At 41.8% G+C, this 72089-nt stretch overlaps 2 protein-coding genes across 2 annotated transcripts; both read right to left on the bottom strand.

Annotated features, from left to right (window-relative positions):
• Window positions 1-24810: 24810 nt before the first annotated feature.
• Window positions 24811-33486, bottom strand: LOC118397470 (inward rectifier potassium channel 2-like). The gene is made up of 2 exons (XM_035792240.1): window positions 33320-33486; window positions 24811-28632 (listed from the first exon to the last, which is right to left on the bottom strand). The coding sequence occupies exon 2, from the start codon at window positions 28339-28341 to the stop codon at window positions 27064-27066; it is 1278 nt and encodes a 425-aa protein (XP_035648133.1). The 5' UTR covers window positions 28342-28632; window positions 33320-33486; the 3' UTR covers window positions 24811-27063.
• A 2375-nt stretch (window positions 33487-35861) lies between these two features.
• On the bottom strand, window positions 35862-57604 carry LOC118397463 (potassium inwardly rectifying channel subfamily J member 16a). Its single transcript, XM_035792227.2, has 2 exons — window positions 57478-57604; window positions 35862-39670 (listed from the first exon to the last, which is right to left on the bottom strand). The coding sequence occupies exon 2, from the start codon at window positions 39658-39660 to the stop codon at window positions 38458-38460; it is 1203 nt and encodes a 400-aa protein (XP_035648120.1). The 5' UTR covers window positions 39661-39670; window positions 57478-57604; the 3' UTR covers window positions 35862-38457.
• Between the last annotated feature and the right edge of the window lie 14485 nt (window positions 57605-72089).

The raw sequence follows: 72089 nt of genomic DNA, 5'->3' as shown, positions 1-72089 counted from the left end.
TTCCCAGACATGCTCAATGGGTGACATGTCTGGTGTGTATGCAGACCATGGAAAAACTGGGACATTTTCAGCTTGCAGTAATTGTGTACAGATTCTTGCGACATGGGGCTGTGCGTTATCATGCTGTTACATGAGTTGATGGCGGCTGATGAATGGCACGACAATGGGCCTCAGGATCTCGTCACAGTATCTCTGTGCATTCAAAGTACCATTGATAAAATGCAATTGTGTTGTCCATAGTTTATGCCTGTCCATACCAAAGCCTCTCTGCCACCATGGGGCACACAGTTCACAACATTGCCATAATCAAACCCACACGACTCCATACACATTGTCTGCCATTTGCCCGGTATATGGGATTAATCTGTGAAGAGCACACTTCTCCAGCATGCCTGTGGCCTTAGAAGGTGCGCATTTGCCCACTGACGTCAGTTATGACACCAAACTGCAGTCAGGTCAAGACCCTGGTGAATGATGACGAGCACGCAGATGAGCTTCCCCGAGACACTTTTTGACAGTTTGTGCAGAAATTATTTGGTTGTGCAAACCCACAGTTTCATCAGCTGTCCGGGTGGCTGGTCTCAGATGGTGCCTCTTCCTGTATTAATGTATTGAAGGTACCAAACTGTCTGTTCAAGCAGTTGGCACACAGTTCAGACACTCATCGCTACAACACAAGACATGCAACCAGAGGTCTCTTAACAATCCCCAGGTCCAGAACAGAGGCTGGGAAACACACAATACTAAATAGAGCCATGACTACATGGAACTCTCTGCCACCCCAGGTAACTCAAGCTAGAAAAAACAGATAAAAGAACACCTTACTGCACAAAGGGGACTGTGAAGATACACAGCAATTTTTTATATAGTGTATTGTAATTTGCATTGTCCTATATACTAGACCTAGATATTGTGTATATGTACTGATATGTAGACTACGTGTGATGTTTTAAATTGATTTATTTCAGTCCTTGTGTCACGGTCGTCCTCCTCTTCATCTGAAGAGGCGAGAAGGATCGGAGGACCAAAATGCGGCGTGGTATGTGTTCATCATGAATTTTAATAAAGAAAACACTGAACACTGAAACACTATACAAAAAAACAATAAACAAAATAACGACCGTGAAGCTAATGAGAACTGTGCTGACACAAGCAATGTTCTGTACTATGTATTATGTCATGTTTCATGTGGACCCCAGGAAGAGTAGCTGATCCTTTCGCTGTGGCTAATGAGAAATATAATTAATACCAAATATACCCTGCCCATTCCCCTCCACCACATTGCAATTTGTGCTACCCATAAGTGAGAAACCTACATGCCAAGTATAGAGCATGTAATGGGGATTCTGATATTTGTGCTGTTCTATAAACCTATTTCTGTGCTCATGCAAGTGGTTTACTGAACAAATCTTTCTCTTATCAGTAGCTGCAATTTGGCAGTACACCCAGACCTTGTTTTGAGAACAAACAAAAGATATCTCTTTGTCACAGTCTCAGTTTAAAGAGGAGAAGCCTTGTGAGGTGTTGGTCTGTCACATGTTATGAAACAGTAGTGGTCGGTCACATGAATGAAACAAAATGGCAACAATTAATTATGCTAAATCATGCAAATATAACTTGTCTATGTATAGTCGTATATAAGACAACTGCTGGGTTTGTCCAGGGAAAGTTCCTGATTGACATGTTTACTATGGTGCATTGAGTCGGTTGGAACATCTCCAGCGCGCAAACAAACAATGATTCATTTTTAAGAATGACTTTGAATGTTCTTGTGTAAGAATTTCCACAACAATTTGGCGTCAACGAACAGCATGATTGATTCTGCCTGCGGAGCTTTCCAGTAGGGGTCTGTGAGGAAAACCGGTTAAGCATTTTATGAAGCGTGAGTGAAATTCCTGTCTGACCAGACCAGACCCTTATTGTGAGTTGCCCAGGATTGAACAAATCATCCACGAAAAATTGAGTGACGGCTAATGGTTTCAGTAAATAAATTAAAATTCATCTGTAAAAAAATATCTAAAAAAATTATAAAGAAGAAAATCAAGGTGAGTAACGCAAAAAGAAATACCCATATACTAATCCTATGAGAAGACTAGAGCGAGTGCGTAACGGTACCATGGAATGCCTGCTGACAGCTGTCTGTAGGCATTTCTAAGAAATGTAACACAAGCTATTTTTGAGTATGGGGTGTTTTTTATGTGCATAGGAAGTAACGACATAGAGAATTATTGACGACACACTTGAGTAATGAGGAGATTGACGAGTATGTTTGGGAGTAGTACTAAGTGAATGTGGATGTGAAAGTTGTGAGATGACATATGAAGCTGATTGCAATTTGGCTGATTGAAATTTGAATAACAAATTGATTGAAATGATTACTGTTACGATTGGAATTTGGATAAGGAGATTGAAATGTGGATAATAATAGGATTGCAATTGAGCTATTAAGTATTGAGTGAATGAGAGCTTACGCGTGAAAGAGGTGAATGAAAGCTACAACCAGTTCTGTGTAAGCTGTTTTTTCCAGTTCTTTGAGCTGAGCTTTCCAGTCTGCGTGAGCTGATTAGTAACGTTATCTAGGGGTCTATCCAACACCGCCGTTGGATCTACAGGTAGAGGATAACATGTCTCAGAAGTCAGATACGTAACATGTCTCAAAGGATAACATGTCTCATTAGTAAAGAGGTTAACATGTCTCGTTAATGTCGAGAATAACGTCACATCAGTAATGAGGTTAACATGTCTCTGAGGATAACATGACTTTAGATTATGTGAGGACAACGTGTCTCATCAGTGGAGTTTAATGTATAACGTTATTATGTATGGAGATATAAAAGAAGAGAGAACTATTTCCCGAATATACTGTTAAATCGAACTAGTGTAAATATTTAAACCCCTGTATGGATAGAACATTTGTGATGTAACACAAATGTGTAATGGGTTACTAACATACTATATACAGTGGGGCAAAAAAGTATTTAGTCAGCCACCAATTGTGCATGTTCTCCCACTTAAAAAGATGAGAGAGGCCTGTAATTGTCATCATAGGTACACTTCAACTATGACAGACAAAATGGAAGACAAAAATCCAGAAAATCACATTGTAGGATATTTAATCAATTTATATGCAAATTATGGTGAGGCAACGCCTTGGGAGAGCAGTTAATTGTACCCGGATCCAGCTGTTAACTTGTTATGGCTGCAATCCCAATACCGGGATCGATATGACAACTACCAGTGAAAATGGTAAATGAGTAATAATACAAGTTATATACATGGAATTATAGATATACCTCTCCTTAATGCAACCGCTGTGTCAGATTTGTGTCAGATTTCAAAAAAGGTTTATGGAAAAAGCAACACATGCAATAATCTGAGACAGCGCTCAGAACATAAGCCAAATTAGCCACCATGTTGGAGTCAACAGAAACCAGAAAATACATGATAAATGTTTCCTTACCTTTGATGAACTTCATCAGAATGCAGTCCTAGGAATGCCAGGTCCACAATAAATGCTTGATTTGTTCGAAAAAGTCTGTTATTTATGTCCAATTGGCTATTTTGTTTAGCGTGTTTGGTAAATAATTCCAAAGTCACAAAGCGCGTCCACTATAACGTGACGAAATGTCCAAAAGCTCCGTAACAGTCAGTAGAAACATGTCAAACGATGCACTGAATCAATCTTTAGAATGTTGTTTACATATATCTTGAATAACGTTCCAACCAGAGAATTAGAATGACTCCAGATGAGCGATGGAACGCAGGTCCTTCATCTGTGAACGCGCATAGTGAATGCATGGTCAACTCGTGGCAGTGGTGACTATTTCCTGTGTCATTCAACCCCCCTTCACATGAGAGTCATCAGACAAAGTTCTATTGACTGTTGACATCTAGTGGAAGGCGTAGGAAGTGAAAACTCATATGTAATTGCAATGAGAGCTTGGTTGAAATTCTGCCACCCCCAGAAAAAAAACAGGAAGTGGAATGACTCACGTTTTTGCCTGCTATATGAGTTCTGTTATGCTCACAGACATAATTCAAACAGTTTTAGAAAATTCAGAGTGTTTTCTATCTAATACTAATAATATATGCATATAATATGCATATATTAGCAACTGAGACTGAGGAGCTGGCCGTTTACAACGGGCACCTTTTCATCCAAGCTACTCAATACTGCCCCTGCAGCCATAAAATGTTAAGGGACCTCCCAAATTAAGCAAGGCCTGGCCATTTTGTTTGTGTTTAGCCTATGTTTTTTAAACACATGCCAGCACCCACACACAACCCACCTGTTAATTAATATTTGTTAGTGGTTAATATTTGTTAGTGGTTAATACTCTGTTTGATGGTGTGTTGTTATTTTAAACTAAACTGTTGTTCTGGTCTGTCCTCTCTTGAGGTAATGGCAAAGATGGTATATAGATGCATGGAAGATGATTCGGCCGATGAACAGCCAGCAACAAGTACACAACAGTCGAAGCTATCAACTGCCTTTTATCTCATGCTTTTTCTCTCAGGAGTGCGACATTGGGTACATGTGGAGTGAGCATGGAGAGAGATCCAGTCCAAGCTTCTCTCATGCTGCTGGTTTACTGGTAGGAAAATGGACAAAGACATAATGACTGTAAAGGTAAAATACATTATCAAGAGCCATCCACTTTGAACATGTGCCATTAAAAGGAAAAACTGAAACACTACCTGAAGAAGAACATGAAACGCCAGGAAAGTAAGAATGAGTGCCGTGAAGGAGGTGGTCAACCGTGCCTGTAATTTATTTAAGCTTATCCAAAATTGTTTATTTGAGGTATCAGGTTGATTGTGAAGGTCTGCACACTGCAAAAATTATTGTAAATTTAGACCAATAAGGCATTGGTATGTCATTACTACAAGTGATGAGAAAAGAGAAGGTCTTACATTTAAATGATAGAACCAACGTGAAGCACTAAGAACTGTCATTCTAAATTTGGGTTAGATAATTTATCAATAGTTATAATTAAAATATGGAAAGGCAAGGCTTCTAGAGACATAGCTGTCCCCCCCCAAAAGGAGGAGAGACACAAGATTATAGCTTGGGCTAACCTTGCAGCAATCTCATTCTTAGCAAGGTTGGTGTGAAACTATTATAACATGTGTTCACTTTCTCCTCCCTGTGAAATGTTATTAACATGCTATAAGGCAATGTGCCTCTCTGGCTGATATGATTTCAGCAGCTAACTTGTTTTCTACTCCTCCAGAAGATGGTGAAACAGATGTCAACTCTGGATGAGCCCCCATTGCCCCCTGTAGTTACAGACGATAAGTAATGATTGAAGGTTGATTTCTGTTAACAACTTGAGGTTCTGTCATCTAAACCCTTATAAACTTCTTGCGACTATCAAACCCGGATCCGGGAGCGTAATCATAGCCTCAAACTAATTAGCATAACGCAGCGGACATAAATCTTCCTACAAAATCTTCCTATTCATGAAAATCACAAATTAAATATATTGAGACACAGCTTAGCCTTTTGTTAATCACACTGTCATCTCAGACTTTCAAAATATGCTTTACAGCCAACGCTAGACAAGCATTTGTGTAAGTTTATCATGGCACAATGCTATGCTAGGCTCTGCTGGCAGCAGGCAACATTTTCCCGAAAATAAGAAAAGCAATCAAATTAAATAATTTACCTTTGAAGAACTTCGGATGTTTTCACTCAGGAGACTCCCAGTTAGATAGCAAATGTTCCTTTTTTCCCAAAAATATTATTTTTGCAGACGAAATAGCTCCCGTTTGTTCGTCACGTTTGGCTGAGAAATCGACCGGAAAATGTCACTACAACACCAAACTTTTTTACAAATTAGCTCCATAATATCGACAGAAACATGGCAAACGCTGTTTAGAATCAATCCTCAAGGTGTTTTTCACACATCTATTCGATAATATATCCGTCGGGACAATTGGTTTCTCATAAGAAGCGATTGGAAAAATGGCTACCTCAGTACTTTACGCAAGATTTTCTGCTGGAGCCATCATGTGACCACTTGCTCAATGTGGTCCCTTACGGCTATTCTTCAACATAAATGCGTAAAAAGACGTCACGTAAGCTCATTCGTAGCTCATTCACAGCCATATAAGGAGTCTTTGGCATGAAGCGGCTTCAAAAAATGCGGCACTTCCTGATTGGATTTTTATCTGGGTTTCGCCTGTAACATCAGTTCTGTTGCACTCACAGACAATATCTTTGCAGTTTTGGAAACGTCAGAGTGTTTTCTATCCAAAGCTGTCAATTATGTGCATCGTTGAGCATCTTGTCGTGACAAAATATCCCATTTAAAACGGGAACGTTTTTTATCCAAAAATTAAAATACTGCCCCCTAGTCGTAAAAGGTTACATTATGTGGAACACTGAGCTCATGAGCCAGCACCAACCTTTTGAAGGTCTTAGCAGAATTGTTAAACAACAGGGTTTTATATTTTGACTAGGTTGATGTCCCAGGGACAGTTAGTGAAATCATAGGTCAATGCAACCCGACTGTGGTAAGAAATATGGAAACAATGTTTAACATTGATAGATCTATTCACCTCTGAATTTATCAAATCGAAATGCTTACATTAAAATGTTATGATCATAATCACACATAGTGATAAGAGGATGGAATGTAATGGGAATTTTAATAGTTGTGCTGTTCTATAAACCAATTTATGTCTTTGTGCAAGTGGTTGGCTGAACAAATCCTTCTCTTATCAGTAGCTGCAATTTGGCAGCATGCCCAGACCTTGTTTTGCAAACAAACAAAAGATATCTCAGTTTCAAGGTCTCAGCTTAAAGGGTAGAAGCCTCGTGAGGTGCTGGTCTGTCAAATGTTATGAAACAGTATTGGTCAGTCACATGAATAAACAAAATGGTAATGATTAATTAATTATTCTAAATCATGCAAATATAACTTGTCTGTGTATAGCCGTATATAAGACAACTACTGAGTCTACCCAGGGAGAGCTCCTGATTGACATGTGTACTATGGTGCATTGAGTTGGTTGGAACATCTCCAGCGTGCTGACAAATAAACAATGATTCATTTAAGATTGACTTCGAGTGTCCCTGTGTAATAATTTCCACAGCAACCATCTATTCCAAGATGGCGTAGCAGTAAGTCGTCCTGTCGTCCCGTCCATGTATATATCGCTTCTTTTTCGTTTTTTTAAACATTTTTTTTACATTTTTTACATATTTTTCTTCGCATACCTCTTTAAAAAAAATTTGCTAAACCTAAGCTTCCAAATACTCTCCTGCAACCCGCCTCACCCAATGTAGCTATTTTTCCTAGAGTATTTATATTTACTTCGGTACCGGAATCCCTCAACTGAAGCTAGCCAGCTAACCACCAGCTATGCTAGCGGTCTTCAGCTAACCGGTCATCAGCTAAACTTTCCAGTACTCTGAATCACCGCGTCCCAAACACTCTCTTGACCCATTTACTTTCTATCTCTTTTTGATTTTTAATTTGTTTATACCTTCCGGAAACCTGCCTCACCCAATGTGATATGGAATCGCTATTATTTTTAATTTTTTAGAACACACTCAAGAACCTCCAGACGCTAACCAGCTAACTAGCTACAAGCTATTTAGTCATTATTAGTCTTTTTAACCTGGATAACACTCGCCAGTCCAGCTTCCCTGCCCATCCACCGCTGCCCCCTGGACACTGATCTCTTGGCTACATAGCTGACGCACGCTGGACTGTCCATTAATCATGGTACTCCATTCTGCTTGTTTGTTTTATCTGTCGGCCCCGTTGCCTAGTCAACGCCATTTTACCTGCTGTTTGTTGTGCTAGCTGATTAGCCTCGCCTACTGTTTTAGCTAGCTTTCCCAATTCAACACCTGTGATTACTGTATGCCTCGCTGTATGTCTCTCTCAAATGTCAATATGCCTTGTATACTGTTGTTCAGGTTAGTTATCATTGTTTTAGTTCACAATGGAGCCCCTAGTTCCACTCTTCATACCCCTGTTACCTCCTTTGTCCCACCTCCCACACATGCGGTGACCTCACCCATTACAACCAGCACGTCCAGAGATACAACCTCTCTCATCATCACCTAGTGCCTGGGCTTACCTCCGCTGTACCCGCACCCCACTATACCCCTATCTGCGCATTATGCCCTGAATATATTCTACCATGCCCAGAAACCTGCTCCTCTTATCCTCTGCCCCCAACGCTCTAGGCGACCAGTTTTGATAGCCTTTAGCCGCACCCTCATACTACTCCTTCTCTGTTCCGCGGGTGATGTGGAGGTAAACCCAGGCCCTGAATGTCCCCAGGCACCCTCATTTGTTGAACCAAATGAATGCTTTTCAACCGATCGCTGCCTGCACCCGCATGCCCGACTAGCATCACCACCCTGGATGGTTCCGACCTTGAATATGTGGACATCTATAAGTACCTAGGTGTCTGGCTAGACTGCAAACTCTCCTTCCAGACTCATATCAAACATCTCCAATCGAAAATCAAATCAAGAGTCGGCTTTCGATTCCGCAACAAAGCCTCCTTCACTCACGCCGCCAAGCTTACCCTAGTAAAACTGACTATCCTACTGATCCTCGACTTCTGCGATGTCATCTACAAAATGGCTTCCAACACTCTACTCAGCAAACTGGATGCAGTCTATCACAGTGCCATCCGTTTTGTCACTAAAGCACCTTATACCACCCACCACTGCGACTTGTATGCTCTAGTCGGCTGGCCCTCGCTACATATTCGTCGCCAGACCCACTGGCTCCAGGTCATCTACAAGTCCATGCTAGGTAAAGCTCCGCCTTATCTCAGTTCACGATGGCTACACCCATCCGTAGCACGCGCTCCAGCAGGTGTATCTCACTGATCATCCCTAAAGCCAACACCTCATTTGACCGCCTTTCGTTCCAGTACTCTGCTGCCTGAGACTGGAACGAACTGCAAAAATCGCTGAAGTTGGAGAATTTTATCTCCCTCACCAACTTCAAACATCAGCTATCTGAGCAGCTAACCGATCGCTGCAGCTGTACATAGTCTATAGGTAAATAGCCCACCCATTTTCACCTACCTCATTCCCATACTGTTTTTATACTGTTTTTATTTATTTTTCTGCTCTTTTGCACACCAATATATCTACCTGTACATGACCATCTGATCATTTATCACTCCAGTGTTAATCTGCAAAATTGTAATTATTCGCCTACCTCCTCATGCCTTTTGCACACATTGTATATAGACTGCCCCTTTTTTTCTACTGTGTTATTGACTTGTTAATTGTTTACTCCATGTGTAACTCTGTGTTGTCTGTTCACACTGCTATGCTTTATCTTTATCAGGGGCGGCAACGTAGCCTAGTGGTTAGAGCATTGGACTAGTAACCGGAAGGTTGCGAGTTCAAACCCCCGAGCTGACAAGGTACAAATCTGTCATTCTGCTCCTGAACAGGCAGTTAACCCACTGTTCCCAGGCCGTCATTGAAAATAAGAATATGTTCTTAACTGACTTGCCTGGTTAAATAAAGATTAAATTAAATCTTGGCCAGGTCGCAGTTGCAAATGAGAACTTGTTCTCAACTACCCTACCTGGTTAAATAAAGGTGAAATAAATAAAAAAATACAAATAAAAAAAAATAATGTGTTCCCTACAAGCTGCAGAAATTAGAAATTTGCTCTTTTAGTATTTTCTCAGTAGGTTTCCTGGAGGTGAAAGCCTTCACTTTGATGTCAAAGATAATAAACCACTACAGTAAATACTAAGGTATACTAGTCTGCAACACTACAATGAATACTATAGTATATTCTACATTTTCATTTTATTACTGGAGTTATACTATAGTTAACTGTAAATACTACAGTAAATACTACAGTCCACAAAAACACTACAGTGAATACTACAGTAAAGTCATCAAAACACTACAGTGACTACTGTACATTACTATTCATACCATAGTATGCTATTGTATTTTTTCATGTCGCTAAGAAGTACAGGGATATTTATTTCTCCAGCATTAATTGTTTATTGCTATCTTTCATTACAAACCCGGCATCATAATAATAATAATAATAATAATAATCATAATTTTCATTTATACCCAATCTCCACATACAGCATACCACACAACACAGTGCAGTAAGCAATCTGAAATGGTGCTATTCTAACACTTACATTCAGAAACATTATCAGGTGCTTAATGAAAAACAAAACAACAACAACATATGGCCTGATGAATGAAGGAATGGTTTTAACAGGTCAAGTAAGGTAATGTCAGCAACAGCAGTAGTAGTAGTCTAGTCGGCATCTGAAAATTCTGTCGGGGTGAGTTTCAGGCAACTGTATTCGGGTAAAATAAGGCCTCATGAGATATGTATTGTTAGAAAGTGGTTAACTTTTTATGATAATATTAGCTTAGGAACTTACTTGGTGAAGGCCACAGAACTGAAAATGAAGGAATTCAATGACCATGTCTCTGTCACTAACAAATACAGTCATTGGTGGTAACTCTCCAATTCACGCAAAAAGGCAAGGCACACTGGGAAATTATATTGGATGGCTTAGTGGGGGTGTGGCTTTCAGTTATCTATTTTTGGTCAACCGTGGGTCAGTCGCTGGACCAGGTTCAAGTCCGAGGCGGGGTTACCTACCAAGTTCCTTATATTGGTGTCAGGAGTGGGATGTTAAAAAGCTGTGTACACGTGAGGGACTTAATATATAGAGAAGGGGTACATTTTTGCCACTAAAAAGGAACAAATGGCTTTGTCACTGTGGTGGTACCCTAAAAAGGCACATTTGTACCTTTTCTAAAGGTATGCTTTTGTATCTGTGGAATATATGTAACTAAGGTAATATCTCTGCACTTCTAACTAAAGCTACAATTGATGTACCTTACTGGGTGCCACTACAGTGACAAGTGTTTGTACCCTTTTAAGTACAATTCACAACTTTATTTTTGAAGAGTGCACTTGACCTCCCGCACGTGGCCACACCACACATTGATTGTGAAAGCTCTTGTGAGGTCTAAATTCCGTATCAAGCTTGGTCCCATTTATCATAGGAACCGGAAACTGTCATAACACCCCATGGCTGTGAGACGATGTGGTGCGGGAGCTGGTGTCATAGGACATGTGAAACAGATCGATACAGGGGGAGAACATCCCCTGTGTGTGTGCATGGGCGTGTGTAAACATCACAGTCGGTCGGGGTGAAGGATGTGGATCTGCCAGCAGTGTGCACTCAGCACAGCACAGCACGCTGCAGCACGTTGGTAGGTGTGTGCGTGTGCCTTAGTAAAGCATGCCATGGCATGTGACAGCCTGCCACCTACTCCTCCTATAGCCCTCCCAGTTGCTCCCTCCAAGTCTCCCCAGCCCCCCTTCAGCCCCTCTCCAATCCCCCATGGAAAGTCTGACAGGTTCAGGTCAAGGCCTCTCTGTAAAGCATCTAATGTGTTAGAATGCCACTGGACTACATCCCTGTGTTCCCATGGATCTTCTCCTACTCTATTTATATGCTTTATTGGGTTGCCATTGTATTGCACGTGCCTATATTACTTCAAAGCTTAATGGCGTGATTTTCACAACCCTATTCTATTCTTCTTTCTCGTGTGGAACAAGACATACTGTACGTCAGCCAGTCCATCTCTGACATGGTGGATCTGGGATTCGAACACATGCATGACACAATGATCTCCAATAGCACCGCTAACACCACTGACCTACAAAAAGCCAAGACATTTCTGAGTCTGGGAAAGTGGTACACTATTCCCTATATAGTGCAATACTTTTGAGCAGAGCCCTATACCATTTTAAGAATGGACATGAGACTTTGGCACTAGCACAGCCACAACAACCACAACAATTGCTGTGGTAAACAGTAACACATAAGCATACTATTACATTTTATTCACAGACAGACAGGACAAGCTCCTGATGATGGAAAAATCCCAGGCTAATGTGTCTGACATTCCTAACCTTTCATATCCGTCTGTACCTCTTCTTCTTTTGGTCCTGGCACCTCTACTCACCCCTACTCTGTCTAAGCTGGACGGTAGCAGCTGTCCAAGCCCTGGGTGCTGCTTTTGGGAATGTTACTGGCTTTAGATGGATGGTATTGGGTAACAAAGTCTGCCACCTGGAGAGCTAATGGGAAGAGTGGATATTTTCAACCACAGCCCTGCTCGTCAAATCTCTAAGGTCTCCTAGGAAACATTCAACAAGGCTTGGTAAATATTTAGTCAATTAAGGAAGAAGACAGGTACTGTTGTATAATAACCTGCTTTGCTTTTTTTACTCTGAGCCATCGATATTGCATAATTGTATTTATCTGTCTAACAGGTGCCTTCCCTATAGGTCTGATAGCCCTCTCAGATTTGAAAACAAAATTCAATAACACACACAAAACAAATATATATCGTGCCAAATAAGGGTTATTTGGCTTGTAACTATAGCAGAACCCTTTTTGGTGCTAAATAGAACCCTTTTTTGAAGGTTCTATCAAGAAACATGCTCACAAAATTCTAAATTGAACCTTTATGGTGCTATAAATAAACCTTTCTTAAGGTTCTACAAAGGAACGTAAAAAAGGTTCTATATAGCACCAAAAAGGGTTCAGCTATGGTAGCTGTATGGAACACTTTCTTTTGGTTTTTAATATAATCTTTACAGAGAATGTTTCTACAAAGAACTTCTCTCAATCGCAAATGTTCAAGAAATAACCTTTTGAAGAACAGTTTTTAAAAATTCTGGTTAGCCATATTGTAAAAATTATAATTGTATTAATTCACAAGTTGAATCTGGTGTGCTAGCTCTGGAACGGCTGGGGTCCCTGATGAGATAATTGAGAACTACTGATTTAGTCAACAGTTCTCAACTGACACAATGCCTCACACAATGCCATAGCTATATATTTGACAAGTAATGACATAACACAAAAGATGAGATAAACTGTAATGACACTCACCCACAGTTCCACAAAAAGAGCTGTGAGCAAACCAGACCCCTTTTCTGAATGGTAAAGAACCATTAAAGGGCTCAAAGGGTTATTTGAGTCATTATGGTTCTGAAAAGAACCATCATCCTTCCCAAAGAACCCTCGAGGAATCCTCTTTTCTTAGTGTGTCGACTAAAACAATATTATGTAGGCCTATTATTTTGACTCTTTGCACTAGTATCAAATATGCAACTAGGCCTACATGAGTGTGCAGCACTCGCCAACAAGGCTATGTTGTTTTCTCTGTTGTTGCTATTACTCTCTTGCTCATTTCTAGTTTTACATGATAGAAATGACAGAAGGAAAACATTACATTAGATTTGCAGACTAATCACTCATGTTTGTAGTGGCTATGTCATGTTTCTAAGAAAAGGGTGAGTGAGATAAGATTGAATTAACCAGAGGATCTAGCCGTGTAATGATGATGATGATGACGATATGAATGCTTCCTAATTAGGTGTTATTGTTTACGGTTGTCAGTGGGGAGAGGCAACGTATCCTGGTATCCAGACCAGTATTTGTTTCCTTTTAAACACTTTTCAGCCTTTTATTGAGCCTGCCTGATGGGTGGAGTTGCACTTTTGGTATTATTCTAATGATTCCATCGCATAAGGCATCTCAATCAAGCGCAGATAAAGTATTGGAAGTGAAAACAAATGCTATTTTAAAACAGAGGGGTGTACTACAAAGCAGGATTAATGAGTTAGTCAGCTAACATCTAAATATTCTGAAATATATATATTTGAAGCTAAGCTTGAAATGGGTATGGTCTAATTGACTCAACAACCAAAAATGTATACTAAAGTTCAGCTTTCTTAATTAACTGAAATAAATAGTTATTTTTGGTTGTTTATCAAAGTTAGCTGGCTAACTCATTGATCCTCCTTGATACTATACCCCTCTGGTCTGATTCAGACCACGAAGCAGCTAGGCACAAACCATGGACTCGTCACCCTCCCTGATGCAATGTCATTTAGATGTGGTACTCCACATTAAACCACAATATTATTTTGTTATTACAGCGCTGCATTGCAATCCCTTTTTCACATTCATGTACTGTCTATTATGCTAATTAGAGTATAATTAGAATAGAATCGGTATCATTAATCCAAGATTATGATTACAGTTAACCATAGCACTTTCTTCAACAGCTAGTTTATTGTGCACATTGCTGAAAATATTATGATATATTTACTCAAGGTAATTTTACTCAAGGTAATTTGAATGTACAGGATCAGCCATAGCCTTTTGGGGGCCCTAAGCGAGATTTGGTTGCCCCCACCTCACAGGAAAATATTTTAAGTGGACCCCTCTTGATGACGGATAGAACGTTTTTAGTTGTAATCTTAATTTCCTGCAATTCTACACATTTTGTCATGGGGTGGAGATAAATGTTAGCCGTTTTAAAGCAAATTATCTGAAATTCTACCCGTTTCGGCATGAGATGGAGATAAATGTTAGCAGTTTCAAAGCAAATTTTCTGCAATTCTACACATTTTGCAAAGATTAATGTCATGTTAATTGGTAGAGGCTAATTGGAGGAGCTATAGGAGAATGGGCTCATTGTAATGGCTGGAATGGAATTAATGGAAAGGTATCAAACACATCAAACATATGGAAACCACACGTTTGACTCTGTTCCATTTATTCCATTCCATTCATTACAATGAGCCCATTCTCCTTTTGCTCCTCCGACCAGCCTCCACTGATGTTAATGATATCTGAGTGAGAGTGTCTAACACAATCAATGGGGCCCCCCAAAGGTCAGAGCACATGGACACATGCCCAGCATGCCGGTCGGTATTCGGCCATGATTACCACAAGTTTAGATAACTGGCTAGACTAACTTACCAATCTAATAATCGTTAGCTGATATTGCTAATTGAGTGAATGTCAGTAACTGACATAACAACATAATAATTGCTGATGCACAACCACATTTTTAAATTGCACCTTGTGTATTTCAGTGTTCTAACTCTCAAAAGTAAGTTGAGACCCAGAATGATTTTGGACGGGGGCTCTAAACGAACGCTTATGTCGCTTATGCCTGGAGCCGGCTCTGACTGTATTTTCTTACAAAGCCAGGAATTCAGGGATGCACCTGCCCCTGAACATTTTGGTTGTGTTCCAATTGGCACCCTATTCCCTTTATAGGTCTAAAGTAGTGTGAATAGGGTGCCATGGGACGCATGCATTGAATTAACTAGACTAGAGTGTGAAATTTGTTTTGTCAATTGTAGTTCATGGTGTTGTAATGGAAGGTTGGTAGGTCTGGGGTTCAACTTCAGACTGGATTCCAGCTCTGTCTGGGTATATTTTAAGGCCAAGGAACAAATTCAGAGTACACTTTAAAGGTCCCGAACAGTCAAAATCATGTTTTCATGAAATTGGACATTTATTTGGATGAAACCAGATTGAAGTATAATGACCAAAGTATGAAAAATGATTGTTGCTTCTATATTGCTAAAGTTGAATCATTACGTTACTGGTCCCCTCCCCTATGTCAAACACTTGGATTCTGGAGGTGGGATGGCGGTGGTATTAAGCAACGTTGCAGAAGGCATGTTCACAGAGGGGTGTTTTTTACATAGCTAGGTAGCTAATCTACTGATGATGCCAATATTTTGACTGCAACGTGTCAGCAAATACAATTAGAGGTTTCCCCCATTCATCTGTGTCTGGTGTTAGCTAGTTACTGGCTAGCTAGGACTTCATCTGTGTCTGGTGTTAGCTAGTTACTGGCTAGCTAGGTCTTCATCTGTGTCTGGTGTTAGCTAGTTACTGGCTAGCTAGGTCTTCATCTGTGTCTGGTGTTAGCTAGTTACTGGCTAGCTAGGTCTTCAGCCAGCGTGGAACAAAAGCAAGGGAAGGGTTGCAGTTGTCATGTCATTACATCAAGAGACATGCCAAATGGGAAATTCATAATGTACAAATTTCTAGACGTCATTAATAGTTATGAGTTGTAAACATTGTCAGGTAACTGCCAAAATAAAGGAAACACTTGAGTAAATGAGAGATACAAAGTATATTTAAAGTAGGTGTTTCCACACAGGTGTGGTTCTTGACTTAATTTACCAACTAAATCAAAATCAAATCAAATTTTAATATTTAGCATATGTTATTGCGGGTGTAGCGTAATGCTTGTAAAAACGTCCCATCATGCTTGCGGTCATATATGAAAATACCCAGTTGCCCATTATTTAGGTTGCTATGGCAAGAAGAAGAGATCTCAGTGACTTTGAAAGAGGTGTGTGCTCAACCCAATTTAACACTTATGGGAGATTCTGAAGCGGCACAATAGACAGCATTTCTAACACCATCAATAAAACACTGAATTGTGGAATGTCTCGTGTTTCATCCCTCTGAGTTCCAGACACTTGTAGAATGTATGCCAAGGCACATTGAAGCTGTTCTGGTGGCTCTCTCGGCTGTTGGTGGCCCAACGCCCTAGACACTTTATGTTGCTGTTATTTTGGCAGTTACCTGTGTATACAGTGCCTTCGGGAATTATTCAAACCCCTTTACTTTTCCATATTTTGTTAGGTTACAGCCTTATTCTCAAAAGGATGAAAATGAAAGGATGAAAACATTTTTTCCCTCATCACAATACCCCATAATGACAAAGCAAAAACTCCACCAAAACGTTCCCCAAATGCAGGTGTGCAAAATTTTATTTTTTGTTTTAAACCTTTTTAGAATACGGCTGTAAAGCAACAAAATGTGGAGAAGTCAAGGGTTCTGGATACTTTCCGAAGGCACTGAATGTAATGTGCCCAGACTTCCCCCTGTAAAGTTTCCACTGAAATTGTTCAAGATGAACTGGCTAGCTCGCTTGATAAACAGTGCTGACAATTCCATTTGAGCTAGCAAGCTAAGATATGCAGCCAACATTTTGTTTATATTGATGCTGTTACAATAACCAAACAGTTGAATAAACAAATCATTTGTGAAACCATGATGAGATGTATGACAGTTTCCTGTCAAAGACGTGGACGTCGATTAAGGCAGCCCCCCGCACCTCTCCGATTCAGAGGGGTTGGGTTAAATGCAGAAGACACGTTTCAGTTGAATACATTCAGTTGGGCAATTGACTAGATATTCCCCTTTCTCTTCCCTTTCCCTCCACGTGCCATCTGGTGTGGTGCAATGGAACACTGGGGTGGGCTTTGGGCCTCAAAGACAATTTCCTTGATTCCTCGAAAGCATTTGATCCAGTGCTGGGTAAAGCTCACAAACTCACTTTTGAAAAAACCGAGGACTTCATAAACCAAGAGGACTTTATAGGGCCATAATAACATTGTCATGTTTGTGTGTGCTTAAACGCCACTAGTAGAATGAAATTGTTTCCAAAATAGTCTATCATGAATGGGTCATTTTTCATGAATGAGGTGCTGTTCCTCAGTCGTTCAGTAGCTGGTGTTGTTCCTCAGTTTCAGTAGCTGATGTTTTTCCTCAGTCGTTCAGTAGCTGGTTTTGTTCCTCAGTCATTCAGTAGCTGGTGTTGTTCCTCAGTTTCAGTAGCTGATGTTTTTCCTCAGTCGTTCAGTAGCTGGTTTTGTTCCTCAGTCATTCAGTAGCTGGAGTTGTTCCTCAGTTTTTCAGTAGCAATTTATTTTCTTGTTTATTACCTGCGGCTGCATGGTCTAAAACAAAATCCAGTGTGTTGTCCATTCAGATTTTGCCTGATGGCTTTCTCTCTTGCTTGACCCTGAAGTACATACTGTAGAACCGTCTTTTCTATGTGCAGTAACTTTAGCAGAATGCCCTATGAGGAAAATCTTTGTAGCACCAACTAGTTGCTCCTTATTCTCTGTAATCTATCAGTGTGGAGTGTAGAGGGTAAGAGAGAGAGAGAGAGAGAGAGAGAGAGAGAGAGAACTTCTTTGAGTGTAATGTTTACTATACATTTGTATTGTTTATTTCACTTTTGTTTATTATCTACTTCACCTGCTTTGGCAATGTTAACATATGTTTCCCATGCCAATAAAGCCCTTGAATTTAATTTAGAGAGAGAGAGAGAGAGAGAGAGAGAGAGAGAGAGAGAGAGAGAGAGAGAGAGGGGGGATACAAATGGTGAGCAGACCATTTGTCACTCCTCTACGGGCTCAGGTTGCTGTGACCAGCTGCAGTGCCACCCTGGACCCTGTACCTAACCCTCCCTTAACCCCTTTATCTGGCCCCTCACCACTGTCTGGTCTAGGTTGTGCCTGTATGTCCGCCTGCATGTGCCAGGTTGAGTGTATCTTTATCCTTTAATCCAGGTACTTTGCAGGACAAAGGAGAGGAGAGGACATGAACCAAATATATACCATGTTTACAATACCTTCCCTTACGTGTATAATGATCGCTTTAAAAAACAAAAACGTATTTGTCTTTAACACTGCATTGATGGAAAGGGACCCGTAAGTAAGCATTTCATTGTTAGTCTACACCTGCTGTTTACCACACATGTGACAAATAAAATGTGATTTGATTGGAGGGTTGATTGTTCAGACTCAAAGAAAAAGTTATCTGGACTAGTTTCAACTAGTCTTCTCTTATACTTTTTGCCAGCTGATAGTACCTTATACATACTGTAGGACATAAGAGTACCAAGATCTTACAAGATCCTCTAAGATCTTGAACAAGATTGCTACCAGGGTAGTGGCTTATTCGCTCATTCAGGTCTGGGTAGAGTTACCATCAAGACATACTTGGGATTTTCGGTTTTACACAGGGGCATGTGCTGTAGTGCTATGCGGTTTGAGTCTTATGTCTCTGTGTGTGTGTGTGTGTGTGTGTGTGTGTGTGTGTGTGTGTGTGTGTGTGTGTGTGTGTGTGTGTGTGTGTGTGTGTGTGTGTGTGTGTGTGTGTGTGTGTGTGTGTGTGTGTGTGTGTGTGTGTGTGTGTGTGTGTGTGTGTGTGTGTCTGTTGCCTGGGGCCGCTGTCAAACAGCAGATGCAGGAAATGGAAACAAGTCTTTTGGGTATTGAGAAAAGTATTCAGCTGGTCTGCTCCACAGTACCGGATAGTTATTTCAGCCAATAGAGGATAACTAACTCAATGGGAAGAGAGATAATTATGAATTATGCAGTGTGATACAATAGCAGTAAAACAATTTTAAAAATGCATTAACCGATTTTTCCCAGTTATAGAAGTACAAAGCTACAAGTATCTAATACATTACACTATTATGTGAAAAGTATTATGTAATATTATGCATAATTCATGGTGCAAGCCATTCATTTCAATACTTTTGAAGTTAAGTTAGCTTTGTACAATACAAGACATAATGGATTATTTTCCACCAGGTACAACCATGGTGTGCACATTCCTATTTGAAATTAATGCATTACACAGATCATATCTATGGAGCTATAAATGTCATAACTTGCTCTATAACTTATTGCTCCCAATCGACAATGGCAATTAATGACCGACCCATTGAAAGATGGAATGATGTGGGTGGCGTAAATGTTTCTGGGACACAAGCTCAATTTCACTCTGAAAGCGGACTCCCTAAACGTGGGCATTGTGCGGCTGTTCGGCCATGGAAACCCATTTCATGAAGCTCCAGACAAACAGTTTTTGTGTTGACTTGCTTCCAGAGGGAATTTGGATGTGTTACGACCTTCAACACTCTGTGGTCCGTTCTGTGAGCTTGTGTGGCCTACCACTTCGCGGCTGAGCCATTGTTGCTTCTAGATGTTTCCACTTCACAATAACTTACTGTTGACGGGGTAGCTCTAGCAGGGCAAGAATTTAACAAACTGACTTGTTGGAAAGGTGATACTGCCACATTGAAAGTCACTGAGCTATTCAGTAAGGCCATTATACTGCCAATGTTTGTCTAGGGAGATTGCATGGCTGTGTGCTCAATTTTATTTTACACCTGTCAGCAATGGGTGTGGCGGAAATAGCCGAATCCACTCATTTGAAAGTGTGTCCACATACTTTTGTATATATAGTGTAGCTAGGTGAGACAAGCACATATCCACATATGACAGTCGTAGTAAGTACATTTAGCAACTTAAGTACTAGTATGAAAAGAACAAGACTTTGTGATGTGGTTTGTCATGTTTCTGACTGCTGCTCTACAATTTGAAAGAGGACAAAAAAGTTTTTAGCGCAAGAGCAATGTGTTGCATGCTGTCTTGTTACCTCTGATGGTGACTGTGCTTGGCATGACACCAAAGAGAAGTCAACTGTATCTGGCAAAGCTTCAAAGTCGGCATTGAGGAGTCAGAGCTAGTTAGGCTTTTGAAGCCCCTGGACTGTCCGGTTCTTGAAAATGTCCTCTATCACCTTGCTAAGTTGTTTGAATGGCTCAGATAGGTAGCATCACAAAACAGTGTATTATCGACCGCTGGTATGAGCAGGCGTATTTCACACATTTGATCATCAAGATCAAATATACAGACATTTATGTCCACATATAAAACATGTTTAATGCTAAATGCCAAGGGATAAACAAAGTTATCCACTGCTTGTAGTTTTCCGAGGCCAGTCGCCCAACTATCATCTTGTTGTTGTCTATCATTGTGAGGTACATATTTACTTGCCCCATCTCCCTCTTCGGTAGACCCTGAGGTATCCTCATACTTGGAGGTGCAGTTACTTTTCAACTGGGCAGGTATTTTCTAACCCCTATTTTCTAACATCCGTCTTTCAACTGTATTATAAATCACTGCAACCTTCGACACTGTCACATACTGTCAACACGTTCAGACAGAACAGGTCAGGAACTCTGGTCCAAGAACATGAGCACTAACTGAACTGACCATTGGGGCATACCAATGATACATGGTCAAAACTGGTTAAAATTACATCATTACATATTTAAAACCAGTTTTTGGTCCTTTTGTAATCTGGTTGTAATGGCATCACGTTGTCTTTTAAAAACAAATCTGCCAAAAAGCCTTTTGATTTGACCCTGACGTCCCCAAAGTAAAAGGGAACCTAGCTAACCCTGCTGCTCATCTGAGGCAGGTTTTGTCTGGCAGGTTCAATCCAGCAAACACCGGAGGGATCACAGGTCTGGAAGAGAGCTGGATCTCTCTGAAAAGCTAAGTTCCCATTCAGGTTCAATAGCAAGAAAGGGTGTTTCCGGTCATATTTTGCTTGGGGAGGGAGGTGGATTGTTTTGTGTTGTTGCCCCCATTTTATAGTTCTAAATTGTTGTCCTTTGATTCAGATTTTGGGAAAAAAAAGTGTCCAATTTTGTAGGATTAAAGATTATCGAACTATAAACTGCCGTTAGCACCTGGTCTCTGTCTCTTCTTATTGGGATGTTTGTTTGCTCATATAGAACTTTATTGTTTGCATAAACAGGGGAGGTGCGGAGGTGGAGGGTGGAGGGTTGAAAGGCACAATAGAAGAACAGAAGCTCACCAACAGTAGCCAGAACCGCTACTCTGCTACACTGCAAGGCACTTAACAATATTGGACTATTATTTCCTTTTGAACAGGAAGTAGCCTCAATGTGCCTTTCTTAATCACTACTTTTACATTAATACTTCAATGAATAAATGGATTATTAAATGATGTAACCAGAAATGGATTGACTCCTTGCTCCATACTTTCTCACCAATGTCCCCCTCTGTGTCTCACTTTTATTGTACTCCTCGCTTGGTGGTACATACACAGCCAACATGACATTGGCATGATGTGGGCCCAATAAGGGCTAAAATATTGGCCCCACGTAGGCTTCCCACATTGGGCCGATGCACCTTTGCTCGTACGGCTCCACATTGGCCCAGAAAGAAAAGAGAGATGTTGCTATATACATATTTTTACCACATAAACATTTATCTTATTTGACATGCACTTATCTAAGTCTTTTTACAGACTTCATCAATGGCAGTGTTTATCCTCTTCGGTGGAGTTTAACGGCGTTTGGCATCCAATATTAAAACCCAGCACCTTATTACACTACTTTAACCCTATCTGATCTTACCCCAGGCCAATGGCCTGAGAGGACGGAACACTACCACTCCACACACCCTGTAACTCTTCTGAAGTCAAATATCGTACACCTAAGTTCTTCTCTGCAGCTGCCACCACAAAATCTATTTTCTGTGACATACATTCCATCTCTGCAGTACAGTTGATAACCATTGCTATGAACAAGAAGAAGCTAACCTTACTGAGAAGCAAACCTTACTGAAACATATATCATTCATTGGCCTATCCCTCTGTTCTGGCACAGATCTACTATTCACAGGGATCCTCTCAGAGTCCCTCAACTTTGATCCACCCTCCTCTACTTTCTTCACTGCCTCAGCATAAGATATATTCTGCACTACTCTGACCATGGCCACCTCAACCTGCCTCTCTCGCACCAGACACTTCCGATCTCCAGCAACATGGGCACCCCTATAGTTGACACACACAACTTTTCCCACCGAAACTACACATTCCTCTGTCCCATGTACTCCTGCACACTTCCCACATCTTGGAATCTACCTCCTACACACTGCTGCGACATGACCATGAACATGACACCTATAATACCGCAGTGTATTCGGTACAAAAGCTCTAACAGCATAACTCATATAGAGACTCTGAATAGAAGCTCAAAATAACAGACTGTCATCTCGGTTTCACCATGCTCCCCACCGGATATGCGTTGCACCAAATAGCGGGCATCACAAACACCAGGAATTTCAGCTTAAACGGCTCCTCCTCCACACACGCTACCACAAAAATCACTCCCTTCAACAGAGCAAAGCAAGAAACAGGTATTTCCCCAAGTTGAGTCGCACGGAGCGCCTTTTCCCTCTGATCTGAAGAAACAAACAAACATCACAAGTCCACTTTGGGTTTTAAATTATTGTTATTATTATATGTTTTTTGACATCACACAACAAAACACTTAAACTGGAACGACACTCCAAGAGATGTTCACACAAAAATTGCTTGTGACTTTAGAGCTACAAGGTCATATCTAAAAAATAAGATTCCAAGATCATTTGGAACGCTCATTGGCTTGAATGGTGTTTTTACATTTGGTTATTTTTCACTTAAAAACATGAATTGGAGTATATGCTGAAACCACGGCCTCAAATTTTCGAATGAGAACCCGCCTCTACATTATGACGTAGCTGGGCTGTGCTGGGCTTGGTGTGGGCTAGCCTGTGCTGGGCTTGGTGTGGGCTAGCCGGTGCTGGGCTTGGTGTGGGCGAGCCTGTGCTGGGTTTGGTGTGGGCTTGGTGTTTTTGGCGCCCACCAAATACCCACATGTGGCCAATAGCTTCATGTTTGCTGGGCAGTGTCTTCATCCCAAATAGCATCCAATTCGCTATATAGTGCACTACTTTTGACCAGGGCCCATAGGGTTTTTGAGTAAATCTTGACAAATGAGTCGATTCTTAGAACAGAACTGGAGTTATTATCTGACTCCATTTCTCTCTCTTCTGCCAGTTTGATAGGAAGTGAATCAGATCACTTAGCTGCCAGAATACATCAAACACACACACACACACACACACACACACACACACACACACAGCACTGACTCCAGAGTCAAGACTCCAGAAGTTGACATTAGTGTCAATCTTCATGAACTGTACACTTAGGAATTTTCCATGGAGCTCGGTTTTCTCCTGTTTTTCTCCATCATCCCTCTTCTCTCTTGAACACACGTGCAGGGGTGGATAGTTATTGTCATCTGTTTCTTTTTGCCCTCTTCCAATACTGGATTTTGTCTTTGTGACATAATGACAAGGCAATTACACAAGACACTGTTAAAAAGTGTCAAACCATGTTTTTTTTTTCTCATTAATTTTGTATTCAGAGCAGACCTGTGATTTAGAGCACTCCTATAGATTCCCGGTTTAACCATTATATCTGTCACTAATGAAATATTGCTTTGTATCATTGCACATTTCCCTGACACTATAAGACTGTCTGTTGTGCAGAGATCATTGAAAGAAATGGACTATGTTAGAAACTTAAAGTTGATTGGAAACCACAGATTGACACTCATCTATGAATAATAGACTAATTGTGAAGAATTGGAACACTCATTATGAGCAGCACAAAGATCAATACAATTACAGTGGACTGGAAGACAAGATGAGCGATGTACAGAGCAGGAAAGTGCTGGGGAAAGTGTGTCGAAGCAAGAGAAACTGAAATAGATGGATAATACTGTAGGTGGAGTGTGTCAGAAGAGAGAAATAGAAAGGGGTGCTGCTAATCCCTATTGGTTTAATAATAATCCCTAATGCGTTCTAGGAAGTCGACAAGACGTAGGACAGGGGTGCTGCTTAGTATCACAAGCTAAACCACTACTGTAGAAGGTAAGACTTCTGACGCACATGTACAGGGTCCCTTCAAAACATACTCTACCAGAGCTGATCCACTGGCCCTTGGCCAATTCTGTATTTTTCCATATTGCATCCCAAATGGCACCCTACTCCCTATATAGTGTACTACATTTGACCATGGAGCAGAGCTCTGGTCAAAAGTAGTGCACTATGTAGGGAATAGGGTGCCATTTGGCAAAGACATATCTGTCTTGAGGATTGTTCATATTCTCAAAGAGGGACACTGAGATGTTCTCATAAATATATCACAAACTTTGTCTGGTTTATTCAATGGCTTGTTGCCTTAGTACTAGATACAAGATAAGGGGGGAGTTTCACAACATCCTACAGTAACCCCAGAAGCCTGATGATAGATATTTAACATATTATTTCCCTGATGGAAGATAATACTTTTGTTTTTAGGTGACCTCAATAACAGATTTTTAGGTAACTTTAAATCATTGGTGGTTTACTGTGTTACTGTATGTCAATATCTTAAATTATTATAATCATTATTACAATGGCAATGAACACAACATCATTTGATCATTCATTGAGGTTTTATTGAAAAAAGTAACAATATAATAGCATTTACAATAACAATAATAACATTATTAATAATATAAAATCTTTACATTCCATTGTTTTGCAGTAAAACTGGAAGACTCTGATACAAAATTACTGCAACAGGGAGGGAGGGGGTCTATGTACAAGAAAAGGAACATTTTAGCCGAATGGCCTTCAGTCAAAGAAATAGGAGATAGATTTGCCGTAATGCAAACTCTATAGGCTTTCAATATATCTTATTAATATGCCTAGGTTACAGTACTGTTGGCTTAGTTTAAACCATGTTTTACAATCCAAGATTCCCAAGTAAAACAATAAACAACTTAAAATGAAAAATAAAATACCATTTGATATCAAGGCATGGTAATCCTTAGGCATACTCTGGATATAAGTACACGTTCATGAACAGCAAAGACATCGATAGAGTATGATAGAGGGGTAGATGCATTGTATTTTATACTCTCCTTATTTAAAGAGAATTCAGGAGAAGATATTCTCTTTTTGTGATGGCAGAATTGTGGACGACCGAAGTACTAAGACGAAACTGATGTTTTGTTGTTTTGCTTAAACATATTTTTTTACTGAAAAATAACTATTGTAACACTGTACTTGAGTTATTTTCTGAGCATGTGCTAACACCTAAGAAAAACTGTTAAAACATGTTGCTGATCTAGTCTAGTCTGGCTTAGATCTTTGGCTTTGAATATGAAAATGACGGTAACACTTTACTGAAAGCCTCTCATCATAACTGTGCGTATCATGACTGTATCACAGTGAGATTGATTAAGTCTTATGCTGAATGAGATCCAATTAAGTGCTGTGAACACATCTAAAAGGAGTGTTGGAAAATAAATATTTCCTCTACATTTTTTTTTACTTTTGAAAAATGCTCTACTTCTACCATTAACAAATGGATGAGACACTCAACAATTATGATGATGATAATAATACTCTTTGGCTTCTTCTGTTATCAAACCCTACAAAATGCAACAACATAGCAGCACTTTTTGAGAACATCTGTATGCTCATTTTCACCCCCCTTGTCTTGTAGGCATTAATTCAGTTATGCTAAATTTCAATACTAATACCACCCTGCTCATTTCCTTCACACAAAACAGAAAACAGGCATGTTTCTATTGAATTGACCAGCATTGAACGGCCCTTACATGTACAGTATGTTATGTTGTATGTCTGTTATGAGACCAGCTCAAATAACAAGTCCATACAGGTTCAAATATCTGCTTTGGAGAAGTACTGTATTGAAGTAGCAGTTCATATAAAAAGGTATCAAATTGATAATTTAGTTTTTTTTTTTTTAAGGATTTGTTCCGCTACTTTACAACAGCTGCATAGTATTTTCTCCAATAGGTTAAAGCTACATTGAGCTACATTTCCTTTGGTGCAATTCACTAAAGCCTTCAAAGACCGCCCAGTTCACTGCAACATGAGGCTCTAGTCAAAGCCAAAATCAGTTGTGCATTCACTGGAAAATTGGTGATAAATTCCAATCTTATTATAAAGAAAAAGGGCTGAATTACAGCTTAATTGTTTGGATAAACATTAAATAACTTTATAGTACTTTGGAGATGGTTGCCCATGTTCAATTAAAAAGTGCAAATTAGCTAAATAAAAACATATTTGGTTTTCACTCTGAAAGAGCAGAACTTTCAAAATGTCTCTCTTACTCTATGGGTGGACATCTCTGTTTGTTTTTCCCCAGTTCCTCTGAAACGAGAAAGTAGAGAATTTGCATATAGCAGCATTTTTCTTTTCAACTTAAGGGCAGTGAATAGAAATCAAAACTGTAGTTCTTAAAACCATCTTGTTCATTATTTGCTGGACAGATACACAGAGACATGTCTGCTAATTTCAAGTCATTATATCTAACATCCCTTCCAATGTTATATAGATGCATGTTCCTGTCTATCCATAGATGCTAAAGAGATGTATACTTTTCATTTTCTTGTGGGAACCATTTTTCAAGAACATTTTCCTTCATCTATGCACATTTCATAGTGCTGTTTTTGTTGTAATATGCAATTACATTGTTTTAAGAAACTATTACATACAAGTCCCCGGCTACCCCCGTTCCCACAGCAGTACCTTCGGCATGAATCTGTCCTTTACACAAGGCCCAGCTCAGCTCAATGTGCCTTTTGGAACAACAAGACATGATTCTAGAATCAGAAACTTCTTCTCTGTGAGGTGGTTTGAAGTCTCTGCACAGTTATATTTCAGATTCTCGCCTCAGGGGCCTGGACTCTAGTGGCACAGTGGCCTGGTGACGTGCAGAGTCTGAGATATTGTCTGTGTGAGTTACGTCTGGGCCCACGCTACCCCCGTTCCCCTCATCCGTCTCCTCTTTGTTAGTCAGCGCCACCTCGTTCTCGTAACAGAAGGAGTTGGAGCTGGACAGGATGTATTTTTTCTCTGCCAGGTCTCTGGCACTGCACAGCGGAGTGCTGGGCACCTCGTAAGTCTTATGAAAGCGAGAGTAGTCCACCTTGTAGTAGCTCTTCTCCTCAAAGAGCACCGGGTCAAAGCGGTGGCCCCAGAGGATCTCGCTGGCCAGGTAGGAGCTGCGGCACTGGGTGGTCATAGCCGTGGCCTCCACCATCCCCTCCAGGATCACCACGATCTCAAACTCGGACGTCTCCAGCTGTTGCTTGCTCATGTCATAGAATGGGCTGTCCTCGCTGATTTCGTGGACGATGGTGATGGGGGACACCAGGAAGATACGGTCGACTCCACTGTCGAAGCCCACGTCTATGTCCACTTGGTCCAGAGGGATGAACTCCCCCTCTGCAGTGGTGCGCGACTTGAGGAGCTGTGCCCGAACGTGGGCCTCCACCAGGTGGCTTTTCCTCAGGTTCCCCACGCGCCACATTAGACACAGCTTGTTGTCCCTCATGGCCACTGTAGCGTTGTGGCTGAACACCAGCGTCTCGTTCCTCTTCTTGGGCTTGGCCATCTTGGCCATGACGGCGCCGATGATGAAGGCATCAATGATGCAGCCCACAATGCTCTGGAAGACCACCATGAAGACCGCCACAGGACACTCGTCGGTTACATAGCGGTAGCCATAGCCGATGGTGGTCTGGGTCTCGATGGAGAAGAGGAAGGCTGCGGTAAAACTACTAACGTTGGAGACGCACTTCTGGGCGTCGTTCTCCAGGTCCCCATGGAAGATGGCGACCAGCCAGAAGACACAGCCGAAGAACAGCCACGACAGGAGGAACGCCAGGCAGAAGATGACGAACATCCACCGCCAGCGGATGTCCACACAGGTAGTAAAGATGTCAGCGAGATAACGCTGGCCCTTCTCAGAGACATTGATGAACTGCACGTTGCAGTGACCGTCCTTCTTGACAAAGCGGCTCTGGGGCTGGTGCCTCGTGTGCACCTTGCCCTTGCCGTACCCGTTGGGCACTGCCACAGTGGCCAACTTCATGCCGTGCTCCTCGGTTGACACTATGCTGTAGCGGTTGGCTCGCACACTTCCCATCACCTCGTTCTGGTGGGAGGGCTGTGGCGCTGCTTCTGCTTTGGAAAACAGTCTGAGTTTTTGGAAAAACCGTTGGAGAAACAGTTTTGAAACGCTAAGGGGGACCAACTCAAGCAGGAAATGGGGTGGTGAAGTGAGGCGGACAGGGGGACGGAGGGAGGAGGAGACAAAGCCTCTCTCTCTCTCGGTCCTTGACGGCCTCTGGTATCCACAGGGCTGAGGATGATGAGTTGATCAGCGCTCTCTCATCGGGCGACCCGATTGCTGTGTGGACCCCAGCAATGACGTATGCTGAGGGAAAAAGAGATAGAGAGAGAAAGGTGTTAGACTTACTGACGGTGTCAAAGAACGGATACAGATGTAAAAATCTGTTAGTAATGATAAAAGCAATATGAACTCAATGTCCTTATTTAATGGTAACAGCTTCCAATCTGAACTCTGTACATGAAATAGTCACCAACTGTCATGGATTATTATATCATTATCCATTCGATTACCATGTAGTGTGTACAGCCTGAGAATACCATCAAATACTGTATACCCAAGAGCAAGAACAAGTACATCTCCTCAAGCCAACAATATTTCATTCAGTTATGACAAAATAACAACCGTATTCAACCCCCATCCTGGCTTTTCCACTCTCCACTGAGAGAGGTCACAGAGTAATAGGAGTAAGGTCCCACTGATGGTCATTCACAAAGCATACTTGTTTTTGTTGGCCTCAGTGTCGACAAGATAATTTCTTGTTGGATTGTGGGTTACGGTGTTTCTACGGGATCCCATGGAAGGGATTCTTTGGACTTTTCCAAAGTTTTTTCAAGTTCTTGACCTACCGTTACTGTTAACTGATGACTGATCATCGTCGGATGCACATGTACCTTCAAAATGTTATATTTACCAGCACATTTGTTGCAACATGGAAGAGGAAATAACAGTCTTGTTAAAGCAGAAAATGAATGATTGGTTTAATATTGCTTAACAAGCAGGCCCGTCACTTCCACTCTGTGAAGTAGGGTTGTCACGACAGTAGGGTTGTCTCAATACCAGTATCGCGATACTACGAAACCTAATTTTCCATGGATAAAACTCTTTAGTCCTTTAAGAAACCTACTGTAGGTAACATATTGTGTGCTATAGCTTGGGAAATAATAATAATAATAATAATAAATGCCATTTAGCAGACGCTTTTATCCAAAGCGACTTACAGTCATGTGTGATTCTGGTTGGCAACATAAGGCTGCTCGTTTCCATCATTAGAACATTTTCCTTGGGAAATGTTGTCCGCTTCATGTTTTGTTTCCTTGCCACTATACCTCTGAGTATCGCAATTATTTTACTGTGACAACCCTACCGTGAAGACGGCCACACCAGCCCGTTTGTCACGTTGCACGGTGCATGCACCACTCTTCCTGACTCATTGCCCACTGGTGCATTCTTAATGTCCATTTTCACATACCTTGCTAATCACAACCATACCCATTAAAACCAGTAGATGTTGATAGCGCTGACTTCATCCATGCATTCCAACGGAAAACTCCCAACGGCTCATGAAGCCGGAAGTATTTGAATTTGAAGCTCGCCATATGGCTGAATGGGACTTAGTGGCACCAACAAAAACAAAACAAAAAATCGCTAAGGATCATGGAGAAAGTGGCAGTAACTAACAATGGATCATGGTCGATGTAATCGTTTTCATCATGCCTGAGAGTCAACTCAACGCTGATAGAGGACGTCGGCGTCAATTAACGGAAGCCCCATAGACATTGGTTAGCCCCTCCATCTCCACTTGACAGGCTCGTTGAATCTGCGCTCTCATCGGGAAAGCACATCACAACCCCTGAGGTGCACGTGCAATGAGTGTGCATAAGGGCACACGCCTCCTCGTAGCCTGCCAGTCTGTGATTGGTCTGTGCCAGCACGTGATCCTGAGTGACAACAAGTGTAGTCAGAATGGATCACCATTTAATTAAATAGCTTGATTTGTAGCAAACGTTTTAATAATTAACTGTGTGGATTGAACTTGATCATAATAAACTAATTTTACAGGCCAAAATGGCCGTCGACATTTTTTATTGTTTGGCCGTTTTGGCTATCATAATTTACACAGGCTTTCTCGGGCAGACCAGGGCTTTTGGCACCGTGTAGTGGTGCTTGGTGTTTTCAGGTAGTAATGATGCGTTTTTAAATGGGGAGTCAGTGGTACAGAAATAACAGTTATTACATTTGCTGTGTGACTTGACTACACAAATGTTTGTGGAAACTTTCCCGATTAGTGGGGAAATGTGAACATGAAAGTGTACACAGTATCCCTCTTTCTCTGGCTCATGTGTGCATTTGAGGGCATCAACGTAACTTGTTGACACAGAGTCCTCTGGGACTTCATCTTCTCTCAGCAGCAAAATGGCTGTCCTGTGAGGGCTCTAACTCTGGCACTACTGTAACACCACTCATTAAAAGAGAGCCCTTCCTGCCTGTGTCTGCTCTGTTATACATGTCCTAGCCATGGTTGCAACGGACATTGTGAACGCTTTTGTTTTGTTTGGTTGGGGTTTTTCCATTTACAAGAAATGTATTGAATTTAGTAAAGACTTTTGGGAGATTTGATGATATGAGAGTCAATTATGAAAAGGGACATGAGTGAGTCAGGAAAATATATATTTTCTTTGTGTTCCCTTATTTGCAATACTTAAATCCCCAAATATAATTACTTTTACTCAGCGTAAACACATCCGAGATGTTTAGCTATGATTAGACTGAAGTCTCTCTTTAGTTAATTTACAAACGTTTCTGTAGTGTGTAGACTGACTTCAGATATTTATTTTCATGTTTCTAAGTAAGTTTAAAAATGGAATCCGCACTAGGGGAAACAGCACCACTGTCCGCCCCATGGATGTTATTGTTTTTGTTGACGAAACAGAGGTGGGGAGTGTTGTGCATCAAGAAAAAATGGCAATACATATGCTTATCCAGCAGCATACCACCCTGCATACCACTGCTGGCTTGCTTCTGAAGCTAAGCAGGGCTGGTCCTGGTCAGTCCCTGGATGGGAGACTAGATGCTGTTGGAGGGCCAGTAGGAGGCACACTTTCCTCTGGTCTAAAAAAATATCCCAATATCCCAGGGCAGTGATTGGGGACACTGCCCTGTGTAGAGTGCTATCTTTCAGATGGGATGTTAAACGGGTGTCCTGACTCTCTGAGGTCATTAAAGATCCCATGGCACTTATCATAAGGGTAGGGGTGTTAACACTGGTGTCCTGGCTAAATTCCCAATCTGGCCCTCAAACTATCATGGTCACCTAATAATCCCCAGTTTACAATTGGCTCATTCATCAGCTCACTCCTCTCCCCTGTAACTATTCCCCAGGTTGTTGCTGCAAATGAGAGTGTGTTCTCAGTCAATTTACCTGGTAAAATAACAAATAAAAATGCTGCTGTTCTGTAACACTTGCAATGACTGTTTGAGGGGAAAAATATTGTTCACTGTTTGCAGTAACCTCTTTGTTGTTGTAATATCACAAAAGGACGGGGGCGTTTCACTATTAAGGATTTGATCTTTAAAGAGTGATATCTGCAGTATCAGCCCCTAGAATTAGTCCTAAAATATCTTATTAAATTGGATCTCAAATAGCATGTTGGTGGTGAGTGGAGTTAAGAGCACCTCATTCATCAAACTCGGGCATTATTTGGGGACGTTTGCATTGTTGGCAGTAATCAGTAATATGACATGCAAAGTCAGTCAGCATTACAACCTCTCCTCAATGAATATCAATTATGATTAGGATGATTGTCTGGTTTACACAGTACTTGATTAATAGGAAGTTTAGTGTCGAAATTGAATAGATAAGGCTGTTTTGTTTCCTTTGTTTATTTAGATTTTGTGGTTTGACAGGATCCTTAATTTTGTGTTGCTTTTAGGAAGATCAATAGATACCAAACAGCGATATTCCTATCTGTTTCTATGGGACCATGGTAACAGAATGGAAAAGTATAACTGTCTATTATTCTATTATTACAGACCCTTTTTGATCAGTGGGATAATTATGCTCTGTGGAAAACTGAATCACAGTACTCATGGACTGGCCTAATCTGAGAGATTTATATATAGTGCCAACATTCACTGGAAACAATGTCATGGTTTAAGTTTTTCTGCAGAAACAGAATTTACAGAATTTACGGTAACCCTGACCTACTGCCAGCGCACAGTTGTTCACGAGTGCCTCCGGGGTGGTCTTGCAATTGTTACAGTGCTACTATACCTCTGCAGCCACACACAAAAATATATATATTTTACAATGTTTAATTTACGACTACCATTTTAACATACAATAAAATATGTATCTTCAGCCAGGCTCCAAAGCGGCACTCAAAATAAGGTAAATGCCATCTACAAATACGAACAGGTGCGGCCTAAAAAAATGGGAACCAACTGCGTCTTTCAAACATTCAATTGAGACAAGTTAGAACTGTAGGCCTACAAGCATATATGTTTACATTGATAATATAGAGCCTATGACTTACAATGATTGCATGGCAAATGTAAAATGTTTGTATTGCATATATTTGCAAGAAGTGTAGCCTATTGCATCATACATGAATGAATCAGCCCACGCATAAACATGACATGTTTATCGCACTTAAACGTATTATGCTGGGTTGAAATAGTATGATCAAATGATTTAAATCCATAAACAATGATGAATAGCAGTTATATTCTCTGCAAGCTATCAGCCACAGTGGATATGATTTTTATCGTGTAAATCGCCCGTATCCCTACTCCCCTGCGCCGCGCATCCATTCAAGTGCCACTGTTCCACGCTTTTCAAATAGGCCTAGAGATCAAATAAATTAAAACTGAGTCTATTGAGTTGGCTAATAGTTATGTAATAGACTCCAGTATTCTTCCATGGCATGCATTCAGCATCATCAACTTCCCCAAAAGTTTGATACGAATTGCTAGAAAGAGGTTTTAAACCTACCAGTTGCTCATTTGTAGACCGGATCAACGGATAGTTTAAATTATATTCCAGAAGTTATGTTCTCTGGTATCCACACTTTTCAAACCGTTTGTTTCTGTTTTTAAGTAGTTGTCTTGTTATGATGACAGCGATAACCGACAGTTCCTCATGTCACTAAAATGACTGGTCTTGACAATGTGGTTCGCAAATAGTTCGCCAGAGCAATTTAAATAGCGTATGCCGGCATGCTCCGCCTTCTGGTCCATACCCAGCCAATAGTATTACAGAGACGAAAACGCGCTAATATAGTCGGTTGATACACTGACACTGCTGTTTGAAACTTGTGAGAAATTCCATAGACGATAGAATGAAAGTGGTGTTTGGGGAGACATGTCAGGGGTTTGGATAAGGACGGCCGTGCTTAACACCAACTTGGTAGTTTAGTGGTGTTAATTAATATTGATCATCGATAATTCGTTTTAGAGTTGCCGGGGATGGTGGGTTCCTTTTAAGCAGAACACAGGAACATAATCTCACCCAAAGGGTATATTTTTATACTCTAAACCCCTCCGCCGGGACAAGTTATAAAACTCTCCTAAATGTTCTACAATGTTCAGGCAATAATGTTAGGCTACTGTCAAAGAATAAAGAGTTGTTAGAAATTAAAAGAATGAATCAAACTTTTTATGCAAGGTTGGCTTCAAAAGTGCCCATTACCTATACACAAATTGAAAAGGTTTATCTATTTGCCTGCTGCTTCACATGATCCCATCTGAAGATATTCCCCTAAATCTGACCCTCTCAATAAAATACACTTAAATATACATTATTCTTGATCTGTTTATCTAGGATATTTCCATGGTATCTAGAGCCTATGGCCAAATGCTAATTTATTTAGTAGGAAAAAGTTGTTCTAACTTCCAATGTTATATTTTGGTTATCTTCCTCCACTATAAAAGTTCAAAAGTTTAATTTTAGGTCAAGATCTGTCTGTCTTGCTCCACAGCTGTTTCAGTTGGATGCCATAAGAGCAGGATGCTTACTAATGATAAGCTCTGACCCTTATCCTACCTCCTTTTCTGCACATATTGAACTGTTTATTTGTGCTATATGTCAGTGGCTCTATTAAAAGCAGGTCATATATTTAGCTAACCGAACTTGCTGTGTGAGTTCTGAGTTGGCCATCGGCACTCAGCGCATGTTTGCTTTTCATGCCCAATTTACAACTACAGGAGTCAGAAGAAACAGTCATGCTGCTCAGGGCCACAAGGTGGAGAGCACGAGACTGATATTGGAACATGATTGGTCCCCACATGAGCTCTCCTGTGATGCTGTGGGGAGGAAGTATGAGTGAGAAACATGGAGAGATGTCCATCAACTTGCATTCACTCTATATTGACATGGTGCCATATCTGTGTTCATGTTTGTGCCCTATGACCTCTCATATGATTGTCTCATGACTTAAAGAAGATATTGGGTAAGTAGGCCTATTAATCTCAATGTTCAGCTTGCAGTATATGAGCAATCATGACAGTGTAGTTACAATAACTGTTTTAAATGTTACACCACATGTTTTGTATGTCTTGGCCAATATTATAGTTTTTTGATAGATTTATTATCCTCTTAAAAAACATTATACTGCCTTAATGACATTATGGCTTTAAACATCCCTGTAAAATCAAAGCAACTGAAAGGCACTTACAGAGACAGTGTAATCTGCTTCCTTCACATCAAAGTTCCCTTGTCATTCCTCACCTTTGTACTTACAGACATGGACCAGATTCATCAGATGCCAAGTGCTGCTCTGCCACCAATGACACGGAGGTGGATACTATAAATGCCAGGTATTGTGCTTCAGGGTAGTGGGCTGCAGTGTGGGTCCAGTGGAAATAGGCATGCCAGACTAACAGGTGTTTACACCACAGTGACCACAATATGTCTCCAAATAAAAATGTACCCACTCAATTCCAAGTTAAATAACACTGATGATTCTTCAGTAACGTATTAAGAGACAAGGTAACATGAGTCATGATTATTACTACTTTCTGCATATTCAAGGAAAGACATTTCATCACTCATTACTTTTTTTTTACCTTTATTTAACCAGGCAAGTCAGTTAAGAACAAATTCTTATTTTCAATAACAGCCTAGGAACAGTGGGTTAACTGCCTGTTCAGGGGCAGAACGACAGATTTGTACCTTCCGGTTACTAGTCCAACGCTCTAACCACTAGGCTACCTGCCGCCCATATATTTGCATATATTCCAGTGTGCCTTTCGAGTGAAATGTAAAGTTTACCACCCATTACTATATTTGTTAGTGACAGAGACATGGTTGTTGCGTTCAGTCCTGTGGCTTTCACCAAGTGATGTCCTAAGCAAATATGTTATCATTCAAATGTTATTTTTAAGACAATACATATTTCATAGAGCCTTATTTGGAGGGCCTAGTTTTACCCTAATACAGTGACCTGAAACTCGTGGTTTTCAGTCCACATCAGGCCTGCATGTCACATTATGCTGGCTTGCACATTTCAAGCCAGCCAGAGTGGGGATATCCAATGTTTATTCACCTGTAACCCGCATTCAGAATGACTGCCAGGGTTGAGAAGACTGAGCTACAGTCTGAGACTACCTAAAGCATCTAAACTGGAACAAACATTTCAGTACCATGTGTAATAAATCTAAGTTACGGATTGAATTAGTTTTAAAAAATGTATGTTATTTATATTTGAGTAGCATAAGATAAATTAATCAATCAATGTACATGCACAAACATAGATATTGAAACAAACAATTCTAAAAATCAACCTGCAATAGGGCATGCTGGTAAATATTATAATGATGGATGTGGTTTTTGTTCAACTCTGGTTATTAACACAAACACTGGGATTATTTTACACCACTGAGTTTTAATTGAACTTTTACGGAGTTACTTTAATTATTGAATCAACACTAGAAGTGTTAGCCAATTTGCTGTGCAGTGAATCATTTTAATGATCAGTTTATAAAAGCAACAGATGTAAATGTGTATTGAACACAGCGTGTGCGCAAAAGTATCATGTTTTAAACGAACCACACAACAAGCAAAACACTTCATTCCACTGTGCTCAACATTTCTGTAATGTGATGGTACATCATTGTGTTCAACATACTCACATACAGTGCCGTCAGAAAGTATTCACACCCCTTGACTTGTTCCACATTTTCTGTTACAGTCTGAATTTAAAATTGATTAAATTGAGATTGTGTCACTACACACAATACCCCATTATGTCAAAGTGGAATTATGTTTTTAGACATTTTTACAAATTAATTAAAAATGTAAAGCTGAAATGTCTTGAGTCCAAAAGTATTCAACCCCTTTGTTACAGCAAGCCTAACTAAGTTCAGGAGTAAAACAGTTCCTTAACAAGTCACATAATATTTTGCATGGACTCACTCTGTGTGCAATAATAGTGTTTAACATGATTTCTGAATGACCACCTCAAAGACCAGGGAGGTTTTCAAATGACTCGCAAATAAGGCATCTATTGGTAGATGGGTGAAAATACCAAAAAAATTAAACAGACATTGAATATCCCTTTGAGCATGGTGAAGTTATTAATTACAATTTGAATGGTGTATCAATACACCCGGTCACTACAAAGATGCAGCGTCCTTCCTAACTCAGTTGCCAGAAAGGAAGGAAACTGCTCAGGGATTTCACCATGAGGCCAATGCTAACTTTAAAACAGATTTGAATGGCTGGGATAGGAGAAAACTGAGGATGGATCAACAACATTGTAGTTACTGCACAATACTAATCTAAATGACAGTGTGAAAAGAAGAAAGCCTGTACAGAATACAACGATTTCAAAACATACATACTGTTTGCAATAAGGCACTAAAGTTGTAAAAAAAAGTTGTAAAGATGTAAGAAATTAACTTTATGTCCTGAATATAAAGCATTTTGTTTCAACAAATCCAACACAACACATCACTGAGTACCACTCTTCATATTTTCAAGCTTGTTGGTGGTTGCATCATGTTATGGGTATGCTTGTCATCGGCAAGGACTAGGGAGTTTTTTAGGATAAAAATTTATGGAATAGACCTAGGCACTGGCAAAATTCTAGAGGAAAACCTGGTTCAGTCTGCTTTGGGGGACAACGCACTGGGGGACAAATTCACCTTTCAGCAGGACAATAACCTAAAACACAGCCAAATATTCACTGGAGTTGCTTACCAAGACAACAATGAATGTTCCTGTTTAGCAAAGTTACAGATTGGGCTTAAATTGACTTGAAAATCTATGGCAAGATTTGAAAATGGCTGTGTAGCAATGATCAGCAACCAACTTGACATAGTTTGAAGAATTTTAAAAATAATAATGTGCAAATATTGTACAATAAGGTATGCAAAGCTCTTAGAGACTTACCCAGAAAGACTCACAGCTGTAATCGCAGCCAAAGGTGATTCTAGCATGTATTAACTCAGGAGTGTGAATACTTATGTAAATTTGATATTTTTGTATTTCATTTTAAATAAAGTTGCAATCATTTCTAAATGCTTTCACTTTGTCATTATGGGGTATTGTGTGTAGATGGGTGAGAAACAAATATTTAATCCATTTTGTATTCAGGATGTAACAAAATGTGAAATAAGTCAAGGGGTACTTCTGAAGGCACTGTACATATTTTACAAAGCACTCACAAAATAAAACAGCATTTTATCTCACACCTCAAAACATATTCTGAAAATAAATGCATCTCTATATAGTACTTTCTGTTGTAGATGACAGTACTAAGTTACCATAACCTCTCCATAAAAATCATGATTATCTTATTTTTATTCATTTTCTGTATCTCTTTGATTTCAGTAGCCTATCTATCATATTGAGGAGCAGACATTGTATAATTGTTTGTATTATATTGTGACTCCACCATAGATACTAAGTTTGACAAAAAAACTTTGTGTGTGTGTGTGTGCGGGTTGGGGGGGTTACTTCCTGCAAGAAATTCCACTAAGTACACAGCCTGCTCTTACTGTTGCCTGTGAAGAAATGATCAAATTGTCCATGAGTTCATATGTTTCTGAATGGCCATTGATCACTGTGTTGGCATCATCATATCAGTAGAACATCTATGTCTGAACGGGGTTCCTTGTAAGACACAAATGTCAGTGATCCTCACAAACTGCTGCAATAGTGGCAACCATGGCTACATGTTCCTTTGGTTCTGGGGTGCCATTCACCAGTTCTACAGTCACAGTTGGGGGTTTTCGATTAATGCATGGGCTCTTGGGGCGCGGCGAGTTGCGTGGGTAATGCCCAAGCTTAATTTGCTCGTACTCCTCTGCACTGACCTCCGGAACCAGGACTTTAGCAGTGTGGTGGAACATGGAGTAGTCTACCTTGTAGTACCTCCGGTTAACATTCAGCATCTCTTGGAACAGATGTCCCCAGTGGATCTCGTCGGGCGTGTAGGAGGTGCGTGTCTGGTGCAGGATGCCCGTCGAGTCGTCTGTGTAGGTGAAGGACACCACCAACTCAAAGTCATCTTTCCGAAGCTCCTCTAGGCTCATGCGGAAGAGTGGACTACTTGGCTCAATAACGTGGAAGATGGTGGTTGGTATCGCTAAAATTAAATCACTCTGTTTGATTTCCAGGTCCTTGTAGTTGACATCTTCCGTGCCTGTGGCGTGCATGTTGGGGCGGAAGATTTGGGCGCGAGCCTTCCCCTCCACCACGTGGTGCCGGCGGAAGTCCCCAATCCTCCAAGACAGGCACAACTGCCCATTTTGCAAGTTAATTACGGCGCAGTTGCTGAAGCCCACCGTCTGCGCCCGTTTCCGTGCCGATGCCATCTTCGCCACAGCGATACCGATGACAAATGTGTCAATAAAACAGCTGATGACGTCCTGCACAGTCACAACGATGATCGCCACCATGCAGTTCTCCGACATCCCTCTAAAACCATAACCGATCGTGGTCTGGGTCTCCAGTGAGAAGAGGAAAGCCCCAGTGAAGTCCCTCACCTCGTACACGCAGGGGGCATTAGTAGGGTCCTTCATGTCACCATTAGCCATGGCAATCACCCAATAGATGATGCCAAAGAAGAGCCAGGAGAAGATGTAGGAGAGGGCAAAGATGAGGAACATGACGCGCCATCTGATCTCCACCAGCGTGGTGAAGATGTCGGTGACGTACATGAGCCACTCCTCAGGAACATGGCGGAACAGGACATTGCACTTGCCATCTTTGCGGATGTAGCGGCACTTCTTGCGCTTGTAATCGATCTCGGCCTTCACAGCGGACAGGGTGGTGGTGAAGGCGTTGACGGAGGGATCAGAGGAACTGACCTCTGTGTACTCTTTGTTCATCCTGTAAGATCTGGGAAGAAGAGAGACAAGAAAAGAATGTTTAATGATTGTATTTTCTACCGTATAACACTGAACATGTTACTGTTATGAATCGTAGTCTCTAGAACTGGTGGCCAAACTGAGATTTGGTTCTGGGTTCCGAGATTATAAATTAAGAATTAAACAAACATAATTTACAAAATATCTGAACAAATATATTTACAAGAGTATGGTGGCATTTGAAGGACAACAGTTTTACAACAGCACACTCCATCCAGATACATTCACGTGGTTTGTTGGTGGGTCATGGTCATTTTGAGTGTGTGGATTTGAGTTGGGTGTTTGTGTGTTAGGGAGGAGAACACTTATGTGGGGAGGTTTTTCAATTCCATCATTATGATGGAACATTTCTGCAATTGGAATCAACTTGATGGTGATTTGGGAGACTTCTCTCTGAGATTCATTGGCAAAAAAAATGTTTCGACCGAAAGCAGTTGAGTTGAAATGTGGTTGCTCTCTCTCTGACCCCAATTTGGTAATGATTTCAAAGAGACATTGTCTATCAAGCAGTAACATGTTTATTTTATGAAAGTTTTGGAAGCAATAAAGAGTGATGGTCCACACTCAAAAAGGAGTAGCGGTTAAGCTTATTTCATTTTTCGATTTTTCAATATATTTACTTTCAATGATAGCTGTAAAAGCATCAAGTCTGTTGTCATCACTGGCTTATACTATCATCAGACACCTCATTAAATTCTAACTTTCAGAATCCACGCTTATTTAATTATGAACGATAAAGAAATCTATCAAACATGTTGGTGAAATCTGATGTACAGTATGTCATGAATAACGATGAGTGAGAAAGTTACAGACACACAAATATCATACCTCCAAGACATGCTAACGTCTCACCATTACAATAGCAGGGAAGATTAGCATTTATTTGGGGGGGTATGATATTTGTGCGTCTGTAACTTTCTCACTCATCATTATTCACGATTAATTCAGGACTATCCTTTATCATGGTAGCATACACATTACGTAGAAGTGTTTAGAAACATATACTATACCAAAATGACACAATATATTATTTACCATTAATTTCTATTGGGTACAAAATAATCTGAAACAGAACCAAAACAAACAGCAAATGCATCTAACAAGTTTGTATAGTCACAAGCTTGATGTAGTCATTGAGTGGAATATGGGACCAAATATAGAACTTTTGACTACTTTAATACACATATGTATATGTGAATTTGACCACGTACAAAAAGTGCTGCAATTTCTAAACGGATAATCCGAAATGGATGAACATTTGCTCAAATTAAAGATGACAGTCTGCACTTTAACCTCATAGTCATCAAATAATTTCAAATCCAAAGTGCTGGAGTACAGTGCCAAAACAACAACAAAATTGTCACTGTCCCAATACTTTTGGAGCTCACTGTATATCCCTCTTTGCCGCACATGACCAAACAACTGGGAAGTAGTCCAGGTGCGACAAAACTAGAGCCTGTATGACCTGTCTGGTCGACTGAGATGTAAAAAACAAACATATCTATCCTGATTAGAAGCACCTGCTGCTAACCAGTTCCCCATAAATGCTGTTTTGAATGACAAAAAAACATGTACATAAACACTGAAGAAGGCTGCAAAGCTGAAATGTCTGTGTACACTATCTCTGATGCAGTGAAATTAATTTAAAAAATGAAAAAGAAAGTAAGCATTATGCTACATATTTTTCATTGCAGACTCATCACACTTTTTTGTTTATTTGAAATTATGAGGGGTGTCATGACTTCCGCCGAAGTTGGTGCCTCTCCTTGTTCGGGAGGCGTTCGTCGTCACCGGCTTTTCTAGCTGCCACGATCTACATTTCTTTTTTCTATGTTGTTTTGTCTTGATTGTACACACCTGGTTCCCATTACGTTAATATTAATTTCCCTATTTAACCCTCTGGTTCCCAATATGTTTTCTGCGTGTTTGTTCCTTGTCGAGTGTTAGACTGATGTGTTATGGTGTGTGTGTTCCCTGCGTGAAATTTATGTTGGTTTCTTTTCGAGTAAAGTACATCATTTTATTCAGTTCTGTGTCCTGCGCCTGACTCCGTCCTCACCACTGCACACTGACACTTGACAAGGTGGGCTCCTAACATGTGGAATTGTTTTAAGATGTACATACCAAGGATTAATTAGATATTGTATTTAGAATTTTAGGACCCCTTTAGGTATCAAAAACATATATAAAGAAAATAATTGATGAAACATAGAATTTTGCCTTACTGTTATTAGCCCATAGAAACATATTGAATAACAGATTCATACATGGAAAAACAGATAGTCAAAAAATACATCAAAAGGAAGTTTGTTTTAAAGTGTCTGTCCTATATCTGAGCGATATAAGAAAGATCTTACATCTACACCACTGTAGCTCGGCCCCCTTCCAGCACAGATGTGGAAGGCCATCGGTGGATTGAGACGCAGCTCATGCAAAATTACTTTTTTTGTATAATGCTAATTCGATTTTCTCGGGGCACGGACATCGACTCTAGTTAACCTTTTATAAAACAAGTAAATGGTTTAAATGCTCCAAATTAAGCTGATTTTAATAATTGTTCACACATTTATAGTCAAAAGTGATGTAAAAAAACACGTTTTTTTATGTTTTGTTATGTTTCTAACAGTTTCTAGCAAATTATTTTCATGAGCATGTCTGTTATTTATTCAAAGTGTTATTTTTCTGTGATACTTAGAGTCTGAGATATTGGTGATTGAGCTAATCTGACATACCGGTACGACCAAAGATGGCTTCTAATATGGGTGATATGGGCACCGGTGCCAACACACTTGTAGCTCTAACTTTAGAATGCTATGGGCTATCAGCTCAGTTCCAATTGAATCTCAAAGATGAGACTCTCACCAGATTCATTGATTTAAGGCAAAATATGTATTTCAATTCCTTAGTTATTTTTTTGTTATAGTGACTGCAATGCCCCCCAGGGGCCAAATCTGGGGTGGCTACATCTTTTCAGTCTGCTTGCATTTACCTCTGTGCCAACTGTGGTGCTTTTATCACGAAATGCACATTTGAGTATTTTTGCTTCGTCGCCGCACTAGTGCACAAAAGTTAGATTCATTTTCATTCCTCCAAATGACACAGAAATCATTGTCAATTGTGTCGGTTACTGCAGCTTGACAAAGTCGTAACATTTCAGATTGGTCCAAAAAAAATATCAGCGCAACATGAAACAATTTAAACGATTTTACTGAGTTACAGTTCATATCAATAAATTAATTAGGCCCTAATCTATGGATTTCACATGACTGGGAATACAGATATGCATCTATTGGTCACAGATACCTTAAAAAAAGGTGTGGATCAGAAAACTAGTCAGTATCTGGTGTAACCACCATTATTCTCATGCACACTTGACACATATCCTTTACATAGAGTTAATCAGGCTGTTGATTGTGGCCCGGTGGAATGTTGTCCCACTCCCCTTCAGTGGTTATTCGAAGTTGCTGGATATTTGCTGGAACTGGGGCACACTGTTGTACACGTCGATATAGAGCAGCTTGACAAAGTCCCAACATTTCAGAAGGGTCCAACAAAAATATCAGCGCAACATTAAACAATTTCAACGATTTTAATGTCTGGTGAGTTTGCAGGTCATGGAAGAATTGGGACATTTTCAGCTTCCAGGAATTGTGTACAGATCCTTGCGACATAGGGATGTGCATTATCACGCTGGAACATGAGTTGATGGCGGCAGATGAATGAAAGGACAATGGTCCCTTAGTATCTCGTCACAGAATCTCTGTGCATTCAAATTGCCATTGAAAAAATGCAATTGTGTTCATTGTCCATAGCTTATGCCTGCCTATACCATAACCCCAGCGCCACCATGGCTAATGCCATACACGCTGTTTGCCATCTGCCCCGTACAGTTGAAACCGGGATTCATCCGTGAAGAGCACACGTCTCCAGTCTGCCAATGGCTATCGACGGTGAGCGTATGCCCACTGAAATCGGTTACGACGCCAAACTGCAGTCAGGTCAAGACCCTGGTGAGGATGACGAGTTTGTGGAGAAATTCTTTGTTTGTGCACACCCACAGTTTCATCAGTTGTCCAGGTGGCTGGTCTCAGACGATCCCTCAGGTCAAGAAGCCGGATGTGGAAGCCTGGGCTGGTGCGGTTACACATGGTCTTGTCACGCCCTGACCATAGAGAGCCCTTGTTTCTCTATGGTGTTGTAGGTCAGGGTGTGACTAAGGGGTATTCTAGTTTATAATTTCTATGTTGTTTTCTAATTTATATTTTTTATGTTGGTGTTTTATATGATTCCCCATTAGAGGCAGCTGGTAATCGTTGTCTCTAATTGGGGATCATATTTAAGTAGCTATTTTTCCCACCTGTGTTTGTGGGATATTGTTTTGTGTTTGTGCACCACGTAGTCACGGTTATTGATTCATTGTTTTTTCTTTAAGTTTCACTTTTGCAATAAATATGTGGAACTCAACATCCGATGCGCCTTGGTCCCGTTCTTACGACAGCCGTGACAGGTCTGCATTTGTGAAGCCGGTTGGGCATATTGCCAAATTCTGTAAAATTACATTGGTCAAAAAATGTACATTAAATTCTCTGGTAACAGTGCTGGTGGACATTCCTGCAGTCATCATGCCATTTGCGCTCTCCCTCAAAACGTGAGACATCTGTGGCATTGTGTTTTGTGACAAAACTGCACATTTTAAACTGACATTTTATTGTCTCCAGAGCAAGGTGCACCTGGGTAATGATCATGCTGTTTTATCAGCTTCTTGATATGCCACACCTGTCAGGTGGATGGATTATCTTGACAAAGGAAAAATGCTCACTACCAGTGTTGTAAACACAATTTGTGGACAACATTTTTGAGAAATACGTTTTTTTTCTTGCATCTTTTATTTCAGCTCATGAAACACGGCACCAACATTTTACATGTTGCGTTTATATTTTTGTTCAGTGTACATGCGTTTGTGATTAGTGCTCGAGAGAAGAAAGCTAAGGACGCTTTTTTGTTGACAGTGAAAACTTTGAGACAAGGCATATTGACAAGGGGGAAGAGAGAGAGGAAGGGAGTGGCAGACACTTTATTGCCTACTTTTTTCCACAGCTGGTTGTTCAGAATTTCATGGAAGTGGTTTTCTTTTTTTCTTATTGGTTCTTCTTCATATTTTGTCTTTTCTCCCATGGCGCACTTTTCTGCTCTCAAGATGCTATTTTAAAATGTTAATCTGGGAATGTTTACCATCTATGATTCCCTTTTTTCCTGCCTCCATGCACTGTGTGTGACAATACAGAGGCGGATGCAAGATGCAAGCAACGATGGTTTAATGACTACAGTTTACAACAGCAATAGGACAGACAGACTGTACTCAGACGGAATCCGACCCAGGGACTAGGGCGCATCTTCCAATGATAGCGTGCTGAGAAATCCAGGGGAGTGTGTCCGGATGGGTAGGAAGGAGCACAGCAGATAATCCACACAAGGGCGGCGAGAGAAGCGCACAGACACACGACACAACCTCAGGGAAGTAACAACGATCTGACAACAAGAAACACTGGTTACAGAACATATAAAGGGAAGATAAGTGGTTCCAGCTGGAAGCAGACAATCAGGCCGAGATTGGGAACCACGCCCACACAAACACGGGAGAGAGAGAGAGAGAGAGAGAGAGAGAGAGAGAGAGGCAGTGGATTCATGAACCGTGACAATACCCCCCTAGGAACGCCTCTTGGCGTTCCCAGGCGAATTTACCTGTCGATTGAAATCATCGATAAGGGAGTGATCCAGAATGTCCCTAGCAGGTACCCAACTTCTCTCCTCTGGGCCGTAACCCTCCCAGTCCACCAGGTACTGGAATCCGCGTCCCCTCCTTCTAGAGTCCAAAATACAATTGACAGAAAAGGTGGGTTCCCCATCAACAAGTCGTGGCGGCGGGGGAACCGGGACCGGCGGGTTAATGCGTGCCTGAAACACAGGTTTTATTTTAGACACATGAAAGGTAGGATGAATTCTCCTATACGCCGGAGGAAGCTTGAGCCGGACCGCCACCGGACTAATGATCCTGGTGACTCTGAACGGGCCGATAAATTTGGGGGCAAGTTTGTTCGAAACGGATCGGAGTGGAATGTTCTTAGTAGAAAGCCACACTCTTTGGCCAACGACGTATACCGGAGGCTTCGACCGGTGGCGATCGGCCTTAGCCTTGGTGCGCGCCCCACCCGGAGAAGAGTCTCACGGGCTCTGCTCCATGCGTGACGGCACCTCTGGATGAAAGCGTGAGCGGAAGGAACAGTGACCTCGGACTCCGTACTGGGAAAGATAGGTGGCTGGTAACCTAAACTACACTCAAACGGAGAGAGACCCGTAGCTGCCACTGGCAACGAATTGTGAGCGTACTCAACCATAGAGAGTTGTTGACTCCAGGAAGAGGGATTCTTAGAAACCAAACATCGCAACACTCTCTCCAAATCTTGGTTGGCCCTCTCCGTTTGACCGTTGCTCTGGGGATGAAACCCTGAAGACAGGCTGACACTCGCTCCCAGTAACCTACAAAACTCTTGCCAAAACTTGGACACAAATTGGGGCCCCCTGTCAGAAACTACGTCCATCGGCAGGCCATGTAAGCGAAAGACGTGATCCACGACAGCTACCGCTGTCTCCTTGGCAGATGGTAATTTAGGCAAGGGAATAAAATGAGCCGCCTTCGAGAACCGGTCCACCACGGTCAACACCACCGTCTTGCCCTGGGAGGGCGGGAGGCCGGTAACAAAATCTAGCGCGATGTGGGACCAGGGTCTCGAAGGGACCGACAGCGGTTGGAGTAACCCATCTGGGGGTCGATTAGAAGTCTTCCCAGTGGCACAAACCGAGCAAGCCAAGACAAAACTGTGAATGTCACGAGCCATCAGTGGCCACCAAAAGCGTTGCTTAACCAAAAGCTAGTGCGGCTGACTCCTGGATGACACGCTACGTTGGAGCAATGGCCCCACCGAATAACATCGGACCGACACCCCCGGCACAAACAACCGATTAGGCGGGCAACCGGGCGGAGGCGTTACCCCTTCTAAGGCCGTTTTGACCCTCGATTCAACCTCCCATGTGAGTGTGGATACCACTAGGGTCCCGGGTAGGATGTACTCGGGAGTGGATGGGCGTTCGGAATGGTCAAAAATGCGAGAAAGGGAATCGGGTTTGACATTCTTGGAACCCGGGCGATACGAGAGAGAGAAGTCAAAACGTCCGAAAAGAGTGCCCACCGCGCCTGTCTGGAGTTGAGTCGCTTAGCGGTTCTGATATATTCCAAATTCTTGTGATCGGTCCAAACTATAAAAGGTACCCCGAACCCTCTAACCAATGGCGCCACTCCTCCAGTGCTAACTTCACTGCCAACAACTCTCTGTTGCCAATGTCGTAGTTGCGTTCCGCAGGTGATAACCGATGGGAAAGGAACGCACAAGGGTGCATCTTGTCGTCAGAAGAGGAACGTTGGGAAAGTACCGCACCTACCCCCACCTCTGAAGCATCCACCTCTACTACGAACTGACGCGAGGGATCGGGAGCTATGAGGATGGGAGCCGAAACAAAGCGGCTCTTGAGTTTGGCGAATGCAGCCTCGGCTGTATCGGACCACCTGAACGGCACTCTGGGGGAGGTTAAGGCGGTAAGAGGAGCGACTATCTGACTAAAGTTGCGAACGAAACGCCGGTAGAAATTGGCGAATCCCAGAAACCTCTGTAGGGCCTTACGGGAATCTGGGCTTGGCCAATCCACCACAGCCTTAACCTTGTCAGGATCCATGCGAATACCTTCAGTCGAGACGATGTAACCTAGGAATGGAACGGATTGTGCATGAAAAATGCATTTCTCCGTCTTGACAAAAAGTCCATTCTCCAACAACCTCTGAAGCACTCGTCTGACGTGCTGAACGTGTTCCTGGAGAGAAGAAGAAAAAATCAGTATGTCATCCAGGTAAACATATATGAACTGATCAATCATATCTCTCAGCACGTCATTGACGAGTGCCTGGAAAACCGCTGGGGAGTTGGATAGCCCAAAAGGCATGACCAAATATTCGAAGTGCCCTCTGGGGGTGTTAAACGCGGTCTTCCATTCGTCCCCCCTTATGCGAACCAAATGATATGCATTACGTAAATCCAACTTAGTGAACACGGATGCTCCCTGTAACCTTTCAAAGGCTGAGGACATCAACGGTAAGGGATAGGTATTCTTCACTGTGATGTTATTCAACCCACGGTAATCAACGCAAGGACGCAGAGATCCGTCCTTCTTTCCCACAAAGAAGAACCCCGCCCCGCTGGAGAAGAGGAAGGACGAATGAATCCAGATGCCAGAGAATCAGAGATGTATCTCTCCATAGCCTCCCTCTCAGGGACAGAGAGTGAATATAACTTGCCTTTAGGCGGAGACTCACCTGGCAATAATTCTATTGCACAGTCATAGGGACGATGCGGAGGAAGAGAAGCAGCACGGGACTTACTGAACACCTCCTTCAGGTCGAGGTATTCAACGGGCACGTTAGACAAATCCACTGCCTCCTCTAGAAACACAGAATCAGACACAGACGAACAGGCAGACACTAAACAGGACTTAAGACACTTGTTACTCCACATGGATATAGAGTTATGACCCCAGTCAACTCTGGGGTTGTGTTGGGTGAGCCAAGGGTGGCCGAGAACTAATGGTGCAAGGGGTGAGTCCATGAGTAGAAATGATAGTGTCTCAGTGTGATTGCCAGATGTGATGAGTGTGATAGGTTCAGTGGTGTGAGAAATGTTGGGGAGTTCTTGACCATTGAGAGCGTTGACGGATATCTTGTGCGTGAGTGAGGTGATAGGAATCTGGAGTTTGTGAGCGAGCTTGAAGTCCATGAAATTACCCTCTGCTCCTGAGTCCAGTAAGGCTTGGGTGTCGTGCGTGTGGGTGGCCCATCTTAGTCTTACCGGGAGGAGAGTAGATGATGAGGTCTTCTCTGTGGTGACACCACCCGATAGTAGCCTCATGTTTACTACCGGGCCTGATCTTTTACCGGGCAGGAGTGGATAAAGTGGCCCGCTCTACCACAGTAGAGACAGAGTCCTTGGGATCTCCGCCTCTCCCTCTCTTCCCGGGAGAGGCGAGCTCTCCCCAGCTGCATGGGTTCGTGAGCGGAGGCTGAACTGGCCGTGTTCCCGCCGCTGGCATGCCCGCCCTCTGTGTCGTTATACGGTCTGTTAGGGCATGCTCGGCGGCCAATACGACTCAGACGAGCGTCGACCCTCAAGGCTAGTTCCACTAGTCCGTTTAAACTCCTGGGAAGGTCCAGAACATAAATCTCCTTCTGGATCCGGTCCTCCAGCCCATGCAGGAACATGTCCCACTGCGCCTCCTCGTTCCACTGACACTCTGCGGCCAGAGTGCGGAATTGGATGGAGTATTCCGATACTGAACGGTCTCCTTGGCGAAGGTCAGCGAGTAGTCTGGCCGCCTCCCTACCCGCCACGGCCCGATCGAAGACCCTTCTCATCTCCTCGGAGAGTGTCTGGAAAGAGGTGCAGCATGGGTCCTGGTTCGCCCACACCGCCGTTCCCCAAAGAGCCGCTTTGCCTGATAGCAGTGTGAGTATGAATGCTACCTTAGACTGTTCACAGTTGAAGGTCCGTGGCTGCAACGAGAAATGCATGGAACATCTCGTAAGAAAGGCTCTGCAATAGTCAGGATCACCTGAATAACCCTCTGGTGTCGGTAGCCGTGGCTCTAGCTGGGAATCCGGCTCTGGCGGGGCGGGTTGAACTGCCGGTGTAGGTGGCGCAGCGGAACCCCTCAGATGTTGTAATTGTTGGATCAGCTGGGATACCTGCGTCGCAAGGGCTTGTACTGCCCGATCTGTGCTGGAGATGTTCTCCTCTTGTTGATCCATTCTCGTGATACTGCGGGAAATGAATTCGGTCAGACTCGTTGAACTCGCTGCATCCATGGTATGGTCAGATCGTTCTGTGACAATACAGAGGCGGATGCAAGATGCAAGCAACGATGGTTTAATGACTACAGTTTACAACAGCAATAGGACAGACAGACTGTACTCAGACGGAATCCGACCCAGGGACTAGGGTGCATCTTCCAATGATAGCGTGCTGAGAAATCCAGGGGAGTGTGTCCGGATGGGTAGGAAGGAGCACAGCAGATAATCCACACAAGGGCGGCGAGAGAAGCGCACAGACACACGACACAACCTCAGGGAAGTAACAACGATCTGACAACAAGAAACACTGGTTACAGAACATATAAAGGGAAGATAAGTGGTTCCAGCTGGAAGCAGACAATCAGGCCGAGATTGGGAACCACGCCCACACAAACACGAGAGAGAGAGAGAGAGAGAGAGAGAGAGAGAGAGAGAGGCAGTGGATTCATGAACCGTGACACTGTGTCAATACCGTTTATCATAATGAGGCAGTTGCCTAGAGATGCAAAAACCCATGGCAACAGACCCTGTTGGCTCCATTTATTTTCTGTGGTGTTTTCAGCTACTTGGAAGTATCATGTGGCATGATTATGCAGAGGTGTATTTTTCCCTACTGCAGTTTGTTTCTATTGCCCTGCCACTCACAGGGCTTCCTGTAACTTATATATTTTGTCTTACCAAGGTCATCTAAGGAGAAACACGTAACACTTACAGTAACTAGGGTGGTTTAAATTTTGTGACATGTTGATTGTTTGTAGAACCAGCAAAAATACACGTTTTGAGTCAAGTGCCAGTGGTTGGATAGTATTACTTTCAGATTACTAACTCAACAGTAATTGGATTTTGCAGTGTACTTAGACAAATAATTCTGTACTCATCTTAAACCTGTTACTCGAAATGGATGAAATTGTGCATGCAAGGCAGTGCATGGCCCACTGTTGAAGTTACTTTTATTTGGGTGGAGTCAAAAGTGTTGTGTTGTCTACAAGCCAGTAAAGGAAAGCCACAGGACTGAATTGGTCTAGGTTAGACTGAGGCTGAGGAGAAGAATTAATGTGGAAACTGGAACGATCATGGGCAGAAGAAGGATCCATCACAGCCAAACCACTGAGCGCATCCTCTTTACTCTCACACACACACACACACACACACACACCACTGAAAGCATCCTCTTTACTCACACACACACACACACACACACACACACCACTGAAAGCGTTCTCTCTTTTTCCATCCGAGTGCAATCACTCCTATTCTCCGCCTATATGAGTCAACCAGACTTTATGGTCTCAAACTCTGCTTCTGTCACGACTTCCGCCGAAGTCGGCTCTTCTCCTTGTTCGGGCGGCGTTCGGTGATCGAAGTCACTGGCTTTCTAGCCATCGCCACTCCATTTTTCATATATCCATTTGTCTTGTCTTGTTTTCATACACACCTGGTTTTCATTTCCCCAATCAATCTACTTGTATTTAACCCTCGGTTTCCCATCATGTTTGTGTGTAATTGGTTATTGTCAAGCGATGTCCTTTAGCGTTTTACTTTATTGTTCCGTTCTTTTGAGCGAGTTTGTTTTGTTCTGCTCCCGGTTTGGAACTGTAATAAAGTGCGCTTTATTTATCATAATCTGCTCTCCTGCACTTGACTTCGCCTTCATACACACCTTGACAGCTTCCTCCTGGCAAAAGATGTAGCTTCCTCCTGGCTAAAAATGTAGCCCCCATTGCCAGAATATAAGGTTATACAGAAAAAAGGTTCTACTAACTTTCTATAACCCGTTCATCTCCAAAATGTAAATATCTTTAAATGAAAGAAGGAAACAAAACATAATTTTGGAAACCACAATGTTAAAATTCTGACAATAATATACTATTGAATGGAAACTCCTGTATGTCTGAGCATCATCTTTACATTACCACAACTGTCTCCTTTTGAAAGTTAATCCTCCTTCTGTTAGACTGTTATACGGTATAATAACACTAATTTTAATCACATTTCACAGGTCATAAAACTCTTAATCACAGCAGTATATTCTATGTATTTTGCCTAAAGCAACACATATTTACACTGACTATGGTCAAGATGTTCAAACGGAAAACACACAAATCCAAATGGACACAACATACTGTATTTAATTTTAATTTTATTTAACCAGGCAAGTCTGTTAAGAACACATTCCTATTTTCAATGACGGCCTGGGAACAGTGGGTTAACTGCCTGTTCAGGGGCAGAACGACAGATTTGTACCTTGTCAGCTCGGGGGTTTGAACTCACAACCTTCCAGTTACTAGTCCAACGCTCTAACCACTAGGTGAACCTGCCACCCCAGTAAATTAGTTGAAAGTGCTTTATGACGAAAAGGTTTTTTACTTCTATAAACTCACTGTTAAGACAGTTGTAAACTGTGTACACACTTAGCCCCAGCTACGCTATGTTGTGACCAGCCCTAATTTGAGCAACCTACATTACCCATTAGTCATCTTAAATGGCACCCTATTCCCTATATAGTGCACTACTTTTGATCAGAGCCCTTTTCCATTGTTCAAATGGGCCCTGGTCAAAAGTAGTGCACTATACAGGAAATAGGATGCAATTAGGGATGCAACCCTCGGTCAGGTTCAATATCGCTTAATTAAGGCCCATACCTCCCAAGACAATATGGCGAACAAGGAAAGAAGTTCACAACAGCCCCCTTCAAATATGTTAACAGTGTTTTGTTCCCTCCCAATGTTGATAGTTTCATACAAATAGATTTCCATGAGTAAAATCTGTTAATTCATCTAAATCTATTAAAACAAGTTTAGTATTGCATTTGAAAACATGTTTAGTGATGAAGCTAGGAATATAGGAAGGAATCTACAGCACACTGGTGAGAAATAGGCAATAAAACATGAGTAGCCTATGCACCAGAATAAAGGTCTTAATTTCAGTTTAATTGAATCAAGTTACACTGTGGTCAGATTAAGTTTCACACGTTCTCTTTGATTTCTATCCAGTTTGCACTGTTCTCTATGAAGCGTCATAATAGGGTATTTCCACAGAGGCCGAGTAGAAAACAAACCATATACAATGCCTGACATTTATGTCAAGTAGGTTTATTTTCCTGTTCATGTTAATTATATTATATTATATCATAGATCACATACAATAAGTCTATATAACATAATAATAATATTATATAATAATATAGAATGCATTTACAGCTGAAGTAACCCAGTTGTCCTTGTGGACATAGGCACCACTCACAACATAACTGTAGTTGCTTTAGGCCACAGGTATAGGGAGACACACACACACACATACACACATACACACATACACACACACACACACAGAGAGAGAGAGAGAGAGAGAGAGAGAGAGAGAGAGCATCGTGTCTCAGGGTTATCCTTAGAAGACACAGGAAGGTGTTGTTCTCCACACCACCCATAAGGAGAAGAAAAAAACATTTGGGCATTTTTTATTTATTTTTTATGTAGGATATGTGAAATATTTAAAGGTCTTGAACAGTCAAAATCATGTTTTTCATGAAATGGGATGATATTTGAGTGAAACCAGATCAAAGTATGATGACCAAAGGATTAAACATGACTGTTGCTTCTACATTGATAAAGTTTGATCATAAAGTTACTGGTCCCCTCCCCCATGGGGTGGGGGTGGGGGTTCAAAACTCTCTGTCAGTGCTGCTGGGAAATGCATCACAAGAGACATGCCAAACAGGAGATGTATATGAACAAAATTGACATTATTAATGCAATTTCAGTGTTTTAGTTGTATTGTGTGTCACCAAATCTGCTTGAGATGATTTTACTGCAACACTGCTCACTGCTTCCAAGTTGCTTGATGAAGGTGTTTCAAAGAACTGTCAGTCAAGGTGAGTTCCTGAATATAAGTTCCCCGCCCACTTAGCCTGTGTTTTCAAACTTCCTGGGAGTTAACCATGAGAGAATTTGGAACATTTCGATCCAAAACAAATATTATGTGTGATATTTCAGTGACTGAAAAGGCTTTTTTACATGGGAATCCTAATTACTGTTCGGGACTTAAAATTGTCCAAATAACTTAAATTAAAACATAAAATAATGTATATCATAATATATGTTATATGCATCAGAATGAATTGTTATTTTTATTTCAAAATACAGTAAATTCTGAAATACATTAAAGAAAATACTTTAGAATATATTTTCATATGCATATATCAATTTGACAAGAGCATTGCAACCAACATCCAATGGGTAGAACTTAACCTGTACTGGGTCACTCCTCGAAATGTGTGTCTTTTGAATCCCTTTGATATGATAAGTAGAAATAATGCACCAATATTGCATTTTAAAAGCCTGTTATATGAAATCCCCTTTAGTACAGACCACAGGGAGAATTCAACAAACCCGATTTTCAATATGAATGAAGACTTGCTAAAGTGCCAAAATTCTGCATTTTCAAATGTCCCTCCATTCACCCTCTGTGACTTCTAGGAAAATGTTAACCCACTAAACCCCCAAAATACTAATTTTTACAATAATTGTAAAGACCAAGAAATGTAGTTGCTTTTAGATGACCAAGAACACAATGATCACTCTGACAGAACTACAGAGTTCCTTGGCTGAGATGGGAGAACCTGCCAGAAGTACAACAGCCGCTAAAGCACTTCACCAATCTGGGATATATGGGGGAGTGGCCAGAGAGAAGCCACTTCTGAGAAAAAGGCACATGACAGCACGCCTACAGTTTTACGAAAAGGCACATGAAAGACTGAGAACATAGGGCAAAAGATTCTGTGGTCTGATGAGACAAACATTTTACCATTTGTCCTGAATTCAAAACACCATGTCAGAACAAGAATGCGAAAGTTCTTGAGTGGCCCAGCCAAAGCACAGATTTGAATCCCATTGAAAATCTGTGGAATGTATTTTGGGGGGTTAGTGGTTTAACGTTATCTTAAAAGTCACAGAGGGTGAACGGAGGGACATTTCAAAATGCTGAATTTTTACACTTTAGCAAGTATTTATCCATATTGATCCATATCCATATTAATTTAATTCTCCCTGTGGTCTATATTGAAGGGCACTTAATTTCACATAGCAGGCTTTTAAATTCAATATTGCTGTTCACCACCGCTCCCCATCTAAATTAATAGAACTTGCCAAAGGAGCTTCTACAAAGTATTGACTCAAGGTTGTCAATACTTATGTAAATGAGATATTTCATTTTCAATAAAATAGCAAAAATGTCAAAAAACATGTTTAAACTGGGTAAATGGGATATTGTGTGGGTGAATTAAATATATATATATTTCTAATTCAGGCTGTAACATAAAATGTGGAAGTCAAGGGGTATGAATACTTTCTGAAGGTGCTGTATGCATCTCTGGAAGACATTTTCAGGCATTAGACGCAAATGTTAGATTTTTAGATTTTTATATGATGTTAAATATATTGAAACCATTTTTCTTCTTATTTTGTGCACCTATTTACTCCTATCATCTCTGATTGTCCTTGCTGTGCACAGTGCACACACATCGCTTGCTTGTGTGCAGTAATATTCCGTAAAGCTGGTGCCCTTCCAGAATGCATGTTTGTGCTGAAAACCTTTGCCTTACTGCACTCAATGCCTGCACAATTCACCTGCAATTCAGCCTCTACCCTGTTGCTGGAACTTATGCCTTTTGTGTACAAAACAGCGCAGCTGACTCGACACCTACATAAAGTACACACAGCCAAAGTAAAGCAGGCTATGCCCTACAGTAAACTTTTCCCTAACACAGATCCTAAGCAAGCAGCAAGCTCGCATAAAGCTTAGCTCAAGCCTCATCTCAGATCTGTCATTGTCACACCAATGGCAAGATTTGGGGACCAGGCTAGTTTAGCCACTGTTCCACAATAGCACACAGCTGCGTGTCAACGATTCAGGGACAACTGGACTAGAAGGATAAAACAAGGGAAAACACTTTGGCCAACAAACAGGGTTTATTTCCTGTACTGCTCAGGGCCCTTGCTTACAACTCCATTACATGCTCACTTAATATTCAACTAATAACATTCTGCCACCCCATCCAGGGTTCACTGGCACAGAACGGTGTACTTCACGCAGGTGGCCCCAGCCCCCTATTCTGCCCTGGGCCCTCTGTCACCCCTTTTAACCTTCAGTTCCTCTGAGGCCAGGCAATCTAGAGCATTCTAGAACATCATATTACTAGGCGTGCAAGACCCGTATTCATAAAGCGTGAAGTCTTTCCTGTGGTTTAGTGACAAAGAAACAAATGGCAATTACTGTCATTCACCCAGTTTACACCTTTCTAGATATTCAGACAAAGTACGTATTGTATGTACCTTGATATAATAATTCTGTTTACTTCTCTTCTGTCTGTCTTGTGTTTGTAGGGGCTGATGTAGGGGCTGATATTCTGATACTTACTATAGATTTTTCTTTAACCTTGAATAAAAGTTCGAAGGAAGACGTTTGATCAACAAAACTTTACCTATCACCCTTGACAACTACCCTTTTTTGTAAAACCAGTCATGCATGGTAGGTCTGTAATTAAATAGCTTAGATTACAACATGTTCTCTCTCAGGTTTTCCTTTGTTGTTGCTGTCAGCAGATCGTAGTTGTCAGATCCTAGTTGTCAGTGTACACTTTAGCCTTACTTAGCTGTTGTGTCTCAACACTTAAATCTGAAAACAAAACGTTGACACCCAACAAACACCAGCACTAATCTGTGTATAGATTTGCTTTCTTGGTGAAAAAGTAGTAAAGCACAGATACATGACACCAATATTTAATTAACACTATTATATGAAATTAAGTGCCCTTTAATATAGACCACATGAACAATTCAATACATTGGATTTTCAATATGAATAAAGACATGCTTTTTGACATGTCCCTCCGTGCACACTCTGTGACTTCTAGGAATATTTGAACTCACTAACCCCCCAAAATAGGGTGGCAGGTAGCCTAGCTGTTAGAACATTGGTCACTGGTTCAAATACCCAAGCCAACAATGTGAAAAAGCTGTCGATGTGCCCTTGAGCAAGGCACGTAACCCTAATTTGCTCCAGGGGTGCCGTACTACTATGGCTGACCCTGTAAAACAACACATTTCACTGCACCTACGTATGTAAAGAAAAACAATTATAATATATTTATTTTATTAAATGCTCTTACGTTTTCAACATAATTGTAAAGCCTAAGTAATTTTGTTGCTTTGACAAAGTTAATTCTGAAGATTGTTATTTATTTAATGTGGTTAGTAATTCATTTATGTCTGTCCCTCCCTCATTTTAAGGTCAATCCTGTTACGGGAACTGAACTCTCCTTCTAAAATGGTTTAAATATTTATTTCAAAAGAAACATTGATACATTCAAAAGAAACATTCAAAATAAATATCTGAAAGTCAAATCATAGTGTAAAAGCAGGTGAGCTGATTCTAATCTTTTTGGCAATTTTCTGGTGTTTTGTGGTGAAAACCTGAGTGTGTTAAGCATAACATTTCACCCTGTTACCCATAGATAGACAGGTCAGAAATGTTTAAATAATGAAACGTTTTGTGAATATTGCATTAAATTGCCCCACCCTATTGCACACAACAAGGTTCCATTCCCCATGTCACAAGGGGATTCATGTCTGATTTAAGAAGTCAAATTAGGAACCACTTTGGCCACACTATAGACTAAATGTCATAGCCATGCATTTCTGGAATATTATATTAGCAAAGATGCAAATGTATCTGAAGTATTTATTTATGTGACGTTAAATATATTGACATGTATTTTTTTCCGTATGGGACTAAAATGAGAAAGAGAGAGAGAATACATGGTTGTTTCATACCTGTTACAAAAGTAGTTGATGAATCAGTGTCCGGAGTCCGTCAACCTGTGAATGAGACTGCTACCAAAGCAGAGACTGGCACAGGTGCAACAACGTCCGTGCCTGCAAGAATGAATCAACCCACCTGTAGCTGCATAAAGTAAAGAATAACACCTCCCCTAAGGTGTGTGCGTGTGTGTGTGTCAAGGTTATTATTGTAAACTAAAAACAAATCATTACAAAAACGATTAAGTAAACTGAAATAAAATAACAAATCTGTTTGAAAAACTTAAACTATACTAAAACTATTATGTTTGACTCCAAAACAAAATAAAATAAAATAAAAACCATCATTAATTATTTTTAATTTTTCAGGGGGGCAAAAATCTGATGGGTTTATCAAGCTTTCTTTTATTCTAATGGGGTATTCAAGCTTCTGAATATGGCGGGTCACAGTGACTTCATAATTTAAAGGTAGACTCAGTGAGATTACTTTGCCATGAGCAGAACAGAAGATATTGGGTGTGTATGATCGCTAAGGCAAAAGCAGCCGACTGGAGACAAAAGGCAAAGAATGAAGTCTGGGGAGGTGCATCTGAAACAGCTTAAAGTTAGACACTAATGTGGTTTTCTAACACCAAGGCTCAGATCAAATGGCAGTGTTGCCATTCTTTACACAAGGTTATCTTTTTAATATTGACTTCTTCTTCTCACTTGACGTCCGGATGAAAAGCGTGCCCAAAGTAAACTGCCTGTTACTCAGGGCCAGGAGCTAGGATATGCATATAATTGGTCTATTTGGATAGAAAATACTTCAAAGGTTCTAAAGCTGTTAGAATTATGTCTGTGAGTATAACAAAACTGAATTGGCACGCAAGAACCTGAGGACAAACCATCCAGGGAAAAAAACATTGAGGTCATAGGATTTCCCAAAGGGTTTCTATGGGAAGCCCTATTTATGAAGAACCTGGTTGCAGTTCCTATGGCTTCCACTAGATGTCAACAGTCTTTAGAGATTGTTCAATGTTTTTCTTTTGAGAAAGGAAGAGGTAGGGCTATTCGTTCCATGTGTCACTCTGAAGGTCCCTACTATTTTGGTGTGCGTGAACAGGAACGCTCTTCACGTTGTTTTTATCCGGTACTAGAAACAATTCCGTCTTAAATTTGATCGATTATTGACATTTTAGGATAGCTGAGGTTGGATTAGGAACGTTGTTTGAAATGTTTGGACCAAGTTTACAGATAACTTATTAGATACTTTGTAGTCACGTTGGGCGAGTTGGAAACGGTGTATTTCTGAATCAAACGCACCAAATAAATTGACATTTTGGGGATATAAAGAAGGAATTTATCGAACAAAATGACCATTCATTGTCACTGAGACATTTGAGATGGCAAAAAGAAGATCTTCAAAGGTAAGGCATTTATTATATGGCTATTTCTGACTTTTGTGCCGCACCTGCCTGGTTGAAAAATTATTTTCATGTGTTTGTATGCGGGACGCTGTCCTCAGATAGTCATATGGTCTGCTTTCGCCGTAAAGCCTTTTTGAAATCTGACACAGCGGCTTGATTAACAAGAAGTTAAGCTTTATTTTGATCTATTACACATATATTTTTGTGAATGTTTAATATTGATATTCCTGCATTTTGAATTTGGTACTCTGCAATTTCACTGGATGTTGTCAAATCGATCCTGCTAAAGGGATTGGCGCGTGAAGGGATCCATAAGTTTATGTTGAAATAGACATGTTTCTAAACCCCTGTATCACATACTCACAAACTGAAATCATAATATAATGTGTGTACACATTTTAAAATCAATCAGTGAGAGAGCCTCAAATGTATTTGTATATATCCACTGTACACACAAATCACTGCAAATTGGTTCCTGTTTCAGTCATGTCTTTGGTCACGTTTGGGTGGGTCAAACAAAAACACCCTGATTATATGTTGACAAAAGATTCCCCCACAATGCAGGCGATGGCTGCAGGATGAAGTCATTGAGGGTGGACAGCCATAGTCTCTGACGATACCGGGGGTCCGGGTCTGGTGGCAGTCCGCTTGTCGCCAATACCTGGAGGTGATCTTGAAAAGGGCCGACAGGGCTCTCTTCCAGGTACGACGACAGCGGCGGACAAACATCTGGGCCGAAGTTATGCCGACCTCTTGCTTAAGAAACCTCTAGTGACTCCCCATCCCGCGTGCGGCAGCGTAATCATCGACTGACACTAATTAGCATAACGGAACGGACATAAATATTCCTAGAAAATATTCCTATTCATGAAAATCACAAGTGAAATATATTGAGACACAGCTTAGCCTTTTGTTAATCACCTCAGATTGTCATCTCAGATTTTCAAAATATGCTTTACAGCCAAAGCTAGACAAGCATTTGTGTAAGTTTATCGATAGCCTAGCATAGCATTTTGTCCAGCTAGCAGCAGGTAACTTGGTCACGGAAATCAGAAAAGTAATCAAATTAAATCGTTTACCTTTGATGAGCTTCGGATGTTTTCACTCACGAGACTCCCAATTAGATAGCCAATGTTCCTTTTTTCCCAAAATATTATTTTTGTAGGCGAAATAGCTCCGTTTGTCCTTCATGTTTGGCTGAGAAATCGCACGGAATATATTCCAAATTAGCTCCATAATATCGACAGAAACATGGCAAATGTTGTTTATAATCAATCCTCAAGGTGTTTTTCAAATATCTATTCGATGATATATACACCGGGACAATTGGTTTTTCAGTAGGACCGTTTGGAATAATGGCTACCTCTGTGTTTTACACGAGAATCATTCTGGGAGCCAATGTAGCCGCTTACGGGTATTCTTCAACATAAATGCGTAAAACTACGTCACAATGCTGTAGACACCTTGGGGAATAAGGAGAAAAAGTAATCTGGTTGATAGCCCATTCACTGCTCAATAGGGACGCTTTGGAACGCAGAGCTTTCAAAAGATGAGTCACTTCCGGATTGGAATTTTCTCAGGTTTTCGCCTGCAATATCAGTTCTGTTATACTCACAGACAATATTTTTACAGTTTTGGAAGCTTTAGAGTGTTTTCTATCCTAAGCTGTCAATTATATGCATATTCTAGCATCTTGTCCTAACAAAATATCCCGTTTACTATGGGAACATTATTTTTCCAAAAATGAAAATACTGCCCCCTAGTCACAAAAGGTTAGGAAAGAGCAGGTGCTGAAAACCCAGGAAACACTCAAAGGGCGGGAGAACCGTGGCAGAGCAAGGAAAGGTGTTGCGGGCATATTCGACCCACACTAGTTGCTGGCTCCAGATGGTGTTGGCAGAGACCAGGCAGCCAAGCGTCGTCTCCAGGTCTTGTTTGACTCGCTCCGACAGGCCATTGGACTGGGGATGGAACCCAGAGGACAGGCTGGCTGATGACCAAATGAGTGTGCAGAATGCCTTCCAGAACCTGGATGAGAACTGAGGGCCCTGGCCGGAGACCATGTCCACTGGGAGTCCATGGATCCTGATGCTGCACCATGAGCTGGGCAGTCTCTTTGGCAGCGGGTAGCTTGGGGAGAGGAATCTACTGTCAGGATGGTGGTGTTGCCATTAGATGGGGGGAGACCCGTGACAAAGTCCAGGGATATGTGAGAACAGGGATGGTGAGGGACAGGCAGAGGTTTAAGGAGACCAGTCAGAGCTTGCAGAGGAGTCTTGTTCTGCGCACAGATCATGCATGCGGCAACGCACGCAGAGATGTCAGGAACCATGGTAGGCCACCAAAAGCGTTGTTGCACAAAGGCCAGGGTCGGACAGGAGCCCGGGTGGCAGGCAAGTCTGGAGGAGTGGGTCCACTCCAGGACCAAGGAGCGGACCGCATCAGGAACAAATATCTGGTTATCTGGGCCCCCGGGGTACAGCTGGAAATGCTGTGCCTCACGAACCTGCTTCCCTATTCCCAAGCTGAGTACCGTCGCCAGGCACAAGGTGGGAAGGATGGTCTCGGGTTCCGGGGTAGTAGCCATGGGACTATAGCGGTGTGACAGCACACCAGGCTTGACATTCTTGGATCCCGGTCAGTATGAGAGGGAGAAGTTGAACCAGGTGAAAAGCAGGGCCCAGATAGCTTGCCTGGAATTGAGAAGCTTGGCAGTGCAAAGATATTCCAGGTTCTTGTGGTCAGTCCACATAATGAAAGGATGTTCTGCCCCCTCCAGCCAGTGCCTCCTCTCCTCCAACACCATCTTCACCATGAGAAGCTCATGATTCTCCACATCGTGGTTCCTTTCCTTGGTGTTGAGGCGATGGGAGAAGAACGCACAGGGATGTAGCTTGAGGTTCATGGCAGAATGCTGGGACAGGACAGCCCCCACTCCGACATCCGAAGCATCGGCCTCCACCAGGAACTGACGGGACGGTTCAGGATGAACCAAGATGGGAGCTGTGGTGAAACGATGTTTGAGATCCCGGAACACCCGGTCAGCAGCTGGGGACCATGTGAATGGACCCTTGGGAGAGGTGAGTGCAGACAGGAGGGAAGCCAGGGCTGTAACCCCAGATAAAGCAGTGACAAAATTAGGCTAATCCCAGGAATGTTTGCAGCTTTCACCTTCCCGGGATCCATCTATACACTCCCTGCAGTGATGATGTAACCCAGGAAGGTGATAATGGAGCGTTGGGATTCACATTTCTCTGCTTACACAAAAAGCTGAGCGGGAGAAGATGAGGTATGCATTGGATGCGGAGACCATCATTAACCAGAGCCTGGAACACAGATGGCGCGTTGGCCAAATGGCATGGCCAGATACTCGTGGTGACTGCTGGTCGTGTTGATGGAAGTCTTGTACTCGTCCCCTTCCTGTGTCCGCACCAGGTGGTAGGCGATCAGTAGGTCCAGCCTGGAGAAAACAGTGGCATCCTGGAGGTGCTCAAAGGCCGAGGAGATGAGTGGTAGCGGGTAGCGGTTCTTTACCATTGTCGTGTCTTTGGCTATGCCGGATTAAGTGATATGACATGCTATTCTATAAAATAATTTATCCTCAATTAATATCACCTGATTGAGCTAATCATGAAAATGTAATTAACTAGAGAGTCGGGCACCACAAAATAATATTTATAGAGCTGTTATCTGTCACGCCTTGGTCATTGTATTTTGTGTTTTCGTTATATATTTGGTCAGGCCAGGGTGTGACATGGGTTTATATATTGTATTTTCGTATTGGGGTTTGTAGTATTTGGGATTGCGGCTGAGTAGGGGTGTTGTAAAGGCTTGGCTGCCTGAGGCGGTTCTCAATCAGAGTCAGGTGATTCTCGTTGTCTCTGATTGGGAACCGTATTTAGGTAGCCGGGGTTTCACTGTGTCCCACCAGTGCACTCGCTCCTTTCGGTGAGCCTGGTCTTTCAGTGGATAGGTGGAGGCAAAATGATCAGTAGTCCCGCAATACAGGCAACTCTTAGTGTGAAGCCTGTATAGCCGTTCGGCTGGGGACAGCCTAGCTCTGCCAAGGTGCATTTGTTTGGGAAGAGGTGAATCGGCAGTCTTCAGAGACTCTCGGGGGAACTCGGGTAGCCTCGGTTTCTTTTGGCAATAGAGTTGTCAGGGACTTCCGGGATGCCTTAGTTGCCCATCAATCCGAATGGTCAAATGGCATGAGCTCATCCTTCACTTCTTCCGACATTCTGTGCAGGAACATGTCGAATAGCGCTTCCAGGTTCCAGGCACTCTCAGCTGCCAACATGCAGAAATCCACCGAAGCATATGGCCAACTGTTGTTCCCATACTTCCGTAACCCAGACGAGACCCTTCCCAGACATTAGCGTGATGAGGTACGCTATCTTAGAGCAGTCCGAGGGGAAGATGGAGGGTTGCAGATGATGAGGGAATATGGAGCGAGAAACACCCGGCAGGTGCCCAACTCTTCATCGAAGCGTTCCGGGGGAGGTAAGCAGGTTCCCTGGAAACCGAGGTGGCTGGGGAGGCAGTGCTGCTAACAGTCGGCTTACTGACGGTCTGGGAGGTTACCATCATGGTAGGCTGCCTAACAGACAACCCGTGGAATTGCTCCAGCAATGCGTTCAATGCTCGGTCATGGCATTCGGCCAAGGTCTGGAATCCTTCGATCAGACCACGAAGGGGCAGATGAAGCGGTCTTCTGGTCAGGCTCCTGAGACGGGCACATTGCGTACCACTCCAGAGCATACAACTCGCCAATGTCCAGTCTCTTGACAACAAGGTAGATGAAATCCGAGCAAGGGTAGCATTCCAGGGAGACATAAGAGACTGTAATGTTCTTTGCTTCACGGAAACATGGCTCACTCGAGACACGCTATCGGAGTCGGTACAGCCAGCTGGTTTCTTCTCGCATCGCGCCGAAAAAAGCATCTTTCTGGTAAGAAGAGGGGTGGGGGGTATGCCTTATGATTACCTCTCTGGGATATGTGGAACGGTAGCATCCCAACTGGCCAACATCCAGTGAAAATGCAGAGCGACAAATTCAAATAAATTCAAATAAAAATTAAACTCCCATGAAATCACACATTCAACATAGCAAAGTAAAGGTACACTTGTGGTGAATCCAGCCAACGTGGCAGATTTTAAAAATGCTTTACGACAAAAGCAAACAATGCTATTATCTGAGGATAGCACCCAAGAAAACAAACACAGACCATCATATTTCAACACTCAAGGAGCGACACAAAACACAGAAATAAAGATATAATTAATGCCTTACCTTTGACGAGCTTCTTCTGTTGGCACTCCAATATGTCCCATAAACATCACAAATGGTCCTTTTGTTCGATTAATTCCGTCGGTATAGATCCAAAATATCCAGACGGCCTACAGGGAGGAGGTGAGGGTCCTCGGAGTGTGGTGTCAGGAAAATAACCTCACACTCAACGTCAACAAAACTAAGGAGATGATTGTGGTCTTCAGGAAACAGCAGAGGGAACACCCCCCTATCCACATCGATGGAACAGTAGTGGAGAGGGTAGTAAGTTTTAAGTTCCTCGGCATACACATCACAGACAAACTGAATTGGTCCACCCACACAGACAGCATCGTGAAGAAGGCGCAGCAGCGCCTCTTCAACCTCAGGAGGCTGAAGAAATTTGGCTTGTCACCAAAAGCACTCACAAACTTCTACAGATGCACAATCGAGAGCATCCTGTCGGGCTGTATCACCGCCTGGTACGGCAACTGCTCCGCCCACAACCGTAAGGCTCTCCAGAGGGTAGTGGGACAGTGCCCCAGGACTACCTGACATGATGGCTCCTTGCTGTCCCCATTCCACCTGACTGCTGCTGCTCCAGTTTCAACTGTTCTGCCTTATTATTATTCGACCATGCTGGTCATTTATGAACATTTGAACATCTTGGTCATGTTCTGTTATAATCTCTACCCGGCACAGCCAGAAGAGGACTGGCCACCCCACATAGCCCGGTTCCTCTCTAGGTTTCTTCCTAGGTTTTGGCCTTTCTAGGGAGTTTTTCCTAGCCACCGTGCTTTTACACCTGCATTGTTTGCTGTTTGGGGTTTTAGGCTGGGTTTCTGTACAGCACTTTGAGATATCAGCTGATGTACGAAGGGCTATATAAATAAATTTGATTTGATTTGATTAGTGAGGTCTGCACAACGCATCACTGGGGCAAACTACCTACCCTCCAGGACTCCTACACCACCCGATGTCACAGGAAGGCCATAAAGATCATCAAGGACAACAACCACCCGAGCCACTGCCTGTTCACCCCGCTATCATCCAGAAGGCGAGGTCAGTACAGGTGCATCAAAGCTGGGACTGAGAGACTGAAAAACAGCTTCTATCTCAAGGCCATCAGACTGTTAAACAGCCACCACTAACATTGAGTGGCTGCTGCCAACACACTGACTCAACTCCAGCCACTTTAATAATGGGAATTGATGGGAAATTATGTCAAATATATCACTAGCCACTTTAAACAATGCTACCTAATATAATGTTTACATACCCTACATTATTCATCTCATATGTATACGTATATACTGTACTCTATATCATCTACTGCATCTTTATGTAATACATGTATCACTAGCCACTTTAACTATGCCGCTTTGTTTACATACTCATCTCATATGTATATACTGTACTCAATACCATCTACTGTATCTTGCCTATGCCGCTCTGTACCATCACTCACTCATATATCTTTATGTACATATTCTTTATCCCTTTACACTTGTGTGCATAAGGTAGTATTTTTGGAATTGTTAGCTAGATTACTTGTTGGTAATTACTGCATTGTCGGAACTAGAAGCACAAGCATTTCGCTACACTCACATTAACATCTGCTAACCATGTGTATGTGACAAATCAAATTTGATTTGATTTGAAAGTGTCAATTTATTTGGCGCGTTTGATCCAGAAAAACACTGGTTCCAACTTGCGCAACATGACTACAAAAGTTACCTGTAAGTTTTGTCCAAACATTTCAAACTACTTTGTAATACAACTTTAGGTATTTTTTTTCCATAAATAATCGATACAATTTAAGACGGGATATACTGTGTTCAATACCGGAGGAAAACAATGTGTAGCGTGCTTTTCAGGTCAAGCGCCTCTAACAATGAGTACACTTCCCTCTACCCTCATTCTGAACAGTGTTACTTCTTAATTTCTCAAAGGAAAAACCTTAACCAATTTATAAAGACTGTTGACAGCCAGTGTAAGCGATAGGAACTGCAAGAAGGTCCCTTATTAATCTGGATTCCCAATGACATCTCATTGAAAAGAGAGTGACCTCAAAAATCAAATCTGAGGGTTTCGCCAGCCAAATAAGTTCTGTTATAATCACAGACATGATTCAAACAGGTACCATAGGGTTCTATTCTCGCGCCGACTCTTTTCTCTGTATATATCAGTGATGTCGCTCTTGCTGCGGGTGATTCCCTGATCCACCTCTACGCAGACGACACCAATCTGTATACTTCTGGCCTTTCCTTGGACACTATGCTAACTAACCTTCAAACGAGCTTCAATGCCATACAACACTCCTTCCGTGTACTCCAACTGCTCTTAAACCTTAGTAAAACCAAATGCATGCTTTTCAACCGTTCGTGGCCCGCACCCGCCTGCCCGACTAGCATCACCACCCTGGACGGTTCCGACTTGGAATATGAGGACAACTATAAATACCTCGGTGTCTCCTTCCAGACTCATATTAAACATCTCCATTCAAAAATCAAATCTAGAATCGGCTTTCTATTCCGCAACAAAGCCTCCTTCACTCACGCCACCAAACGTACCCTAGTAAAACTGACTATCCTACCGATCCTCGACTTCGGCGATGTAATCTACAAAATAGCTTCCAACACTCTACTCAGCTAACTGGATGCAGTCTATCACAGTGCCATCCGTTTTGTTACCAAATCACCTTATACCACCCACCACTGTGACCTGTATGCTCTAGTCGGCTGGCCCTCGCTACATATTCGGCGCCAGACCCACTGGCTTCAGGTCATCTATGCTAGGTAAAGATCTGCCTTATCTCAGTTCACCTGTCACGATAACAACACCCACCCGTAGCACATGTAAACTACAGTTTTGGCAAGTCGGTTAGGACATCTACTTTGTGCATGACACAAGTAATCTTTCCAACAATTGTTTACAGACAGATTATTTCACTTATTTCACTCACTGTATTACAATTCCAGTGGGTCAGAGGTTTACATACACTAAGTTGACTGTGCCTTTAGACAGCTTGGACAATTCCAGATAATGATGTCATGGCTTTAGAAGATTCTGATATGCTAACTGACATAATTTGAGTCCATTGGAGGTGTACCTGTGAATGTATTTCAAGGCCTACCTTCAAACTCAGTGCCTCTTTGCTTGACATCATGGGAAAATCCAAAAAATCAGCCAAGACCTCCACAAGTCTGGTTCATCCTTTGGAGCAATTTCCAAATGCCTGAAGGTACCACGTTCATCTGTACATCCTAGAGATGAACGTACAGTGAGGGAAAAAGGTATTTGATCCTCTGCTGATTTTGTACATTTTCCCACTGACAAAGAAATTATCAGTCTATAATTTTGATGGTAGGTTTATCTGAACAGTGAGAGACAGAATAAGAACAAAAAAATCCACAAAAACGCATGTCAAAAATGTTATAAATTGATTTGCATTTTAATGAGGGAAATAAGTATTTGACCCCCTCTCAATCAGAAAGATTTCTGGCTCCTAGGTGTCTTTTATAGAGGTAACGATCTGAGATTAGGAGCACACTCTTAAAGGGAGTGCTCCTAATCTCAGTTTGATACCTGTATAAAAGACACCTGTCCACAGAAGCAATCAATCAATCAGATTCCAAACTCTCCACCATGGCCAAGAACAAAGAGCTCTCCAAGGATGTCAGGGACAAGATTGTAGACCTACACAAGGCTGGCATGGGTTACAAGACCATCGCCAAGCAGCTTGGTGAGAAGGTGACAACAGTTGGTACGATTACTCGCAAATGGAAGAAACACAAAAGAACTGTCAATCTCCCTCGGCCTGGGGCTCCATGCAAGATCTCACCTCGTGGAGTTGCAATGATCATGAGAACGGTGAGGAATCAGCCCAGAACTACACGGGAGGATCTTGTAAATGATTTCAAGGCAGCTGGGACCATAGTCACAAAGAAAACAATTGGTAACACACTACGCAAATGTACTGCAAATTGTACTGCAACTAATCTATGAAACAAAGATAAATGATATGAAGAATGATAGTAAAAAGCTTTGGAGCACCGTAAATAAATAATTTTGGGCAAAAAGGCAAACTCAGCTCCATCATTCAGTGAATCAGATGGCTCATTCATCACATAACTCACTGATATTGCCAGTTACTTTAATTATTGTTTCATTGGCAAGATTAACAACCAGGCATGACATGCCAGTGCGGCTTTTGACATTATCGACCATAGTCTGCTGACGGAAAACGTATGTGTTATGGCTTTATACCCACTGCTATATTGTGGATAAATATTTTCCAGAGGGTGTTCTTTAATGGAAGACTCTCAAACATAATCCAGGTAGAATCAGGAACTCCCCAGGGCAGCTGTCTATACCCCTTACTTTTTTCAGTCTTTACTAATGATATGCCACTGGCCTTGAGTAAAACCAGTGTGTCTATGTATGCGGATGACTCAACACTATACAGCTCAACAACTACAGTGAGTGTAATCACTGCAACACTTAACAAAGAGCTGCAGATAGTTTCAGAATGGGTGGCAAAGAATTAGTTAGTCCTAAATATTTCAAAACTAAAAGCCTTGTATTTGTGACAAATCATTCACTAAACCCTAAACCTCAACTAAATATTGTAATAAATAATGTGGAGTTTGAGGTGACGGAACTGCTTGGAGAAACCCTGGATTGTAAACTGTTATGGTCCAAACATGTTGATACAACAGTAGCTAAGATTTGGAGAAGTCTATCCATAATAAAGAGCTGCTCTGCCTTTTTAACAACACAATCAACAAGGCAGGTCCTACAGGCTCTAGTGTTGTCATACCTGGACTAGTGTCTTGTGGTCAGGTGCCACAAAGAGGGACCTCGGAAAATTACAATTGGCTCAGAACAGGGCAGCATGCCTGAACCTTAAATGTACACGGAGAGCTTACATTAATAGTATGCATGTAAATCTCTCATGGCTCAAAGTGGAGGAGAGATTAAGTCTCCAGCTTCAGTGATTTTTGCAGTTCCTTCCAGTAATTGGAAGCAGAGAACTGGAAGAAAGGAAACCAAAGGAAGAATTGGCTTTGGGGGTAACCAGTGAGATATGCCTGTTGGTGCGCATGCTACTGGTGGGTGCTGCTATGGTGACCAGTGAGCTGAGATAAGGTGGGGCTTTACCTAGCAGAGACTTGTAGATGACCTGGAGCCAGTGGGTTTGGAGACGAGTATGAAGTGAGGGCCAGCCAACAAGAGTGTACAGGTCGCAGTGGTGGGTAGTATATGGGCTTTGGTTACAAAATGGATGGCACTGTGATAGACTGCATCCAATTTGTTGAGTAGAGTGTTGGAGGCTATTTTGTAAATGACATTGCCGAAGTCGAGGATCGGTAGGATGGTCAGTTTTACGAGGGTATGTTTGGCAACATGGGTGAAGGATGCTTTGTTTGCGAAATAGGAAGCCAATTCTAGATTTAATTTTGGATTGGAGATGCTTAATGTGAGTCTGGAAGGAGAGTTTACAGTCTAAACAGACACCTAAGTATTTGTAGTTGTCCACATATTCTAAGTCAGAACCGTCCAGTGTAGTGATGCTGGACGGGCAGGCAGGAGCGGGCAGCAATCGTTTGAAGAGCATGCACGGCCACGAAAGGAGAGTATGTATGGCATTGAAGCTCGTCTGGAGGTGAGTTAACACAGTGTCCAAAGAAGGGCCGGAGGTATAGAGAATGGTGTCGTCTGCGTAGAGGTGGATCAGAGAATCACCAGCAGCAAGAGCAACATCATTGATGTATACAGAGAAGAGAGTCGGCACGAGAATTGAACCCTGTGGCACCCCCATAGAGACTGCCAGAGGTCTGGACAACAGGCCCTGCGATTTGACACACTGAACTCTATTAGAGAAGTAGTTGGTGAACCAGTTGGTGAACCAGGCGAGGCAATCATTTGAGAAACCAAGGCTGTTGAGTCTGCCGATAAGAATGTGTTGATTGACAGAGTCGAAAGCCTTGGCCAGGTCGATGAACACGGCTGCACAGTAATGTCTCTTATCGATGGCGGTTATGATATCGTTTAGAACCTTGAACGTGGCTGAAGAGTTTGTCGTTCAACTAGCCATGTGCGACAAGCACTTGTAGTTATAACCCTGCTAGAGTTAGCGGCAGGCTGACGAGCAATATCGAAAGTGGTATGGTTAGCTGAAGCTGGTTAGCTTTAGAAATCCCTGAGTAGATGTTGCTTGCTACGCAGGATACCCCTCGGGTGCCTAATTTCTTAATACTGCGTATGTACAAACTATACCCTAAAACATGCGTGTACCAGTTTTGACACAAAAAGTTGTCATTTATAAAAACGTAACTTCCCGTGTGCTTAGCTTCCCATGCGCACGCACAGTTTTTAGTGGTTGAATTATTGCATTACCAGTAGCCTAGTATTTTGTGCAAATGGGGGATATCATGACGCGTATTCACAGCAAAACAACAAATAGGTCTAAATATAATAACAAAATGCAATCATTTGCCATTAGTAAGAAGAGTGAAAATACAGTATTTCCTATTATTTACTTAATTCCCATGATCATTGCAGAATACATTCCTCACTTTTTCTGACTGATATTTTCATACCAGCGAAGTAGCTTGCAGCCTACAACATCTCATCTCTGATTTAATTGGACTCACTTCACAGTAATAAATAGATAAGCTATTTCAACTATTTGACTCCATGTGATCTGATCCAGAGAGCAGTTTATCGCTAAAACAGATGGTTCACCTTTTCTCTCTTCGTCTACGTCTAAATAGCCTACTGTAATGTCAAATGTATAAAGTAACCTATAGTCAATTTATTAACATAATACATATTTTCATAACTCATTGCAGACTAAATTCAGCCCACCTTTTCTGGCCATGGTGGGTTCTTTTTATAAGGGAGCGCAGTTTATAATATACATTCAAATTTAACAGCTGATATTTTGCCTTGAAGTGCAGAGGCTACCACTGTAGTTTTCATTTGTTTGAGTAGACATATTAAACTATGTATACAAATGTGCAGGCAGTGCAGCATATTTAGGTTCAGAAAAAAGATAACGCAAAACATTACTGAATTCAAATGATCTGTTTACAGGTTTCGTTCAGAAACAGTCAGATACAGTAAATGTCACTGTAAAAGTTGAATATGGTTGTGGGCCACCAAGAGCTGCCAGAACAGGTTCAATGCGCCTTGCTCTGGAACTCTATTGGAGGAATGTGGTGTTTCAGGTGCCAGAATGTCCCATAAGTGTTCAGTTGGGTCGACGCGCTAGCGCACACGAGGCCTCTCTTTCAAAGTCACTAAGATCTCTTCTTCTAGCCATGGTAGCCAAAATAATCGGCAACTGGGCATTTTTATACATGACCCTAAGCATGATGGGATGTTACTTGCTTAATTCACTCAGGAACCACACCATTGTGGACTTTGTATCCCTCATTTACTCCAGTGTTGTGTTTATTTAGTCAGTTACCTATACGTGATCAAACTGTTATATGTAGTGTTTTCTGAAAATGCACACACAATGTCACAAGGACATAAAATGCACTCTATAAGTGGAACGACCCAAGTATTGGCTTGGTTGCTGTGGTCGACATAGAAAATGGATTTCAATGGTCACCAGAATCTGACACCCATTTTCACCCCAGTTGTATAGAGGATAAGAGCAACATGATCTCATTGCAACGCCTTAGAGACATGGATGGGACACTTTTTGTCAATGCCCCCCGTGGGAGGCCTCTGAGGTTTACGGTGAGCTTGGTGGGGGATTTGAATGAGTTTAGCCAAGTAATATAATTCCATGTGCCAGGTCGCAGTTGCAAATGAGAACTTGTTCTCAACTAGCCTACCTGGTTAAATAAAGGTGAAATAAATAAAAAAATGTGCTCGCTTAAAAGGGAGAGACAAACAAAGCTGCACAAGTTGTTTAACACCTCTTGAAAACA

The sequence above is a fragment of the Oncorhynchus keta genome, chromosome 2 (genome assembly GCF_023373465.1).
Source record: "Oncorhynchus keta strain PuntledgeMale-10-30-2019 chromosome 2, Oket_V2, whole genome shotgun sequence".
Classification (NCBI taxonomy): domain Eukaryota; kingdom Metazoa; phylum Chordata; class Actinopteri; order Salmoniformes; family Salmonidae; genus Oncorhynchus; species Oncorhynchus keta.
Note: the sequence above shows the minus strand (reverse complement) of the source record. Positions and strands in the feature narration are given on the sequence as shown.

What these genes read in the sequence shown, in the direction of transcription:
- LOC118397470 (XM_035792240.1), bottom strand. Translation starts at nt 28,341, where the DNA reads ATGGGAAGTGTGCGAGCCAACCGCTACAGCATAGTGTCAACCGAGGAG.
- LOC118397463 (XM_035792227.2), bottom strand. Translation starts at nt 39,660, where the DNA reads ATGAACAAAGAGTACACAGAGGTCAGTTCCTCTGATCCCTCCGTCAAC.